Below are 72,089 nucleotides of genomic sequence, written 5' to 3'. Positions count from 1 at the left end.
CACTCCCTTCCCAAAGAAGGGTTCACAAATCCTACGGGCGGATCGCTTCACCTCAAAGATAGGTAGCAAGTTGATCCCCTAGGCAGCTTTACTTCCTCTAGAAGGAATAGAACAGCTTCAAACCTTCACAAAGGTTCGCACAACGGAGTATGGCTGGCCACCTACTCCATATTAAATCCTACAAACTTATATATTTACTTACACAAACGTAAAAGTAAATGGCGACCATAAGGATTAAAACAATTGTACTTAAGTTTTACAAACAATCGGACAATAATCTCAGCGGCGGATCGATCTACCTCCAAGATAGGAAACAATTGATTATCGGCAGAGACAGAGTTAAAACATTTCTCAGACGTGAGAACTTTACACTCTCAAATACTCTTCCCAAAGAAGAGTCTCAAGACCTGGCGACGGATCGATTCACCTCAAAGATAGGAAGCAAATCGATCGCCTAAGGCAGCTTAACTTCCTCACCAGGAATAAAAGCTTCTAACCTTCACAAAGGTTCACACATTGGGGTACGGCTGGCCACCTACCCTAAACAATCAGAGAAATCCTAAACCAGATTCTAGAAAATTACTAAATAGTTCTGGAAAGCAAAGGGTTCATCCAACTAATGAAGCCTCGTCTTCATCATCAAAATAATGAAGCCTCGTCTTCATCTCCAAGTAATGAAGCCTCGTCTTCATCTCTAAGTAATGAAGCCTCGTCTTCATCTCCAAATAATGAAGCCTCGTCTTCATCTCCAAACAATGAAGCCTCGTCTTCATCCAAGCAATGAAGCATCGTCTTCATCAAAAGCAATGAAGTCTCGCCTTCACAAATGCAAAGTAAAAACACTTTGGAAAATGAGTAAAGGCTAAAAAGGCAATGCCTAGAGTGCCAAAACGCCCCCACAAAATGCACAAAAGTCCCTAAATGGCTGATCATTCTTACTGATCCCTAAGGGCGGGTCATTCTCCTCAATATGGCAGAACTAAAGAAAAGAAGTCCCTTAAGGCGAATCATAATCCTATGCGGTAGGAACAAATGGTCCCATAAAGGGCGGGTTATTCCCTTTCTAAAGGAAATATAACTCTCAAAAAGCCCCTAGAGGATAACAATGGATACGGTTGGCCACCTATCCACAAGGAAGCAAAAGCCCCTAAAAGTGCATCATATCCATATATGATCCCACATAAGGCGGAGCTTGTTCATAAGATCCCGCATAAGGAAGCCCCAAAAGGTGCATCATTTCCATATATGATCCCCCATCTAGGGCGGGTCCACTTTCCTCCAAGATAGAAAAATAAAACACCATTTAGACAGCCCTAAAGAGCTTTTTATACCTTTAGGGGGGCTTCTGATAACAACCCAAATTATTCTTGAATAAGGAATAAGGGAAAATTAATAGAAATAATGGCAAACCATTATTCCTTCTAAAAGAGATATTTATGCATGATTAATATGGAATTAATGACAAATATTGCAGGATTCATACAGTGGTAAATATGCAAATAATGGAGAAAAAGAAGGAGTTTCTAGCATTACGCCACACCACGTGGACCATAGCGAGATACGCCATAACGAGATACGCCCGACGAGAGCGAGTAATGGAGATCCGCCATAGCTCTCAAGGAGAGCGTACATACGCCTTGACGGATCTAAGAATACCAAAAGGCGCCTTTATTACCATCCATGAATGGGAATAAATACAATTAAATGGCAATTAATAGCCATTAAAGGGGAATAAAGGCTTGACTGTTCGAATACCTCAACTCTGAGGGTTTCAATGATAAATGCTGGGATTAATGGAGAATTGATAGCAATCAAAGATGAGTAATGACACAACTCTTCACCTGCTTCCCATTAATGCTGAAGGTTACAGAAACCTATATAAATACCCCAGCTTCCTAGGATCAAAGGGACACATTATTCTAGCCCTACTTTGTGATTACAGTTTATTCTCAGAAATATTACTGACTTTGGCATCGGAGTGTCCCCGGCCGATCCCAACGGCACCTCACAGGGAAGTGCTCCGATCAAGGATTTTTCCCAAGTTATCACCCACCTTCATCTTCAGCCCCTCCTATATATCCACCATTTACTTCTGCTTCATCTTCTGGCATAACATTATCAACATAATCAGCATCATCTCCTCCCATATGTACACTAACATCTTCTGCTTCACTACCTCCCATATACCCAACATTATCCCCTACATTGTGATAAACACCAACTTCAGTCACACCTCCTTCTGGCATGGTCTCAATCCCAAAACTCTCTTTTGCTATGTTATCAATCCCAAGACCCTCTTCTCCTATCTTATCAGTCCCCACACCTTCACTCACTCCCATATTACCAATCCCTACCCATTAGATTCTCCTATACTAGCAATACCCGCACCACGAGATTCTCCATACTCAAGGCATAAAACACCCCTTGCCACTTTCTTCTTACCTTTATCCCGCGTTCCAACAAGAGAGTTAAGGTTTGTTGCTTCATCAATTTCTTCTATCACAACTGCGCTATGCACGAATTCATCTTCCTCTATAAAAATATCCTCTTCAGTCAATGGCTTCACATATACATCTACCCACCACATTCAACACCAGCTAGTGCCATTTCATATACATCATCGTCATTTCCTAGATGTTTCAAACTATTGCTAATGTGCTCGTCAAATTGCTTCCAGTAATATTGGAATGTGCCAGTACAATCTAAATTAACAACTTTAGCAAATATTCCCACCAGAGAGAGTGTATCCCAGTGATAGTCTATCACCCCCAACATACCCATTCCTATACATTCTGCCATTGTAATGTAAAATGATAGAAAAGTATCCATCTTCAGGATCTGCATTAGAATAAATAAACATTTATTTATATGCAATGCAATTAATACATTCAACAAAGAAACAAACCAAACTTATTAATAAATTCACCAAACATATAAACAAACCAAACCTATTAATAAATTCACCAAACATATAAACAAGCAAAACTCATTATTAAATTCACCAAACATATAAACAAACAAAACCCATTACTTTACATATGATACAAATATTAAATTATACCCTCTGACTTATATATTGTTGGAAATTAGGCTAAGGTATAGCAGCGGAAATATAAATTTTTTAACCTATTTCCATAAACCACAAGATCCGTCAACCGTTATTTCATATAAAGAAGGATAAGAAGAAATACCTTTTAGAAGTTCTATCTACCGTTGCAAACGAAGTGCCCACAACTTCAAAAGAGATAGAAACTGTCTACCAATCTGACCCTATCCGAAACAGACCTTCCAGACCTCCGAACGACAATCCCTTCGGTGGAAACGTGGAAGAATATGTCTAGAAGCTCCTGTCCAAAAATCGCGACGATCCGACGGATCAATCTCCGGGAATCCGCGAAATCGTGAACTGACTTGATGTAGGAGTAGTAAAACAAATTTCTACCTTTTGTTTGTTTTTCTTCTTCGAGTTCCCAAACACGAAATAAAACACGGGAGGATTAATTTGGAATCAACCGTTGAATAGCAACCAAAGTAGATTGCCTCTAACTAATCAACACAAGATCAAAGATAAAAGAAATAGATGAAAATCAATTGATCAAACGAAGCCGTAGAGAAATCTCGTCCTCGAACTAGGGGTGTCGAATTTTCTCTCTCTTGAACTAGGTGAATTTCAAAAATCACAAGTAGGTTATGGCTTGGTTGGATTTCGAAAATCTCAAGGGAAGGGGTATTTATAATCTCTTGTATCTAATCCCTAGTTGGATAGAATTAGGTTACTGAATAGGAATTCCATTCGGAATAGAATTCCTAATTATTATCTCACTATATATCTAATATATTAAGGATAATAATAATAACCTTATTGGATAATAATAGGAGTATGTTAAACTAATTAAAACTCCTAACTTAATTATCTCTTAATTAATTTAATTCATATTCCTAATCTAATTAGGATTAACAAAATCAAATTAATTATTCATGTATATCACTACATGAATTTCGACCCCTTTATGTCCATAGGCCTTATTGGGCTCAATTGGGCTTCTATCAATTAATTAACATTTATCTCTCTTTTAGGTTCCAAGTCTTATGTGTGATCCATTAGGTTCTTATTGCTTCTAGCCGTATGCAACGTTATTAAATTAATTTTCAAAGAATTATATTTAATCTTTGCATAACGAAATGATATACAAAGTATGTGATTAGCAAGTCCGTAATCATTCCCCCAGAGCTATAAGAAGACAGGTTGATTCTGTCGTTAACCTTTCCGTATTAGTTACAGTATAATTCGATCCTTTATCAACTACATCCTTGAACTGAATCTTATGACTATGGGTGATGTCAAGTCACATATAGCGAGACGTTCGTTTTACTTGTATAGGCCGAGTCAACTCAAAAAGATAGGTTATGTGAAATCTGTATTTCTTACTCTTAAGCTATCACCTTGTAAGGATTTAGAGTCGAGTCTTCCACAAGCGATCCATGGATGTATCTCCCATTTATCGGGAGTGATAAATGCTCAATCCAACATATAACGACTCCGCAATTACTTCCTGTGATACCCAACGTCTACTGTTCACACCCCAGAGTCATCTCTGTTAAGGATCGTGTTACACCAGAGTCAAAGCATCACATTTCGTAATCCAGAATACCAATTAATATTCCTTTGAGTCTGAGGATTAGTTATACCTATTAATACCAATGAGATGAACAGGTGACAAGGATGAATCTACCCATCCTGTTATCTCAAATCGGATCCCCAATCCTAATGAACAACGTTTCATCGGATCTATGTAACTGTCCAGATATCTGTATATATGAAGCTTGTGAGATCAGCTTTCTGTCGGACAGAAGACATTGTTACATACAAGTCTCAACAGTGATATGTCAATCCCAAACATATCACTTGACTTGGGGTGGTTTTAAGTTTATCAGTTTACTATAAAGTTTTGTCTCACTTCATGCTTGTATGAACACTTTATAATCACTTTAAATAAACTTACGGATTTCCTTTTATTAGACTTTATTTAGTGCTTAAAAGGGATTGCCTTTATATAGTTATAAAACATATATCTCATTAAACAAATGATATAAAGAACAATTCATTTACATTAAGTTTGTATCCTAGAACAATTGTCTATAGGACATTAAACCCCAACATACTCCCACTTGGACTAAAGCCAATTGTTTCTAAAACTTATCCCAGTAGAAGTTAAATGACGATCATGTATTCTCTGGGTTAAAGGCTTTGTCAACGGATCTGCAACGTTGTCCTCTATAGGTACTCTTTCTATTCTCACATCTCCTCTAGCCACAATCTCTCTAATGATGTGGTATCGCTTAAGGTAATGCTTGGATGCATTATGAGACCGTGGTTCATTTGCTTGCGCAATGGCTCCATTGTTATCACAGTACAGTGTAATGGGATTGACAATGTCAGGCACCACACCTAGTTTTGTAATGAACTTTCTAATCCAAACCGCTTCCTTTGCTGCTTCCGCAGCTGCGATATACTCTGACTCGGTCGTAGAGAAAGCTACGCTTCCCTGCTTGGAACTCTTCCAACTGACCGCGCCCCCATTCAAGATAAACAGCTATCCTGATTGGGATTTATAATCATTCTCATCTGTGAGATGACTTGCGTCTGAAAATCCTTCTATTTTCAGATCACCTTCTCCGTACACTAGGAACATATCTTTAGTTCTTCTCAAGTACTTAAGAATGTTCTTGACGGCAATCCAATGCTCGTCTCCCGGATTCCCTTGGTAACGACTCGTTACAGATAACGCGAACGCTACGTCAGGTCTAGTGCATAGCATAGCATACATAATCGAACCGATTGCGCTGGCGTACGGGACTACAGCCATGCGTCGTTTATCATCATCGGTTTTAGGACATTGATGATTGTTTAACTTTACTCCATGTAACATGGGTAAGTTACCTCGTTTTGATTCAAGCATGCTAAACCGATTTAGCACCTTTTCAATGTATGTAGCATGTGAAAGACTAAGCAGTCTTCTCGATCTATCTCTATAGATCTTTATACCAAGTATATAAGCTGCTTCACCAAGGTCTTTCATTGAGAAGTTACCAGATAACCATACTTTCACTGACTGTAAGAGAGCAACGTCATTTCCCATTAATAATATATCGTCCACATATAGTATGAGAAATGCTATAGAGCTCCCACTTGGTTTCTTGTAAATGCAAGCTTCTTCGCAATTTTGTTCAAAACCAAATTGTTTTATGGTTTCGTCAAAACGCTTATTCCAGCTTATAGATGCTTGCTTGAGTCCATAAATGGATCTCTGAAGTTTGCAAACTTTATTTGCATCCTTCGATATGAAACCTTCAGGCTGCATCATATATACATCCTTAAGCAGGTTTTCGTTTAGGAAAGTTGTTTTCACATCCATTTGCCAAATCTCATAATCGTAGTGAGCGGAAATTGCAAGCATGATTATGATTGATTTGGACATAGCCACAGGAGAGAAAGTTTCGTCATAATCAATTCCTTGCTTCTGATGATATCGTTTCGCTACTAACCTAGCTTTGTAGGTGCTAACCTTTCCATCCATGTCTGTCTTCTTTTTGAAGATCCACCTGCACCCAATGGGTATTATCCCTTCGGGTGGATCAACCAAAGTCCACACTTGGTTAGTATACATGGAATCCATTTCAGAATCCATGGCCTCAAGCCATGCTTTAGAATCTGGACTAGTAAGAGCCTCTTCGTAGTTTTCGGGTTCGTCGTCTAACACGGGAACCTCATTATCATCTCCCACTAGAAAATCATATCTAACTGGGAGTTCACGAACTCTTTGTGATCTACGAATAGGTGGCACTAGAGTCTCATCTAATGGGACTCCTTTGGGTACCTCAACCGCCTCTGTTGTTTCAGTCGGTGTTTCTTCTTCTCGAACTTCGTCAAGTTCAATCATGCTTCCCTTTTGTGTTTCTTCGAGAAACTCTTTCTCTAAGAAGGTTGCGTGCTTGGATACGATTACTTTCTGATCATCTAGATGATAGAAGTAATATCCCATAGTTTCCTTAGGGTATCCAATGAAGAAACATTTATCAGATTTCAAATCTAGTTTGTCGGATGCAATGCGTTTGACAAAGGCTGAACAACCCCATACTCTCATAAATGAAAACACGGGTTTCCTACCAACGAACAATTCATATGGTGTGGAACTAACGGATTTAGTTGGTACTCGATTTAGGGTGAAGATGGCAGTTTCTAAGGCATAGCCCCAGAACGTCTTTGGAAGTAAGGCCATGCTCATCATGGATCGTACCATAACTAATAGGGTACGGTTTCTCCTCTCGGACACACCGTTGTGTTGTGATGTATAGGGAGGTGTCCATTGTGAGCATATCCCACATTCAGTTAGATAATTCAGAAAATCATCTGAAAGATATTCGCCACCTTGATCAGATCGAAGTGTCTTTATTTTCTTTCCTAATTGATTTTCTACTTCATTCTTGAAGCATTTGAATTTCTCAAAAGCTTCTGACTTGTGCTTCATCAAGTAGATGTAACCATATTGGGTATGGTCATCTATGAAGCTTATGAAGAATCTGAATCCTCCTCTTGCTTGGACTGACATAGGACCACATACATCTGAATGAATGAGTCCTAGAGTGTCTGATACACGCTCACCTTTATTGCTAAAGGGTGTCTTTGTCATTTTACCTTTTAAACATGATTCGCATGTTTCCAATGATTCGGGATCGATTGGATCTATAAGCCCATCTGAATGTAGCTTTAGCATGCGTCTCTTGTTTATATGGCCTAAACGACAATGCCACAAGTAAGTTGAATTATCTAGCTTATGTCTTTTGGTATCAATTGCAAAAGCAGGAATTTTGTTATCTAACACATAAATCCCATTTTGTGAAATTCCTGAAAAATAAAAGATCGAATCTTTATAAAATTTGCAATGTTTGTCTTTTATTGAAATATGAAAAGCCGTCGTCAACAAGGCGGCTAATAGAAATAATATTTCTAGATATTCCTGGAATATCCTCAGGCTGCATCCGGTATCAAGTACCAAAAGATTCAGACTGTGAAATTTCAATATAAAACATACCAGATGTTGAAGTCCCAGCTTCTTCCCCTTTTAAGGAAGGCTAGGTACACCAACAGTTTCTTTTCCAATGCCCGTCTTTACCACAGAAGTGGCACTCTCCTTTGGGCTTCTTCACTTCCTTTCCCTTAGTTTTGTTGGGCACATCTTTCTTACCTTTCTTGGGATAATTAGGATTGGGATAGCTCCCTTTCCTTTTCTTTGATCCCTCAATGACAAGAGCCGGTATGGCTTTGTCTTTCTTTATATTGGGCTCAACTGACTTGAGCATATTTGCAAGCTCTTCAAGAGAGGTTTGCAAGTCATTCATCTGATAGTTCATAATGAACTGTGAATAACTTTCTGGGAGGGATTGAAGAATTAAGTCTATACTTAATTCGTTATCCATCGCAAATCCAATACTAGAAAGTTTGGTAATGTAGCCAATCATCTTGACACAATGTGTCATGACAGATGTGCCCTCTTGCATCCTACTACGATATAGCAACTTGGATATCTCGTAGCGTTCGCACCTGGTTTGTTTCCCAAACAATTCCTTTAGGTGCATGATGATGGAATAGGCATCCATTTCCTCATGTTGCCTTTGTAATTCCGGTGTCATCGATGCAAGTATGATGCATCCGGCATGATCATCATCAGCCTTATGCTTCTGGTAAGCATCAATTTCCTCAATGGGAGCATCATCAGCAGGGAGAGGGGGTATCAATGTATCAAGTACATACCCTATTTTTTATCGAACTTCAAAACAAATTTGAGGTTACGAAACCAGTCGGTGAAGTTTGAACCATTCAATTTGTTATCGGTAAGAATGTTTTGCAGATTGGTTTTAGTCATGATTATAAGGGTGGGTTTAATTAAACCTGAGAGTGAGAAAGAGTAAACGTATGTCATTCATTTGCTTAAAGTATATCAATCTAAACTTATAGGCCTTTTAGTTTATTTTAGATTGCTCCCACTATTTTGCCAAATTAATAGCCCTCTATATTAATTCGAAGAATTTCACAAATCCTTTAGTGAGCTAGGATCCTAACTCCTGAGATTTTGCCTTGAGTTTACTCAACAAGCTAGTCTCATTCATTAGGTAGATTCATGTAATCAATCACATCTTTAATGTGATTCCTAGGTTATTGGGTTACTAACCACATTAGTAACTAATATGCTATTCATATTAATCCCAACCGTCTTGCCTATTAGTTTATGACAACATGAGTTTACTCATCCAATTATCATAATCTAATTTAAGTATTACCCCATATTCATGAAAAATGATTTTCGATAATTTAGGTGTTACCGAAAGGACCCCGAGCTTGAGTTTACTCAACAACCTAAAGGCCCTCAGCACTGCCGGCTGAATTATAATATTAGGGAGGGGCAACCGATTTTAATAACTTGTTTATTTACTTAACTTTTTAATGAGGGATTTTATTTTAGGTCTCATAATCTAACTTAGTCTTGATTTGCTTTAGCATACAACAGACACATACATTCACATACATTGGCGTTATGGACATATCATCTAAATTATTCCGTCGAGCCAGAGACGGAATAAAAGGGCAAACCTAAGGAAATACTAACTATTACATATTTCTCTTTAGGTCCTCCGTCTTCTCCATGGCGCCTTGAAATTACATATTAATTTCTATACTACTAAAGAAAACTTCAATTGAATTGAAGGGAATCAGATGAGAGGAGAAATTACAATAGATAGTAGAAAGGCAGGACTCGCAGACCCTATTTCAAAAATACCAAAAGACTAAAGAGGGTCCAAATATGTCCATAACTCCAAACATGCATAGACTCAATTAAATAAATTTAATTGGTTGATTACATAACTATCTTATGTAATATTTATGTTAATCACATTAACATATCAAATTAACTTTCATCCAATTTTACTTCTAATAGTTTCGTATCTTTTATATTAATCTTTAGATTAATATAACTATACAAAACTTTAATTATGCACGGCCCAATTATTTTGATTTTAATTCATTTAACATTTTGATTTACAAATTGGTAAAGCAAACTTTTAAACAAATTTTCATTCGATAATCAAAACAGAAAACTATCAATTGCTGAAACATATATTTAAATATAAAAACGATTTTAAATATATATATATCAATTCTAAAACGGTTTTAAAACAATTTTCAAGAAAATAGGAAAAACTATTATAGATTTCTGTTTTATCTTTAGAATTAATAAGACTGATTTTATCAATCTAACTATAAAACTAATAGATTTCGTTATCATGATTATCAACCAAAATAATTAGGAACATACGCATAATCTATTTTAATTAACAATTAATTAAAACTTATTTATCCTTAGAATTAATTAATCAAAACAATTTGTTAATTAATCCTAACTATAAATATTTGTTCAATCCTATTGAAAAACTTCTAAATTTTCATATATGAAATAACGGATTTAACGATGGCTCTGATACCACTGTTGGAAATTAGGCTAAGGTATAGCAGCGGAAATATAAATTTTTTAACCTATTTCCATAAACCACAAGATCCGTTAACCGTTATTTCATATAAAGAAGGATAAGAAGAAATACCTTTTAGAAGTTCTATCTACCGTTGCAAACGAAGTGCCCACAACTTCAAAAGAGATAGAAACTGTCTACCAATCTGACCCTATCCGAAACAGACCTTCCAGACCTCCGAACGACAATCCCTTCGGTGGAAACGTGGAAGAATATGTCTAGAAGCTCCTGTCCAAAAATCGCGACGATCCGACGGATCAATCTCCGGGAATCCGCGAAATCGTGAACTGACTTGATGTAGGAGTAGTAAAACAAATTTCTACCTTTTGTTTGTTTTTCTTCTTCGAGTTCCCAAACACGAAATAAAACACGGGAGGATTAATTTGGAATCAACCGTTGAATAGCAACCAAAGTAGATTGCCTCTAACTAATCAACACAAGATCAAAGATAAAAGAAATAGATGAAAATCAATTGATCAAACGAAGCCGTAGAGAAATCTCGTCCTCGAACTAGGGGTGTCGAATTTTCTCTCTCTTGAACTAGGTGAATTTCAAAAATCACAAGTAGGTTATGGCTTGCTTGGATTTCGAAAATCTCAAGGGAAGGGGTATTTATAATCTCTTGTATCTAATCCCTAGTTGGATAGAATTAGGTTACTGAATAGGAATTCCATTCGGAATAGAATTCCTAATTATTATCTCACTATATATCTAATATATTAAGGATAATAATAATAACCTTATTGGATAATAATAGGAGTATGTTAAACTAATTAAAACTCCTAACTTAATTATCTCTTAATTAATTTAATTCATATTCCTAATCTAATTAGGATTAACAAAATCAAATTAATTATTCATGTATATCACTACATGAATTTTGACCCCCTTATGTCCATAGGCCTTATTAAGCTCAATTGGGCTTCTATCAATTAATTAACATCTATCTCTCTTTTAGGTTCCAAGTCTTATGTGTGATCCATTAGGTTCTTATTGCTTCTAGCCGTATGCAACGTTATTAAATTAATTTTCAAAGAATTATATTTAATCTTTGCATAACGGAATGATGTACAGAGTATGTGATTAGCAAGTCCGTAATCATTCCCCCAGAGCTATAAGAAGACAGGTTGATTCTGTCGTTAACCTTTCCGTATTAGTTACAGTATAATTCGATCCTTTATCAACTACATCCTTGAACTGAATCTTATGACTATGGGCGATGTCAAGTCACATATAGCGAGATGTTCGTTTTACTTGTATAGGCCGAGTCAACTCAAAAAGATAGGTTAAGTGAAATCTGTATTTCTTACTCTTAAGTTATCACCTTGCAAGGATTTAGAGTCGAGTCTTCCACAAGCGATCCATGGATGTATCTCCCATTTATCGGGAGTGATAAATGCTCAATCCAACGTCTACTGTTCACACCCCAGAGTCATCTCTATTAAGGATCGTGTTACACCAGAGTCAAAGCATCACATTCCGTAATCCAGAATACCAATTAATATTCCTTTAAGTCTGAGGATTAGTTATACCTATTAATAGCAATGAGATGAACAGGTGACAAGGATGAATCTACCCATCCTGTTATCTCAAATCGGATCCCCAATCCTAATGAACAACGTTTCATCGGATCTATGTAACTGTCCAGATATATGTATATATGAAGCTTGTGAGATCAGCTTTCTGTCGGACAGAAGACATTGTTACATACAAGTCTCAACAGTGATATGTCAATCCCAAACATATCACTTGACTTGGGGTGGTTTTAAGTTTATCAGTTTACTATAAAGTTTTGTCTCACTTCATGCTTGTATGAACACTTTATAATCACTTTAAATAAACTTACGGATTTCCTTTTATTAGACTTTATTTAGTGCTTAAAAGGGATTGCCTTTATATAGTTATAAAACATATATCTCATTAAACAAATGATATAAAGAACAATTCATTTACATTAAGTTTGTATCTTAGAACAATTGTCCATAGGACACTAAACCCCAACATATATTAAATACAAAAAAAAACATATAATATTATACTTACATGGTCTGTCTATTTCAAACATTGCACGGTTTCTTTATGCTGGACCACAAAAAAGGCAGATTCTTTGTCCTACGCATCGCAAAACCCAAAAAAAAACAAACGACTTATTTACCACATGTGGGTTCGTATATAAAGAATACAAAGTGAAAAAACGGATGACATAACATAAATCGCAGACGAAACGAAGACAAAACTCACTTGCAGACGAAGATGAAGATAAAATAAAAACGGCGATGAAGAGTTCACTTACATGCACGAAGTACCGCTTCCACTTGACGATGAAGATACAACGACGATGAATTGGTGAACAACTTTACCGAAAGGAAGTGAAATGTCTCTAAATGTCTTCTAGGGTTTTTCAGAGAAACAATGTCGAGAAAAGAAAGAAAGAAGATGAACTGAAAGAGACTAAGTGATCGAGTAAGTAGAAGAGATGAATACTGATCGTTTTTTGGGGGGAGAGATAACGGTTCCCGAAGTAAGTTTTGCAGGAAACTAAGCAGGAGGGGTATAAAGGTCAAGACATCAGTAATATGAAACATTTTTTAATTCAAAAGGGTTAATAGTGATGATGTGGCATGGTTGACCAATGTTGACCGTGTTGAAACACCTTTCCACATGATTTTGATTTGACAAAATTATTTAAGTAATACTAAAAATATTCTAACACATTAAATTTATAATGCTTTGATTTATTTACACTAATGTGTTTGTTCAATGTTGAGTTTAATTGTGTATAAGACATTGAGATTAAAAAGCCCAAAGGCCCATAAAGTGGAAGTCAAGCCCAAGTCAACACATCAACATCATTCGGCTCAAGAGATTCAAAACGAAGCCGTATCAACTAAAACGACAACTCAGCAAGAGAAGGATCGAGAAGCCTTCGTGGCAAAAGCTTCAAGAAGAAGCTGCTGAGTTGGACGACAAAGCAGTCTGGACAGCGGCAGGAAATGTTCAACTTCTTGACAAAGTATTTCTACTTTGGGAAAAGTTCAGAAGGCGCAGAAAGCTGTCTCGTGGACTTTTCCTTAAATGGCGAAACATTCTGCTGAAGACTGACGAAGACAGAAGATGCAAGAATTCTATTGGCCAACGACGCTGAGCACGCCCAGAGTGACAACGACAGGAAGCCGTTTCCCTCCAACGGTTATTTCGAAATTCGAAATGACTAGGTGTCTCAAGTGTCACTATATAAAGGCCATCCATTTGCTTCAATCGATACAAAACTTCAAGTTGTCGAAACGCTGACCAAATTCATACTCGAAGATTCTGTGAGAAAAGCAAAGAAAATACATTACACCAATTTCCATATTATTGTGTAAAAGTCTAGAGTGATTTCCAATCATCTAAAGTGTCTTAGCAATCGTTGTTTAGGACAAACACTTTATCATTTCTAGAAGAATAGAAAGGAGAGGCTGAGTACTCGGTTATAGTACTCAGCATAGATATAGGAGGGAGTAGAGGTATAGAGGAAGGTACTCTTGTTATACTCAGCTTCTATTTGTAAAAGGTTTCGTGCTCTACCTTTAAAGAGCTCAGTAGAGAATTCAAAAAGCTCGGAATGAGTTCCGGGGACTGGACGTAGGCGGAGAGGCTGAACCAGGATAAGTCTGCTGAGTAATATCTTTCCAACCCTTAAACTCCTTTAATATATATTGCTTGCTTTGAAAACTGACTAAGTGACGAGCTCACGCTGAGTTAAGTTTACTAAGAAACTGAGTTCAGGAATAGACTCTAAGTGCTATCTCCTGACTCAAGTAAAGAAGCAGACTTAGTCACAAGTTGACTAAGCTTGTGTCTTGAATTCACTTAGTGACGCTGTGTAATCCTTTTCATAAGAAAAGAAGTCAGCCTTAACGGATAAAATTTTTAAATAGTTCCTATCCCCCCCTTGGAACTAACTTGTCACGTTATCAGGGACCAACAAGTGGTATCAGAGCTACGCAAAAGCTCACTGTGCAAGGTTTAACTACCTTGAGCTGATCCCCACTATGGCTGAGAACGGCACTCGGTTTCTCCCAGGAAATCTGACAACTCAGATTTTACCTGAGGGTCTGTCCATAACTCGGCCTCCTCTATTCTTCGGGTCTAACTATACCTTTTGGAAGAATAGAATGAAAAATTTCATTCAGGCAACAAACATGAGCGCGTGGCTATCTATAGTCCAAGGCCCATTTGTTCCTGTTGAAACTATTGATGGCCAAACGGTTGTCAAAGCTGAGACTAGATGGACAGAGGATGATCTCAAGAAGCTACAAAATCATGCTTCGGCTATAAACATGCTTCACTATGCGTTAGATGCTGCAGAATACAATAAGATTTCAGGTTGTGAGTCAGTGCAGGAGATCTGGAAGAAGCTCGAGGTTACCTATGAAGGAACCAACAAGGTGAAGGAATCCAAAGTCAACCAGCACATGAGGTTGTACGAGCTGTTCGAGATGAATGATGACGAAGGAATCTCTGACATGAACGCAAGGTTCACAAACATCATCAACGAGCTCAAGAGACTTGGAAGGATCTTCACTGAGGAAGAGCAAGTTAAGAAGATTCTTAGGAGTCTTCCTAAAAGCTGGCAAGCAAAGAAAACTGCTGTTGAGGAAGCTCAAGACTTAACCACCTATAAGTATGATGAACTCATTGGCTCACTGCTGACCCATGAGATCTCAATGAAGAATTTTGAGGTGAAGGAAAAGTCTGAAGACAAGAAGCAAAAGTCTCTTGTCATGAAAGCTGACTCCACTAAAGGGAGCTCAATAGATGATGAAGAAATGACTATGTTCACTAGAAAGATGAAAAGGCTGTTCAAAAAGAATGACAAATATTCTAAGAAGCCTTACAAGAAGTTTGATAAGTACAAAGTTGACTCTAGCGACAGCAAGTACAAGAGGACAGCTCAAAGCCCATTACATGCTTTGAATGTCATCAAACTGGCCATATCAAGTCAAGCTGTCCCTCGTTGAGGAAAGAAAGGAAGAGCGGAAAGAAGGCAATGGTGGCAACCTGGAGTGATAGTGATGATTCATCATCATTTGAAGCTGATGCCACTGAGTCAGCAAAGATCTGCTTCATGGCAGATGAGCTTGCTGAGCCTTGTGTTTCTGAGCATGCTGACCCCTCCATTGCATCTGACGATGAGGAACACTCAACTGAGGTAATATCACTACCCTTGCTCAGAAATGAAATGGTTAATGCCCTGAGAGACCTTTATAGACTTGTCAAAAAGTGTAATAAAAAGGTTAGAGCACTCAGCAGGCGATGTGACGAGGTTGAGGAGGTCAAACTGAGTGACCTTCGATATATTCTCCAGGACACTTCGATTTTGCATAGTAATGTAGAAATCATGCAAAAGTGTGTCACTGAGGTCCAATCAGATTCTAAGAAACTGAGGAAGGACGTCACATCAATTCAGAACCAACTTAAGGTTCCGAATAAAAGAAATAATCCTCTGAACACTGAGTACCGAAGTACTAGTCAGCAGAGATGGAATCCTCAGCGGAATGTCCAGTGTGACTTCTGTGGGAAGAAAGGACACACCACAAAGGTGTGCTGGTACGCTCAGCACTGGGGTGCTGACCAGTCAGTGAGACATCCTAAACGGAAGGTCAGCTGTGACTTCTGTGGAAAGAATGGACATACTGTCCAAGTATGTCGTCATAAAATAAAATATGATGCTTTACCTATTGAACCTAACAAGCAAGGACCCAAAAAGAATTGGGTACCTAAAAGCAACTAGCTATATTGCAGGTAAGCCTGAGGTGTGCTGAGAAGTCAAAGATGTGGTACATTGACAGCGCATGCTCGAGGCATATGACCGGTGATGAAACTCAGTTCATCACGTTTGTGCGTAAACGAGGAGGAAGTGTAAGTTTTGGAGACAACAAGAAAGGTAAGATAGTAGGGTCAGGAACCATTGGTGGTAATCCTACTATTGAGTCAGTCTCCCTAGTCAGCGGACTCAAATATAACTTACTCAGTGTAGCTCAGCTATGTGACAATGGGAGAAAAGTTATATTTGATGACTCTGGATGTAAAATATTCGAGGGCAAAACAAATGAGTTAATTTTAACTGCCCCTCGTATTGATAATGTCTTTATGCTGAACTTGGAAAAGAAGTTTTCAAAAACTGTATGCTTAGTATCAAAGGAAGAAAATTCCTGGCTATGGCACAGGAGACTTGGTCATGTAAGCATGGACCTCCTGGCCAAATTAGCAAGAAAGCAATTGGTTGAGGGTCTGCCAGAACTTAAATTTGAAAAAGATCAACTATGCCACGCTTGCCAAGCTGGAAAACAAACCAAACAATCTTTCCATAGTAAAAACATTGTCTCAACTAAGCGTCCATTAGAGTTACTACACTTGGATCTCTTCGGTCCAGTCCAGCCGCTGAGCTTGGGTGGAAGAAGATTTTCCTTGGTCATTGTAGATGACTTTTCTCGGTACACTTGGATCATCTTGATGAGTAGCAAGGATGAAACCTTTGAGACATTTTCAAATTTGGTAAGAAAACTTGAAAATGATAAAGACCTTAAGTTAGCTCACATCCGAAGTGATAATGGTGGAGAATTCAAGAACCAACAGTTTGTTGAATTCTTTGAAACCAACGGCATTGACCATAATTTCTCTGCTCCTAGAACGCCTCAACAAAATGGGGTTGTTGAAAGGAAAAACAGAACCTTGGTTGAAATAGCCAGGACAATGCTGAGTGAGCATAGGCTTCCAAAGTACTTTTGGGGAGAAGCTATCAACACATCGTGCTATATTTTTAATAGGGCTCTTGTTAGACCTATACTAAAGAAAACTCCTTACGAACTTTGGAAAGGATGAAGCCCAACATTGGATACTTTCGTGCCTTTGGCTGTAAATGTTTTATCTTAAATACCAAAGATAGCCTAGCTAAGTTTGACTCAAAAGCTGATGAAGCTATCTTTTTAGGCTACTCAACAAACAGCAAAGCATATAGAGTTTTCAATAAACGAACTCAAGTCTTAGAAGAGTCAGTACATGTTGAGTTCGATGAAACTAACCCTGCAGGAAGATACCAGCCATTGACCGAGGATGATCCACACTCAGCACCCGCTGACCAAGAAACAGCCGCCGAGTCATTTCCTCAAGGGCTGACCAAAGGTAAAAGTGAAACTCAAATTACTTTCACTGACCAATCTACACCTACAGAGATTGTTGAAACACAGCCAGCGCAAGACATCAATCTACCAAAGGAGATTAGGATACCAAGAGGTCACTCAGAAAGTGCCATTCTTGATGCCGCTGAGAATACCCTGATGACGAGAAATCAACTTAGGAGATACCTCAGCAACGTAGCATTCGTCTCAATTCAGAAACCAAAGAATTTTGCTGAAGCTGAGTATGACGAATACTGGATGAATGCAATGCAAGAAGAACTTGATCAGTTCAGACGAAATGAAGTATGGGATCTAGTGCCAAAACCAAGAAGCCAGAAGACCATAGGAACAAGATGGTGTTGGGGTTTTGTGTCCTATAGTCAATTGTTGCAGGATACAAACTTATTGTAAATGAATTGTTCTTTATATCATTTGTTTTAATGAGATATATGTTTTATAACTATATAAAGGCAATCCCTTTTAAGCACTAAATAAAGTCTAATAAAAGGAAATCCGTAAGTTTGTTTAAAGTGATTATAAAGTGTTCATACAAGCATGAAGTGAGACAAAACTTTATAATAAACTAATAAACTTAAAACCACCCCAAGTCAAGTGATATATTTAGGATTGATATATCATAGTTGAGACTTGTATGTAACAATGTCTTCTGTCCGACAGAAAGCTGATCTCACAAGCTTCACATATATAGATATCTGGATAGTTACATAGATCCGGTGAAACGTTGTTCATTAGGATTGGGGATCCGACTTGAGATAACAGGATGGGTAGATTCATCCTTGTCAACTTTTCATCTCATTGGTATTAATAGGTATAACTAATCCTCAGACTCAAAGGAATGTTAATTGGTCATCCTGAATTACTGAATGTGAGACTTTGATCCTGTGGTCCCACGATCCTTAACAGAGATGACTCTGGGGTGTGAACTGCAAAGGTTGGGTGTCACAGGAAGTAATTTTAGGGTAGTTATACATTGGATTGAGCATTTATCACTCCCGATTAATGGGAGATACATCCAAGGATCGCTTGTGGAAGACTCGACTCTAAACCCTTGCAAGGTGATAGCTTAAGAGTAGAAATTCGGATTTCACTTAGCCTATCTTTTTGAGTTGACTCGGCCAATAACAAGTAAAACGAACGTCTCGCTATATGTGACTTGACATTACCCATAGTCATAAGATTCAGTTCAAGGATGTAGTTGATAAAGGATCGTATTATACCGTAACTAATACGGAAGGGTTAACGACAGAATCAACCTGTCTTCTTAACGGACTCTGGGGGAATGATTATGGACTTGCCAATAACATACTCTGTACATCATTCCGTTATGCAAGGGATTAAATATAATTCTTGAAGAAATTAATTTAATAGGTTGCATACGGCCAGAAGTAGTAAGGACCTAATGGATCACACATAAGACTTGGAACCAAAAGAGAGATGGATATGATTAATAGATGGAAGCCCAATTAAGCCCAGTAAGGCTCAAATACAAGGAGGGGGCCGAAATTTATATGTATTAGTAAGGAATTAATTTTATTCCATTAATCCTAATTAGATTAGGATTATGAATTAAATTAATTAAGAGATAATTTAATTAGGAGTTTTAATTAGATTAATATTCTCCTATTATTATCCAATTAGGTTATTTATTATTATCCTAAATATATTAGATATATAGTGAGATAATAATTAGGAATCCTTTTCCGAATTGGATTCTTATTAAGTAACCTATTCCTATCTAACTAGGGTTTAGATACAAGCTAATATATATACCCCTCCCTATAGTGAATTTCGACTAAGCCTATCCCTCCCCTATAAGTGATTTTCGAAATTGCTATTTTAGAGCGAGAAAAGAATTCTATTCCCAAGTTCGTGAACAAGAATTCATACAGCATTCCATCGATTGATTAATCTTATTCATCCCTCTTTCTCTTTGATCTTGTGTTGGTTTATTAGAGGCAATCTATTTTGGTTGCATCTCATAAGGGTTGATTCTAACTTAATCTCACCGTGTTCACGAAAGAAGGAAAAACAATCAAAAGGGAGAAATTCGTTTTTCTTCGCCTACATCAGGTCAGTTCACTATTTCGAGGATTACTGGAGATTGAACCGTCGGATCGTCGCGATTTTTGGACAGTAGCTTCTAGACATATTCTTCCACGTTTCCACCGAAGGGATTGCCGTTCGGAGGTCTGGAAGGTCTGTTTCGGATAGGGGCAGATTGGTAAACAGTTTACATCTCCTTTGAAGTTGTGGGCACTTCGTTTGCAACGGTAGATTGATCATCGAAAGGTATTTCTTCTTATCCCTCTTTATATGAAATAACGATTAATGGATCCTATGGTTAAAAGGAAGTAGGCTAAAATTTTTATATTTCCGCTGCTATACCTTAGCCTTAATTTCCTTCAGATGGATCTTCCGCAACAAGCTGGATGAACAAGGGAACGTGGTCAGAAACAAAGCAAGACTTGTAGCTCAGGGCTACAATCAGCAAAAAGGTATTGACTATGGTGAGACCTTTTCCCCAGTGGCAAGGCTAGAGGGTATAAGAATTTTATGTGCATATGCATCTTATATGAACTTTAAATTGTTTCAAATGGATGTTAAGAGTGCATTTCTTAATGGAGTTATAAACGAGGAAGTTTATGTTAATCAGCCTCCAGGGTTTGAGGACCCCAAGTTCCCAAACCACGTTTATAAACTCAAAAAGGCTCTGTATGGCCTCAAGCAAGCACCACGTGCTTGGTGTGAGAGGCTGACCAGTTTCCTGCTGACTAGAAATTATGTCAGAGGTAAAGCTGATACAACCTTATTCATTAAGAGGAAGGGTAAAGATACCCTACTGGCTCAGATATATGTTGATGACATTATTTTTGGTGCCACTAACGAGTCAATGTGCAAGGAATTTAGCAAGCAGATGCAAACCGAGTTTGAAATGTCAATGATGGGAGAACTCAACTTCTTCCTTGGACTTCAAATCAAACAAGGGAAAAATGGCATCTTCATAAGTCAAACTAAGTACGCTAAGGAGATATTGAAGAAATATGAACTTGAAAATTGTAAGCCAATATCTACTCCAATGGGCACTAACACTGTCCTCTGCGCTGATGAGAATGGTAAGTCGGTAGACAGCAGACTGTATCGAGGTGTGATAGGCTCTCTACTTTACTTAACAGCGAGTAGACCGGACATTCAGTTCTTAGTATGTTATTGTGCTAGATATCAATCTAACTCTAAGGAATCTCATTACATAGCTGTAAAAAGAATCCTTAGATATTTGCAAGGCTCAGTGAATGCATGTTTATGGTATCCCAATACTTCAGATTTCACACTTCTTGGATACACTGACGCTGACTACGGACGAGACAAGCTTGAACGAAAAAGCACCTCAGGAGGATGCCACTTCCTTGGGAGCTGTCTTGTGTCCTGGTTCAGCAAGAAGCAGGCGTCGGTAGCCCTGTCAACCACTGAAGTTGAGTACATTGCTGCTGGAAGCTGTGTTGCTCAAGTCCTATGGATTAAGCAACAGCTTGAAGATTATGGTGTTCAGACTAAAACAATTGAAGTCAAATGTGACAACAAAAGTGCAATTGATCTGTCAAAGAACCCAATCCAGCACAGCAGGATGAAGCATGTCAGCATCAGACATCACTTCATTAGAGACCATGTACTCAAAGGTGAGATCAAGCTGACCTATCTCCCAACGGATGAGCAGCTTGCTGATATCTTCACAAAGCCACTGGCTCATGAGCAATTCAACATACTTAGAGAAGCCATTGGTATGTTTAATCCTCTTCAATAAATTCCAAGTATAGTATGCATGCTGAGTGAATTTCCTTGATGAATGATTTGTGATATTACATGCTGAGTAGATAAATATATATGCTAAGTATTTACCTCAAGATAAGCTTCTACGCATTATATCTATTCCTTTGCATAACACTGACTACTCAGAATTTTAAACGCTTGAAATTCTTAACACTGAGTAAAGAGCCGTTGCAAACCTTAAATGCAAAGCACGCGAATTAAATAGCCACCTAAGATGACGTATAGGCTATAATTATAAAACACACGCGCCGTATGTGTCATAGATGCCAGAATCTTTGTCGATTGAGAATCTCGAGGTAAGACGAACAACCCAACACCTCGGATTAACTCAACATCTCTATAAATAGTGGATGAATTCCCACTTTTGTTTCTTTACGCTTAGAAAGCTTTGGCATCTATACTCTCTCTCTCAAGAATTCCCAAAACTTCTCTGAGAATATGACAAGAGCTTCTCTAAACATCTCCGGTGCCGGTCTATCCCATGACCGCTCCGATGAAAACCCTACTTCTCCTACTTAGCGTGACCACGATGGAGCTACTACGCCGAGCAAGAAAGCTCAAGCTGCCTCCTCCAAAGGGAAACCGCAGCAAAAGGACAAGGGTAAGAAAGTAGTACAACGCACCTACACTCAAGTCTTCGAGAGTGTGAGGGGGTGGAAGATTGACCAATCGCGGTGGTTCTCAAAAGGATTTGTGGAGGCCGAGCAACCTTTCTGTGAATGGATCAAGAACAATGGCTGGACCGAGCTGTTCTCAGTTCGGGATCCCACTTACCCTGAGTTAGTACGTGAATTCTACGCCAACTTGAGAGTCGCAAATGACAACAGGAACTACTTAGCAACTAATGTTCGAGGAAAGAACATCTCCATCAACCCAGCGTACCTTGCCTCACTGTTCAAATTAAAAAAACGAAGGAGCTATACTTTGTAAGTTAGGTGACCATGAAAAAACAAATTACGTTAAGACCTTCTGCAAACCTGAGGGTCATGTAGGTGAAATTTCAAGCACTTCCATGGGTCAGCATCAAAAGATGGCCCATTACATACTGACAAATTTCCTCTACCCCAAAATCAACTGCACCAACTCAGCAACCAACTTCGAGCAGTGCTTCATATGGCACATGCTGACCTGCACGCCGATCAATATGCCTATCTTCATCATTGGTGGGTTTCTACGAAGTACTGGAACCCTTAGGCTGGGCTCCTTCATCACGCGAATCCTCCAGGATCACAAAGTGGACACAGTTTCGGAAATTCGAGTTCAGGGAACCGAAATTACAGCTGCTGCCCTATTTGGTTTGGCACATGACCTCCCTATTATGGTGAAGGAAGGAAAAGGAGCAGCTGTCCAGAACGCTGAAGGTGAAAACGCTGAGGGGGCTGTGATTAGAAAGGGCAGAACACAAAGGAAGAGGAAAGATGTGCAAAGCACGTCTAAAGGAGCTGCCTCTACCCCAAAGAGGATCAAAGTTGTATGTAAAGGAACAAAGCAAACTCAGCAAAGTCCGGGTGGATCTAGGTCAGCTTCGAAACGACCTAGGCAAGCTGAGTCTGAAACAGAAGAAAGAGTGGTTGATGACCAACCATTAAAGAAGAAGAAGAAGCTCAACTTTGAGTTAAGACCTATTGAGGCCATGTCGACAGACATCGTCGTTCCTCCTAACTCACACTATGCACAGAGTCAAGGGATTGACGCTGAGCAACAGGATGAGGAAGAACAATACCAAGACCAGTTGGGTGGTCAGTTTGATGAGGAAGAAGAGTTGGATGACCAGTTAGAGGAAGAAGAACTGGATGATGATGAGTCTGAAGAAGAAGAAGAAAGTGGTCAGGATGACACTGAGGAACCAGCAAATGATGAGCATCTTGAACCAATCAACACTGAGTTGGTTGATGATGAAGAAGAAACTGAGCACCAAGAAAATGCTCCTGCTATGCAAAGGGATGCCTTACCCACTGACTCAATTGAGTCCATTCCGTGTGACCCTACTCCTCCGAAGCTTAGGAGATTGAGAAAGAGGAAAGCCTTCAAACCACCCGTCATTGACATCATGGGTGACTCACCACTGAGGGATGAGATTCCCGATCTTACAGATGTCCAACTTAAATACTTCTCCAACACACCTGTGCCTCAACCAGAGTCTGAAGAAAATCAAGCCTCTGTTTCTCAGAAGGAACATGCCGACCAAAGCAATGCCGAGAAAGTGCTCGATGACTCCGCTCCTCAAACTATTGAGAAAGATAAGGAACTTCCTGCTCAGGTGGATACTGAACTTCCTAACCTTCCATCATCTAGTCAGCTTTAGCCTGACACTGAGCAAGCTACTCCTTCTTCTGATCTTCCACTTCCCCATCTAAATGAGCAGACTCAAAATCAGTCAATTTCCACTGACAATACTAATACTAGGCCAGCCGCTGACAATGCTGGGCCTTCCAATAACGAGCAGAACCAAACACTGCCCCTATCCGGTTCTACTCCACCTCCAGCATCTGGGCCAACACAAGCTGGATCTTTCAGCTACCTCATTGCCTCTGAGTCTGGTCGAAGAATTGTAGACTCAGCTCAAGCTCTTATCCAGGACCTCTATCAACAAAGTGCCAATGCCCCTGAATCAACCGCTGTTGAGACAACTCCATTTTCGTCTGTCACTCAGCTTCTTATGGAGATCAAAGGTATGAAGGATCTTCTGAGTGTCATGACTACACTACAAACTCAATAGCCCAAGAAGGACTCTATACTGAAGCTGGCCGAACTCCAGCTGACAATGGTCAACCATATAAACTCACTCCAAAGGGAGTTTCATCAACTGTCAGCTGCGAACTCAGCATATGCCACTTCCGCCGAAGTACATAATCTCTTCAGCCAGCTTCACACCGAGCAAGAGAAAACCAATAACCAGCTGTCCAACTCCTCTCAGTGCTCTATCGAGAAAATCAGCGAAGCTGTACGTCTGCTGAACTTAAACCGACAAGAAATGGCAACTGACGAGCTTAAGACTAACGAGATTCTCAAGTATTCTCGAGCAACTTTTAGCAATGTGCGCAAAATCAACGATCAGCGTGAGTATTATGACTCCTCATTGCTCAAAATGTTTCACCAAGCCTTTGCCATGCTCACTGAAACCATGCACTGGATTGGCAAGTCTCAAGCCGCTGTTTTGAGTATGCTGAGTGCTGCCTCTATTGGAATTCCTCGATCCATTGTGGATGATGGTGTTCCTATCTTCGATGGAATGAATGAAAGCACGAAAAAGCTAAAGGCATTCTCTCAACGCCTAACTCAAGCTGCCATTGAAGCCACCTTCATTCCCAAACCTGGTGATGGAAAAACGGGGGAGAAAGAACAAGCCCCAAGAACTCAGCAAGCCTCAGTTAGTCAGCAGCAACACAAGGGCAATGGCAAACAAAAGTAGCTTAACTTTGTATTATCTAGGATAGCTTTTGTTTTTGAACCCTGATATCTGTTTCTTTTTGTGAACCTTGTTGTGCTGACTTTAAAACAAATTATATGCATCTCTATATCTTTCATACTGACTACTCTTGTGCGATGCCTACTTAAGTGTTTGATATAATTTGTTAAAACGCATCTTCATTAAATCAACTGTGCTTTACTATCTATATTAATTGATAATATGTCTGCTGTGTTGATCATGCATGTTGACCACTTCTTATATGTCCACTTAACTAAAACTCATTGAACAAAGTATACTCAGCGCTCTCTGATATTTAAATCTTCCGCGTAAAACTAAGTTAAAAAGAATATGTTCCATGAGCTGACCTATCTCTGAAAACTAACCTTAGACTTACTCAATTAAACCTTGAAATGTTTAAGAGTAAAACTAAGTCAGTAGCTCAACCCTTACGGGGGAGTTAGTTGATAAAGTAAGGTCAACTATCATGGGGGAGCTCAACACCGAGTTCTTCGACTGAATATTTTTGCCAACATCAAAATGGGGGAGTTTGTTGAAACACCTTTCCACATGATTTTGATTTGACAAAATTATTTAAGTAATACTAAAAATATTCTAACACATTAAATTTATAATGCTTTGATTTATTTACACTAATGTGTTTGTTTAATGTTGAGTTTAATTGTGTATAAGACATTGAGATTAAAAAGCCCAAAGGCCCATAAAGTGGAAGTCAAGCCAAAGTCAACACATCAACATCATTCGGCCCAAGAGATTCAAAACGAAGCCGTATCAACTAAAATGACAACTCAGCAAGAGAAGGATCGAGAAACCTTCGTGGCAAAAGCTTCAAGAAGAAGTTGCTGAGTTGGACGACAAAGCAGTCTGGACAGCGGCAAGAAATGTTCAACTTCTTGACAAAGTATTTCTAATTTGGGAAAAGTTCAGAAGGCGCAGAAAGCTGTCTCGTGGACTTTTCCTTAAATGGTGAAACATTCTGCTGAAGACTGACGAAGACAGAAGATGCAAGAATTCTATTGGCCAACGACGCTGAGCACGCCCAGAGTGACAACGACAGGAAGCCGTTTCCCTCCAACGGTTATTTCGAAATTCGAAATGACCAGGTGTCTCAAGTGTCACTATATAAAGGCCATCCATTTGCTTCAATCGATATAGAACTTCAAGTTGTCGAAACGCTGACCAAATTCATACTCGAAGATTCTGTGAGAAAAGCAAAGCAAATACCTTACACCAATTTCCATATTATTGTGTAAAAGTCTAGAGTGATTTCCAATCATCTAAAGTGTCTTAGCAATCGTTGTTTAGGACAAACACTTTATCATTTCTAGAAGAATAGAAAGGAGAGACTGAGTACTCGGTTATAGTACTCATCATAGATATAGGAGTGAGTAGAGGTATAGAGGAAGGTACTCTTGTTATACTCATCTTCTATTTGTAAAAGGTTTCGTGCTCTACCTTTAAAGAGCTCAGTAGAGAATTCAAAAAGCTCGGAACGAGTTCCGGGGACTGGACGTAGGCGGAGAGGCCGAACCAGGATAAGTCTGCTGAGTAATATCTTTCCAACCCTTAAACTCCTTCAATATATATTGCTTGTTGTGAAAACTGACTAAGTGACGAGCTCACGCTGAGTTAAGTTTACTAAGAAACTGAGTTCAGGAATAGACTCTAAGTGCTATCTCCTGACTCAAGTAAAGAAGCAGACTTAGTCACAAGTTGACTAAGCTTGTGTCTTGAATTCACTTAGTGACGCTGTGTAATCCTTTTCATACGAAAAGAAGTCAGCCTTAACGGACAAAATTTTTAAATAGTTCCTATCCCCCCCTTGGAACTAACTTGTCACGTTATAAGGGACCAACAGACCGGTCACAATTACCTGCTATACACTTTAGTGGGAGGTCACCCGAAGTTCGTACGGTTTAGTGTGACAAAAAATTGGTTGTACACTAAAGTGTGATTTGAGATAAAGGTTGTACATCACGTATATAATTTACCCGATGAATGAGCCCTACAAAATTTTGGAAGTAACAAATAGTTTCTTACTTATACTTCTTACTTTTAACTATGTAGCACAAAAGAGTAACGTGAACAACCATTGCACATGCTATTAACTAATAAAGAGTCAGCTGCTATGAACTAATAAAGAGTCAGCCAAAAAAACGGTCATTTTGGGAACTAATTTTACACATATATGTTCATAAAAAAACAAGTTTTTGCTAAATCTAACTTGCTAATTTTTATTTTGAGTATATGAACATATTAATATCCAAGTGGTTCATAACAAATTTTTCCATAACACCGTAAAACTTCTAAAAATAAAATAAATTTAGAGTTTAAAAATAAAATTAGTTCTTTTATAACAAACTTAAGAAAATTTTTCCTTTATCCTCTATTAATCAAAATGGATTTTATAACTCAATAAAAATTCAATGAACTAATTATAACCACTCTAATCTTAATTTATCGAAAACAAAAAGCCGATACAATCCTTGATAGGGGCCTAACATATCTCCACCCCAACAAACAGTAGATATAAATGTAAACATGTAACATCTCATCAAAACAATCTTTATATCTTCCAATGTTAATGTATTGAATTATTATTTATTTTAATGTCCGCGTGGAAACGTGGATTTTTCCTTGCAAATGAGTTTTTCACGTAAATTTGTGTCTTTTTTTTTTTGAAATAAAATCTGTGTCTTTTATTCATATATTTTTATCCTTATATTTTTATTATTACTCCATTTTGATTTATATACATCACTTTGTTACTAATTTAATTTACGAGATCTTATAATAAAAACATTTTGCCATTTCTATCTATTTATATAATTATTATATATTGATATATAAATACATATTTGTATTAGTATTTTTTTTTATAAGAAAAATTTGTATTAATATTTTTACACATCAACAACCAAAAACTTGTGTTAAAAAAACAACAACAGAACTCTATTATAAATTTATCATTCACTAATTTTTTTTACTAATGACTAAATTTCGTTTGCTACTTATTTTGTTAACAATCTTTTCCTTTCCATGTGGGTTACAATCTCCAACGTGAATATTGATTTTAGTCCCTCAATCTAAATCGTATTTATACTATTTTTGTTTTTAATCCTACAATCTTTTTTTTAATTCAATATTTTTTCATACTATTTTTAATTTTTGGTCTCTCTATCCAATTTTTTTAATATTATTTTTCATTTTTTTGTTCCTCAAATTTAATTTTTTTTCGTTTCAATATATTTTCATACTAATTTCTTTTTTTAGTTCTTTAATCATTTTTTTCATACTACTATTTTATTTTATTGGATAAATAATTTCTATGAATTTAATAAAAAGTATTAATTAATTATTTTATTGATAAAAAATTATTAATTATATATTAATTGAATAAATAAATAGTATTCTATGATAAGTTAACCCTATAAAAATGAAAAATTGTTACTTAATATTTGTGAAGAACCATTAGACATGCTCATAACTAACCAGTACCAGATATAACTGTGTAAAAAAACTGTGTAAACAGGAAACATCTCATCAAAACAAGCTTTAAATATACCTTCCAACCGTTTCATCTATTGAATTATTATTTATTTTAGGCATAATATCCATTTAGCCCCTAAACTAAGATTTTAAAGTCAATTAGGAACTTAAACTATCAAAATCATCAACCAGATCCCTGAACTAACAAAAAATTATCAATTGAGTCTCATTCTAAACAAAAATCATCAACTGAGGTCTCATAAAAAATCATTCGGTTGAATAGTTTCAGACTTTTTTCCCCAAACTTATTTTGAACTAACACAAAGATTATTACAGTCTATATCGATTAGTCACAGTTCTGATTTTGGAATAGGATGAAGACTCAATTGATGATTTTTGCTTAGTTTAAGGATTTAATTGACGATTTTGATAGTTTAGAGTCCTAATTGATGAGTGTAATACCTTTATTTTAATGTCCAGCACAATTTGGAAACGTGTGCTTTATATATAAATAGTGCACAAAATCACCATCAATTTCTTCATAACACGACATGAGAGCTTAAGCAAAGGGTCCCATTCACTATGTTCACTACTCACTTCATGTTTCCATGGCACCTTGTTACTATGTTTTCTTTCAACTATTTGCCTAACTTATGCATATTCACGAAACAAGGATTTATATCTACTTCAAAAAAAAGATTTATATCTACTTTTAGGTGCTCATTAATAAAAAAAAAAAAGTTAATAATTTACCTCACTTATGCACACTCACAAAAATATTGTGATGTGATATATGACACATACAAAAGCCAAAAAGATTATACGTGGATAATAAGGATAATAGAGTAAATATATAAATAGTTAAGATAGTGTGAGCGATATTTTGTGAATGTGCTAATTTTAAATCTTGTCATGTGTGGTTTGGGTGCGAGCGTACCAGAAAAATTCATTTTCAATTTAAAATGGGTTAAGTTTGTGGAATTTGCGCAGCAAAATTTGAAATCTAAACGAATCGATTGGTAAGGGACGCAAGGATTGAAAAAGTCCTTATTGGATGATGGTTGTCGAATCCACCAAATTAATTTCTCAACTTAGTTATTTATAATTGATTAATTAATTGTAAACAGATTAAGTCGAGATGGAACACGAAGAATTAATATCGATTTAATTTTCGAAAGATAACCAGAGAAGAACGTAAAGAATAATGAAAAAGAGGGATTAAGTTTAATTGATAATGATAAATCGAATTAAACAAACAGAAAGGTGTAAATAGATTATGACAATATTTTCAGATAAAGGTTTCTCATGTTTGGAGTTTAATTTGACCATTGACAGGGAAGTTGATACGGATTAATTTCGGACGTGTTAGTTTTAATCGTAAACTAATAAAGATGTTCTTCTCTAGCTAAACTAGAATGAGTGAATCCCAGGTTTTACGGACTAAATCCGTAGGAAATCAATGATTCCCCATTGTTGAAGGTTTCAAACCTTAACAAGCTTGAATGAAGAAGAAGATATATTTTGTATTGATAAAAGTTAAAGATTACAATAGAAAGAGATGTATTTATATCATCTCAAAAACCCTAATTGCCAAATTACATAAAGGGCAAATTACATAACTAAGTAAAACATAAAGATAAGGGGTAAATGGGTTAATTATAAAGGGGTGGCATGGATGGTAAATAGGGAGTGACATGGTTGTAATAAGGGAGTGGCAAAGGTGTAAATAAGGAGTGGCAGGATTGTAAATAAGGAGGAAGCTGGAGTAAGGAGCAAGTTCCTTAAGCTGAAGGCACGCGGGGCGTGCCTAATTATACGCGGGGCATACTTTGGCTGTTGAACTCTTTTCCGGATCAGACACTCAAGTACGCGGGGCGTACTTTGGCTGTTGAACTCCACTCGCTCATAGCCAAACTCAAATGACATGTCCCGGTGCCATATATCAACCCAAATTGGAGCGATCCCTTGAGTACTCTTCACAACCCAAACATGACTTTGAATTGAATATGCCCGGACTTGGCTATCACTCATCCCACTAACTCGACTATCATGCTCATTCTCTCCTTGCCCATGGCCCACATCAAACGGAATATCCCGGTGACATTTGTCAACCCACATCATAGTGAACCCAAGAACACACCTAGTAGCTCCTCCCTCACCTTGGGTTAACAATCTCGGAACTTCAAGACTTGCCACTTTACTAACTTGGCCATCAATCCTCAAGTCTTGAATTTCTTCTACCTTCTCAACATCTCTCGGGCGGCTATCCCCATTCATCAAAGACTTCATAAACCCCACTATCTTCATCACAAGCTTGCTTCTCATTGACTCCATATAAGGTGGATGCTTCCTCAATAAGCACAATATATACCCACACACATACAAGTCAATAAGGCACACACTAGTGAATTCTGAATCTACCAAGTCTTGAATTCCTTCCATCTTCTCTATATTCCACGGGAAGCCACTCCTCTTCAATAAACAATCACCAAAGCCCAAAACAAGTTCACCCATCATGGTCCCATCATAGGGAATTTTCTCCCTCAACATAAAGCTCACATTCCTCACAACAAACTTGTCTCTCGTAGGTTTATCATATGGAAGGTTCTCACTCAACATAGAGTCCACATTGTTGAAACACCTTTCCATGAGATTTTGATTAAGAGGCAATTAAATTTAAGTGCTTTGATTTAATTGTACTAATATGTTTGTTCAATGTTGAGTATAAGTATATATCAAAAAGCAAGACAGGACGAAGTCAGCATGAGAACACAGCACAAGCTGAGTGGAGCGTAACTCAGCATAACAAAAGAAAAGCCATCTTCAGAACAAATATTTAAAGATGAAGCTGACCAAAGAAACTGAGTGGAACACAACTCAGTATCAAAGAAGAGAAGTCCTTCTCTAAACCAAAGCTTGCAGACGAAGCTGACCACGGAAGCTGAGTAAGAGTGACTCGGGAACAAAGAACAAAAGCAACGTCAATAAAGTCAAGCTGAGTGTTCGTCAGGATAGCACGAATGATCCGTTTGCTAGAAGACAAGATCCGACAACTGTCTGCACCAATAATAGAAACCTTGGAATTACACACAAAGACAATTTCGAGAAGCATGGGTCAACTGCTTCTTAGCTAAAAGATAAACTAGCACTAGAAGACGAACCTGCAGGAAGAAGACAAGCCTGACGCTGCTGAATTCAGATGACAGGATTGGCCTGCAAATCTGAAGCTGACCAGAACAATGTCGCTAGAAAGAGCCGTTTGGATTCAACGGATAGATCCAGAATTCAAATGATTATGTCTTCAGATTTCAACTATAAAAGGACAAGTTCATTCTTGGATCCTTTGTCGATTGATAAGAGAAAAACATATACATACAAAGCACATTCAAATAAGAAAAAGAATCTTACACCAAATTTCCATTTCTGTGTAAAAGCTAGATTGATTTTGTAATCATCTAAAGTGTTCTTCGTCTGAAAAGAACAAGTGTGTATCGATTGTAATAGATTGAGAGTGTTGTGCTGAGTACTCGATTTTAAGTACTCAGTGGTAGAGAAACCTAGTTGTTCGGTTATAGCACTTAGTAGGAGTTGAGTAGATGAATAGAGGAAGGTACTCTTGCATATTCAACTGCCTTGTAAACGGTTTGTGTTCTACCTTTAAAGAGCTCAGTATTGGATTGAAAAAGCCCGGAGGGACTCTGGGGACTGGACGTAGGCGGAGAGACCGAACCAGGATAAGTCGTGCTGAGTAATTTCTAACTCTATCTCAATATATCTATATATATATGTTGCTTAATTAAATTGCTCAGGATATAAACTGTAAAAGCTGATACTGAGTAATTGTGGTGCTGAGTTGGAAGCTGACCTCAAAGTGTCAATTCCCAACTCATAAGTAAAACAGTTCTAGTCAGAATCTGACTAAAGCTGTCATATGTCTCTTGGCCTTGCTGACCAAAATAAAGTTAAATAACCTAAGGAATTTATTAGGTCAGCATAATTAAAGAAAAAAAGTTACATTAGTTCCTAACCCCCCCCCCCCTTGGAACTAATCACACAGGACCAAGAAGTGGTATCAGAGCTAAATAGCTCACTACTCAAAGATAAAACTATCTTGAGCTGATCCCGATAAATGGCTGAGAACAGCACTCATTTCCTTCTCGGAAATCAAACAACACAGATACTCCCTAAGGGATTATCAATTAGTCGGCCTCCCATGTTCTTTGGTTCAAACTATACATTTTGGAAGAACAGGATGAAAAACTTTATTCAAGCCACAAACATGAGTGCATGGCTTGCAATAGTTCAAGGCCCATTTGTGCCTTTCAAAATGGTTGACAATGAGAAAGTTGTCAAAAATGAAACTGAGTGGTCAGAAGATGACCTTAGAAAATTACAAAATAATGCTTCGGCTATCAATATGCTTCACTGTGCTTTAGATGCTGCAGAGTACAACAAAATTTCAGGTTGTGAGTCAGCACAAGAAATATGGAAAAATCTCGAAGTAACCTATGAAGGTACAAGCAAGGTCAAGGAATCAAAGGTGAACCAACATATGAGATTATATGAGCTGTTCGAGATGAACAACAATGAAGACATCTCTGAAATGAACGCTAGATTCACCAACATTATAAATGAGCTAAAGAGACTCGGCAAGAACTTCACTGAAGAAGAGCTGGTGAAGAAAATCTTGAGAAGTCTGCCCAAAAGCTGGCAAGCTAAGAAAACAGCAGTGGAGGAAGCTCAGGACCTGACCACATACAAATACGATGAGCTAATCGGATCTCTGCTGACTCATGAGATTTCTATGAAAAATTTTGAAGCAAAAGAAAAGTCAGAGGACAAGAAACAAAAATCACTTGTCATGAAAGCTGACTCAACCGAAGCTGACTCATCAGATGATGAGGAAATGGCCATGTTTACAAGAAAAATGAAGAAGCTGTTCAGAAAGAATGACAGGAACAACAAGAGGCCATATAAAAGAGGCGATAGGTACAAAGCTGAGTCCAGTGATAGCAGATATAAGAAGGACAGCTCCAAGCCTGTCACATGCTTCGAGTGCCATCAAACTGGGCACATTAAGTCAAGTTTCCCTAATCTAAAGAAAGAAAAGAAGGAAAGCAAAAAGGCAACGGTGGCCACATGGAGTGACAGTGATGAGTCAACCTCATCTGAAGCTGATGCAAACGAAACATCAAATATATGCTTCATGGCCGATAACGCTGCTGACCACACTCGATCTGAGCAAGCTGACCTCTCTGAAGAATCTAAACAGGAGAAATACTCAAATGAGGTAACATCCTTACACTTGCTTAGAAATGAAATGGTTAACGCCCTGAGTGATTTATATACACTGACTAAAAAGTGTAACAAGAAAATAAAGGCACTCAGTAGGCGGTGTGACGAGATTGAAGAGGTTAAACTCAGTGACCTTCGATATCTTCTCCAAGACAACTCAACTTTGCATAGCAACATGGAAATCATGCACAAGTTTGTCTCGAAAGTCCAATCAGATTCAAAGAAACTGAGAAAGGATGTCACAACCCTACAGAACCAAATAAAAGGTTCAACTAAAAATAAATCCCATGCTGAGTACTCAAGTACTGGTCAGCATAGACAGTTCACTCAATGTGACTGTTGTGGGAAAAGGGGACACACAATAGATGTGTGTTGGTATAATCGGCGGATTGTCCAATGTGACTTCTGCGGAAAGAAAGGTCATACCACTAAGGTATGCTGACATGCTCAGCACAATGGTGCTGACCAAAAATAAAGTCACCCTAAAAGGGTAACTCATTGTGACTTCTATGGTAAACAAGGCCACACCATGAATATATGCCGTCACAAATTAAAACATGATATAGCACCTGTCTATGCTAACCAACGAGGACCCAAAAAGAATTGGGTACCTAAAGATGAATGATTTAAAATGCAGGTGAGCCTGAGATGCGTGGAGAAGTCAAAGCTTTGGTATATTGACAGCGCATGCTCGAGGCATATGACTGGTGATGAAACTCAGTTCATCACACTTGAGCTTAAACGAGGAGGTAACGTAAGCTTTGGAGACAATAAAAAGGGTAAGATAGTAGGATCATGTACTATCGGAGGTAACCCTACTATTGAGTTAGTCTCCTTAGTCAAAGGTCTCAAATATAACCTACTGAGCGTAGCTCAGCTGTGTGACAGCGGTAGAAAGGTTGTATTTGATGCCACTCAGTGTCGGATACTCTAGGGAAAAACAAACGATTTGATTTTAACTGCCCCTCGGGTTGACAATGTATACATGTTGAGTTTAGAAAAACAGTTTTCTAAAAATATATGCTTAGTGTCAAATGAGGATAACTCCTGGCTATGGCATAGGAGACTTGGTCATGTAAGCATGGACCTCCTTGCCAAATTAGCAAGAAAGCAATTAGTTGAGGGATTGCCCAAACTTAAATTTGAAAAAGTTCAATTATGTAATGCTTGTCAGCAAGGTAAACAAACGAAAAAGTATTTTCAAAGTAAAAACATTGTCTCAACCAAGCGACCATTGGAATTACTACATTTGGATCTTTTCGGACCTGTCCAGCCACTCAGCTTGGGTAAGAAATTCTCCTTAGTCATTGTAGACGATTTCTCTCGGTATACTTGGATCATCTTGTTGAGTAGCAAGGATGAAACATTTGAGATGTTCACAACATTGATTAAAAAGCTTGAAAATGACAAAGACCTAAAAGTAGCTCATATCAGAAGTGATAATGGTGGAGAATTCAAAAACCAACTGTTTGACGAATTCTGTGAAGTCAGTGGCATTGACCATAATTTTTCTGCTCCTAGGACTCCTCAACAAAATGGGGTTGTTGAAAGGAAGAACAGAACAATAGTTGAAATTGCTAGAACAATGCTGAGCGAAAATAGGCTTCCAAAGTATTTCTGGGGTGAAGCTGTCCACACAGCATGCTATATACTCAATAGGGATTTAGTTAGGCCAATTCTTAAGAAAACCCCTTATGAACTTTGGAAAGGATGAAAGCCCAACATTGGCTACTTTCGTGCCTTTGGGTATAAATGTTTTATACTCAATACAAAAGATAACCTTGCTAAATTTGATGCTAAAGCTAACGAAGCGATCTTTTTAGGGTACTCAACTAACAGTAAAGCATATAGGGTGTATAATAAATGAACTCAAGTTGTAGAAGAGTCTGTCTATATCGAGTTCGATGAAACTGACCCTGCAGGAAAGGCAACTCAGTACGCCGAAGATGACCCAAGCTCAGCTTCCGCTGACCAAATTGGAGCCGCTGAGTCATCAGTACAAGGGCTGACCAAAGGTAAACACGAAACCGAAATTTTCTTTGCTGACCAATCTACTCCTGCAGATATTGTAGAAACACCTATTCCAGACAACTCAACATTGCCCAAAGAAATAAAAATTCCAAGAGGACATTCAGAGAAGTCCATTCTTGATGCTGCTGAAAACAAGCTGATGACGAGAGATCAGCTTAGAAAGTATCTCAGCAATGTTGCATTCGTCTCAGTACATGAGCCAAAGAACTTCTCAGAAGCTGAGCACGACGAACATTGGATCAATGTTATGCAAGAGGAGCTTGATCAGTTCAAAAGAAACGAGGTATGGGATTTAGTACCAAAACCTAGGAATCAAAAGACCATAGGAACTAAGTGGGTCTTTAGAAATAAACTAGATGAGCAAGGCAATGTAGTCAGGAACAAAGCCCGACTTGTAGCCCAAGGCTATAGTCAGTAAGAGGGCATTGACTATGGTGAGACCTTTGCACCCGTAGCTAGGTTAGAGGCTATACGTATATTATGTGCATATGCTAGTTTCATGAACTTCAAATTATATCAAATGGATGTTAAAAGTGCATTTCTTAATGGCTTTATAAACGAAGAGGTATATGTTAGTCAGCCTCCTGGGTTTGAAGATCCAAAACTTCCAACCCACGTCTATAAACTCAAGAAGGCCCTATACGGCCTGAAGCAAGCTCCACGAGCTTGGTATGAGAGGTTGACCAATTTCCTGCTGACCAGGAACTATGTCAGAGGTAAAGCAGACACAACCTTGTTCATTAAGAAAAAGGGTAAAAATACCCCGCTGGCACAAATTTACGTAGATGATATAATCTTTGGTGCTACTGACGAATCTATGTGCAAAGAATTTAGTAAACAGATGCAAACTGAGTTCGAGATGTCTATGATGGGCGAACTCAACTTCTTCCTTGGACTTCAAATCAAGCAAGGTAAGAACGGCATCTTCATTAGTCAGTCTAAGTATGCCAAAGAAATGTTAAAGAAATTCGATATGGAAGATTGTAAGCCCATATCAACCCCAATGGGTACTGACACTGTTCTGTGCACGGATGAGAAAGGTAAGTCAGTAGATAGCAGGTTATATCGAGGTATGATTGCCTCTCTACTTTATCTTACTGCTAGTAGACCTGATATTCTGTACTCAGTATGCTATTGCGCTAGATATCAAGCTGACCCCAGAGAATCACACCTTATAGCTGTGAAAAGAATTTTTAGATATTTGCAGAGCTCAGTTAATGCAGGTCTATGGTATCCAAATACAAATGACTTCACACTCATTGGATACACTGATGCTGACTATGGACGGGATAAGCTAGAATGTAAGAGTACTTCTGGAGGATGTCACTTCCTTGGAAGCTGTCTAGTATCTTGGTTCAGCAAGAAGCAGTCATCAGTTTCCCTGTCTACAACTGAAGCTGAGTACATTGCTGCTGGAAGTTGTGTGGCCCAGGTCCTATGGATTAAGCAACAGCTTGAGGATTACGGAGTCAAAACAGAAACAATTGAAGTCAAATGCGATAACAAAAGCGCTATTGACCTATCCAAAAATCCAATCCAACACAGCAGGATGAAGCATGTCAGCATAAGGCATCACTTCATCAGAGATCATGTACTCAAAGGTGAGATCAAGCTGACCTACGTCCCAATAGATGAACAGCTTGCAGATATCTTTACGAAGCCTTTGGCTCGTGAGCAATTTAACATACTAAGGGAAGCTATCGGTATGTCTAATCCTCTTCAATAATACTATGTGCTTAATAGAATGTTGAGTGATTACCATGCTGAGTGATTTGTATTAAATTAGTAACTCCTACATGAGGAGCTTAATGTGTATTATAGAAAATCACCCTATGCTAAGTAGACATACATAATGAGTGATTACCTTACGCTGAGTTACTAAGCATAGTGAAATCCCTCTACGTAAAACTGTGCACTCAGTATCGCAAACGTTCAGTATTCTAAGAAACTGAGTAAAGCCCACTTGCACCATTAAATGCTAGCACGCGTATTAAATAGCCACCTAGGATGACGTAAGCAATAATTAGAAAACACATGCGCCGAATGTGTCATAAATGCCAGGATCTCTGTCGTTTGATCATTTCGAGGTAAAACCGCCATTTCGACCTATCAGATCACCTTGGCATTTCTATAAATAGTGGAAGAATTCCCACTTATCTCTCTTTACATTTGAAATCCTTGGCATTCAAATCTCTCTCTCTAGAATTCCAAAACCTCTCAAAATTTCTCAAGGAATCATGACTAGCGATTCACAAAATCTCTCCGGTGCCGGTTACGACGACAACCGCTCCGATGAAAATACATCATCGCATACTGAGCAAGAGCGTGAAGAGACTTCAACTGAGTCTCAAGGAGATGGTCAACATGACCAATCTAAGGTCATTACTCCAACAAAGAAACCCCAAGCTGACCAAGCCACACCATCCAAGAAACAGAAGAAAAAGGAGAAGAAGTCCACAGAAAGAACATACTCTCTTGTTTTCAGCAGTGTTAGGGGCTGGAAGATCGACCATTCCCGATGGTTCTCTAAGGGATTTGTTGAAGCCGAACAACCCTTCTGCGAACGGATTAATTTCGGACGTGTTAGTTTTAATCATAAACTAACAAAGATGTTCTTCTCTAGCTAAACTAGAAGGAGTGAATCCTGGGTTTTACAGACTAAATCCGTAGGAAATCAATGATTCCCCATTGTTGAAGGTTTCAAACCTTAACAAGCTTCAATGAAGAAGAAGATATATTTTGTATTGATAAAAGTTAAAGATTACAATAGAAAGAGATGTATTTATATCATCTCAAAAACCCTAATTGCCAAATTACATAACTAAGTAAAACATAAAGATAAGGGGTAAATGGGTTAATTATAAAGGGGTGGCATGGATGGTAAATAAGGAGTGGCATGGTTGTAATAAGGGAGTGGCAAAGGTGTAAATAAGGAGTGGCAGGATTGTAAATAAGGAGGAAGCTGGAGTAAGGAGCAAGTTCCTTAAGCTGAAGACACGCGGGGCGTGCCTAATTATACGCGGGGCGTACTTTGGCTGTTGAACTCTTCTCCGGATCAGACACTCAAGTATGCGGGCCGTGCCCAAATCTACACGGGGCGTACTTTGGCTGTTGAACTCTTCTCCAGATCAGACACTCAAGTACGCGGGGCGTGCCCAAATCTACGCGGGGCGTGCCTTAGCTGCTGAGCTATTATGTGGCCCTGTTTTGGCCTCTTTACTCGCTAGTTGCTCGTGCTTGGTTCTTCCTCCGACTTCCTTCGTACGGACCCGATCCTAGGGAAAGATGCCCCGCATCAGAAGTAAATCTCCTAATTATACACCGGATTAACCGCTCATTTTAGCTTTCTTCCTTATGAAGCAATGCTATAGCCATTCACTAATCATCAAATAATTTCTCCTTTGCGGATAGAATTCAACCTGTAGATAACTTTAGGAATTAGAAGAAATTAATCTTGACGAGCCAATTCTTAGCGATATTGATTCAGGAACCAAATTATTTATCTCACTTAACAGACGGATACCGGATCTACCTGTTAATTGTTACTTATATGAGCTTAACCAAACAATTACGGATTTGGATTCACTCAGTAACTGCAATTGATTAAATCTATAACAAATGGCTAAGTTGTTCAAAGCTTTAACCAATAATGGAGAAATATGCTTTCTCGAATAACAATGAGAAAATAAATGATGAAGAGTTAGAAGAATAAAAATAAAAATAATGATCTTACAATAACTGAAGAAACTCCACCTTTGAATTAACCTTTAACCGAAAGCAATAGTTTAGCTACAAGCTTCCATGAAAAGCAATAAGTTTTAATGTAAATAAAAATTTAATTTTGAAATGATTTTTTAAACCACGATTGAACTTCTAATTCTTAACCCTTTGTTTTTTTATCCGATCCAATTTTAAAAATTATGTAAATAATAATAACTAGTCGAAAACCCGTGCGATGCACGGGGTATGAAACTTTTATATAATTTAGATAAATAAATAAATAAATAAATTGATATATTTACTTTTAAATAATTTTATATCATGCTATGAAAAAAATTTATATTATGTATATTTGAAATTAATATATATTTTTTAATGATAATTGAAATTAAATTAATTTTAAAAATAATTGACTACTTTTTTATAGAATTTTAACTAAAGATGAATGATTTATTTATTTTTACAAAATTCAATGATTTGTACTTTTTAGGAATTTTAATACATTTTCATATTCCAAATATTCTGTGAAACAATAATAATAAAATAGTAGATTAATTAAGAAATATATTAGAATATAATAAAAAACCAAAAATTGAATTAAACTATAATTAAAATTAAATATTATATTTACGATACAAAAGAATTACAATATAGGTTAAACAAAAATTGAATTAAACTACAATTAAAATTAAATATTATATCTACGATACAAAAGAATTACAATCTATGTTAAAATGGAAGCAACATCAATATATTATTCTATAAACTATTACAATCAATACCTTTCTAATGTTGCACATGAAGAAACTTTATCAATTCAATATGTTACATATAAAAAAAGAAAATTCGTAAGAATTAGTCACAAATTCATTGATTATAATTATTTTGGTTGATGGAATTTTATGATCACCAAGTATTCGAATTCAATTATTCATTCTGCTACAATAACCCAATATATCTAATTGAATCAGTTTAAGATGATGATTTCCCCTATTTTCATCTTGTAATATACTCACAGATATCACTTATTTGACTTCATTAATATTTTCTAATAATTATATATTCTTGAATTTTGTAAGTAAGAAAAACAAACAAATTGATTAGGAGAGAACCATCTTCCTCTCGGGGGGTTTTTTTTTTTGAAAATAAGAGAAAATATCGAGACATAAGCGTATAAAGAGGAGAGTGAAAATATTTTTTACCCATTAATTAAATATTTTATTTTTCCTTAATGAAGTATTAAGTCTATAAATTAATTTTAGTTAAATAGAATTAAATCGCAATTGTAACCACTCAGTAGAAAAAAAAAACGTTTTATAATTAATATGTGAAATTAATTATATTAATTAGAATCATTATGCTCAACATTTGAGAATTTGAAGAAATTCAAATAATAATATTTTCTTAATTAATATTTTTCAATAATTTGTCCTATGATCATATTTCATTTTCATCCGTTAAAAACTCTTGAAATACTAACAATTTTGTATGAACCATAATATAATAGTTAAAAATTATATAAGCCAATGTTGCAAAAGCAATTATCTCAATATCCATAATTAATGTACATTTTTAGGATTTTGAGCATCAAAATTTATTTTTATTTACCTTGATTTTGAATTCGTATCTAGCATAATCCACATTCTTCAAGAATAAACATCTTATCAAGCGTATTAGACGCTTACAATCTCCTTTTCTAGAAAATTGGGAAAAAATAACTTCTTGATAATAATAATAATAATAATAATAATAATAATAATAATATAACATAATTTATATTGAAATAAACTTCATTGTAAGTATAATATTCCAATATCTCTTTAATATTTTATTTAATATGTCTCAAACTTCAATGAACAACTATCGTGTGAAACTTTATATCTATTTGTACCAAAATGCATAAAAATAAAAAATACAATCCATATCAATTAGCTAAACTCAAACTAAAAAAATGAGTGGATTTCAATATGTTCCAAATTAGAAAAATTAATCTAACTTCAATTAAGACTAAAAATTGAGTTCATAAAAAGCCGAAAATCTAAATTTTAGTTAGAGTTAACAATCAAAATGATAACACCTAGGAACATATACTAAAAACGAATGCAAATATACAAAATCTTTATTTTAGCCATTTTGAAAAATAAATAAATAAAAAAGAAAACATGGATAAGGTAGCGAGTGGTATGGAATCTGGATAACGACAGAAATGAAATTTCATCTCTGAAAGATGAAACTATAACAACAATTGTTTGATAAAAATAAAATAGCAGCACAATTGAGAAAGCCAAAAATTGAGTTCATATAAAGCCGAAAATCTAAATTTTAGTTAAGAGTTAGCAATCGAAACGATAACGCCTAGCAACATATACTAAAAAAGAATACAAATTTACAAAATCTTTATTTTAGTCATTTTGAAAAAAAAGACAAATAAAAAAGAAAACATGGATAAGGTAGCGAGAGGTATGGAACCTGGGTAACGACAGAATGATACAGATTGAAAGCGATAAGTGGAGGTTTTAATCGTAAACCAACAAAGAGGTTCTTCTCTAGCTAAACTAGAAGGAGTGAATCCCAATAACAAGGTATAAACTTTAGGTTCTCAAAGAGAAATGATATTTGATTGATAAAAAGTTAGTTCATCCTTACAAAAATGAGGGTTTAAATACATCCCCCTAATGATAATAAAGACACGGACTACCCATACTAGGGTTTTAATAAGGTTATCCCTAAAAGGGTAAAATAGGTGATACGCCCCGACAATCAGTACAATGGTACAGGTACGGATTGTCAGGGTTGTTGGTGAAATACTTCGGGAGGAAGTAAACCTAGAGATCTGCCCAGGGTAGATGTTGATACGCCTCCTTGTGTACTCCTCGATTCGCCCCACTCATATGTTCTTGGGATCCGCCCTCCTAGGTACCACCTCCTTGGATGTGATGTCTGAGGATCCGCTATCTAAGGATCCGCCAGGACGCGCATGATTACTGATCCCAGTTAGGATGTCCGTATCATTCTCTCATTCTTTAAAAGATTTCGGCACTGATTCGTCCAAAGGGCCATCCGGCTTCCACGGGCTAAGGTCACAGATGTTGAACGCTGGTGAGATTTTACCAAGCCAATTCGGCAATGCTATATGATAGGCATTGGCATTGACCTTCTTGGTGACCTTATACGGCCCGTATTTCCTAGGTCGAAGCTTGCTGTTTGTGGCATTGGCGAGTCTCTCTTTGCCCAAATATACCATAACCTCATCCCCAATTTCAAACTGTAGGTCCCTGCGGTGCTCATCCGCCTTAGCCTTTAATTTCTGATTTCTCTCCTCAAGAGTTTCTCTCACCTCCTGGTGCATCTGTATATAATCCTTGGCCAGATGATTGGCAGTCACGTTTCCTTTAGGAAGATGGGCTATATCAAGGACGTGATTCGTGGTCTTGGTGTATACTACCTCAAATGGGGATCTCCCGGTTCCTGAATGTACAAAGCCGTTGTAGGCGAATTCAGCTTGGGCCAAGACCACATCCCACATCCTGGGCTTATCCTTGCATTTGTTGCGCAGTAAGTTTCCCAAAGTTCTGTTGTCCACCTCTGTCTGTCCGTCTGTTTGAGGATGGGCGGTGGTACTAAACTTCAGAGACGTATCAAACAGATCCCACAATGTCCGCTAGAAGTGACTGAGGAACTTCGTATCACGATCCGAGACGATGCTCTTAGGTACGCCATGTAGCCTAACAATCTCTTTGAAGAAAAGCTTAGCAGTCGCTGAGGAATCATTAGTCTTACGACATAGTATGAAGTGAGCCATCTTTGAAAATCGATCAACCACGACAAAGATGGAATCCATGCCCCTCTGAGTTCTGGGTAACCCTAGGACGAAGTCCATGGACAGATCTTCCCATATGGTCTTTGGCACCGGCAAAAGTAACTGCAATCCAGTATTTGTAGTGCGTCCCTTGGCGGTCTGGCAAATATAGCATCGTTCTACTAAGTAGGCAACATCTCTCCTCATCTTAGGCCAGAAAGAACGGGAACTCACTGCTTCATATGTTTTGTCTCGCCCAAAATGTCCTCCAAGGGATCTGCCATGTAGATCACGAATCACCTTCTCGCGGATGGAAGTGCAGGGTAAGCAAAGTTGGTTGCCTCTCATGAGATACTCATCCATCAGATGATACGCCCCATCCCCATGCTGGTGTCGACACTTCTCCCAGATAATGCCAAAGTCAGGATCCGCCAAGTATTCTCCTCTGATGTGTTCAAAACAATCGGTCTCTAGGTTGACTGTTTTTATTAGTGACACCCTTCGACTCAAGGCGTCCGCCACCTTGTTCTGTTTTCCAGCCTTATGGATAAGCTTATAGGGGAACTTATCTATGAAGGCGGACCACCGGGCATGCATGGAGCTCCGAAGTTGCTTCTGACTTCCCAGGTCCTTGAGAGCTTGGTGGTCAGTGTAGAGGATGAATTCTTTCCCCACCAAGTAATGTTCCCAAACTTTCAACGCCCTCACTACAGCATAAAACTCTTGATCATACGTGGCCCACTTTTTTCGTGCCTCATAGAGCTTCTCACTGAAATATGCAATGGGCCTCTTTTCTTGCATCAAGACTCCACCAATCCCAACTCCACTAGCATCACACTCAACTTCGAACAGTTTATCAAAATTGGGATACGCCAGCACGGGCGCTGTACTCAACTTCTCCTTGATCAGGGCGAAGCTCTTCTCTTGGGCATCCGCCCACTCGAATCCCTTTCCTTTCTTCAAACATTCTGTCAATGGGGCCACTATGGAACTGAAATTCTTGATGAATCGTCGATAAAATGTTGCTAGCCCATGAAAACTCCTGATGTCCCCCACGTTCCTCGGAGTAGGCCATTCTCGGATAGCTCCTACCTTTTCCCCATCAACTTGGACTCCATCGCCACTGACCACGAACCCAAGGAAAACCAGGCTCTCCATGACAAAATCACACTTCTTAGTGTTGGCGTATAGCTGGTGTTTCCTTAACAGGTCAAATACTGTCCGCAAGTGCTCCACATGTTCCACCAGGGTCTCGCTTTGAATCAGGATGTCATCAAAATACACAACTACAAACTTTCCAATCACCGGGCGAAGCACCTGATTCATCAGCCTCATAAATATACTGGGGGCATTAGTCATCCCGAATGGCATTACTAACCACTCATAAATCCATCCCTGGTCTTGAAAGCCGTCTTCCACTCATCCCCAGATCGAATTCGTATCTGATGATAACCACTCCTGAGATCAATCTTGGAGAAAACTCAGGATCCGCCAACTTGGTCTAGCATATCATCCAACCTTGGAATAGGGAATTTATACTTGATAGTGATCTTGTTAATAGCCCTGCTGTCCACACACATCCGCCAAGATCCATCCTTCTCGGGCGTAAGTAGGGCTGGGACGGCGCATGGACTCATACTTTCCCTAACGTATCCCATCTCAATGAGCTCTTCCACCTTCTGCCTCATGATGTCATTTTCCTTTGGACTCATTCGATAATGGGGGAGGCTTGGTAAGCTAGCCCCGAGTACAAGATCGATATGATGTTGGATGTCCCTCAAAGGTGGTAACCCACTTGGCAGCTCTTCAGGGAACAAATCTTGATATTCGCCAAGTAGGCGGGTCACTTCATTCGACATCTCCCTTTCGTTCCTTTGGGCGGATTCGTGATTCGCCTTAACCATTACCACATACACCATCTGGCTCTCTTCACATTCGCTGACAAATGATTTGTGTGTAGGACAGACTACCAAGGTAGACTTCTCGTCGGCCTTTGGCTCTTTCATCATTGGCGTAAGTACGAACTTCACCCCATTCTTCACAAATCTGTAAGTGTTCTCTCTTCCTGCGTGGATGGCGTCATTATCAAACTGCAAGGGTCGACCCAACAATAGGTGGCAGGCATCCATATCGACCACATCACAACAGACTTCATCACTATAATCACCAATCACAATAGGTACCCTGCATCTCTGGTTCACTCTAAGTTCACCCACGTTCTTGATCCACCCCACCCTATAGGGGTCGGGATGCGCTTCCGCCAACAACCCGAATTTCCGAACGGCGCTGCTACTTACAATGTTCTCTTGGCTCCCACTATCTATTATCACATTGTATCGCCCACCATTCACAAGACAACGGGTCCTGAATAGTCGGTGCCTCTGATCTCCCTCTATCCGGCTGGAGACTAACAAACGTCGTACCACATGAATGGCATATCTCTCTTCATCCGTCTCATCATCATCTTCTCCCAAGGGTTCACAAAACACTTCATCCCCTTCGTCATAGTCATCTTCATACCTCTCTACCATGTTGGCGCTCTTCCTCCTAAGACACTCGTTGGATCTATGGCCTGGCTCATTGCACCGAAAACATTTAAAAGGCGCTGGCCTCGCATACGGATTGTTGCTCTTAGGTGGTATAGGTGTTTCCTTGTACGGCCTCGTATCTCCGACAGATCCTCTTCCCACACTGTTGACCTTGGCCCCACTGGCACTCGCCACCTGCTTGCCTTTGTCATAAGACTTCACGTTATCTCTTCCTCCAGGCGTATACTCAGTAGTGGCGGATCTCCTGGATCTCCCGGTTAGTTGAGACTCAGCCTTGAGGGCCAAATTCCTGGCATCTTATACCCGAACCACCATCTGTGTGCCAATACGATCCTGAATGTTGTGTCTCAACCCTTCTAGATACCTAGAGGTCTTTTGGCTTTCAGTTTTTGACAAGTTGGTCCTTGCCGAAAGCCTCAAGAACTCGGAGGTATACTCATGGACACTTCGGGTCCCTGTAGGAGCTGTAAATATACTGCACGTAATCCGGCGGTAAGAACCGCTCCCTCAACATCGCCTTCATCCGTAGCCAAGATCGAATCGGATCTCTGCCCCCTCTTCTTCTCTCTTCCCTCATCTGATCCCACCAAACTGATGCGCCACCCTTCAAGCGATACGCCACCAGCCTCACTTTCCGCTCATTAGGGATCCCAGCATACTCAAAGAAACGTTCCACTTCCGATAACTAGTCTAAGAATCCCTCTATATCCAGTTCGCCTCCAAAAGGCGGTAAGTCTATTTTTAGCTTAAAGGCATCATCTCTATCAAAGTTTCCTAGATCTGGGTATACTCTAGCAACCTCCACACGTCGGTTGTCAACAGGCCCAACATCCCTCATAGTCCTAACGGTATCATCATTCCCGATACCCTCAAAGTCATCACTATCACTATCAGCGTTATGCACAAGGACAAAGTTGGGTCTTCTTACCAATGGCAATCTGGGTGGTGTGGGTTGCCTTTGGGGTCGTTGCTCAAGGACTCCTTCCTTCCTCTGGTCTGACTCTCCGGCGGCTGGTCTGACCAAGGCACGAACCTCCAGTCTAAGGCTTTCCAGGGAAGTGGTTAACTCCTAGAACCGTTGGTTGGTTTGCTTCTGCCGCTCATGGCTGGCTTGGATTTGGTCCGCGAGGTGCTCTCTCAGCTCCTCATACCTCCGATCACTGGTTTCTATGGAATCTTACGGTTGTCGGGGTTGAACCATTGCCAAAAGAAGTTTCGGGTCAGGAAACGATCGGCTCTGATACCAACTAATACAGATTGAAAGCGATAAGTGGAGGTTTTAATCGTAAACCAACAAAGAGGTCTTCTCTAGCTAAACTAGAAGGAGTGAATCCCAATAACAAGGTATAAGCCTTAGGTTCTCAAAGAGAAATGATATTTGATTGGTAAAAAGTTAGTTCATCCTTACAAAAATGAGGGTTTAAATACATCCCCCTAATGATAATAAAGACACGGACTACCCCTACTAGGGTTTTAATAAGGTTATCCCTAAAAGGGTAAAATGGGTGATACGCCCCGACAATCAGTACAATGGTACAGGTACGGATTGTTAGGGTTGTTGGTGAAATACTTCGGGAGGAAGTAAACCTAGAGATCCGCCCAGGGTAGATGTTGATACGCCTCCTTGTGTACTCCTCGATCCGCCCCACTCATATGTTCTTGGGATCCGCCCTCCTAGGTACCACCTCCTTGGATGTGATGTCTGAGGATCCGCTATCTAAGGATCCGCCAGGACGCGCATGATCACTGATCCCAGTTAGGATGTCCGCATCATAGAAATGGAATTTCATCTCTGAAAAATGAAACTATAACAACTATTGTTTAATAAAAAGAAAACAACAATACAATTGAGAACAAAAATAACTACAACATATGAAAAAAATCGAATAATTACCTTGAGAAACATAAGAATTTCTTGTAATTTTTGACACTTTTGTGTTTTCCGGTTTTAGTTGTTCATGCATCTTCTATTTCTATCGGATTTCTTCAATTGAAGCTATCAGTTTGGAAAAAAAGACAAATAAAAAAGAAAACATGGATAAGATAGCGAGAGACATAGAACCTGGGTAACAACAGAAATGAATCTGAAAGATGAAACTATAACAACAATTGTTTAATAAAAATAAAACAACAACATAATTGAGAACAAAATAACTACGACATATGATAAAAATCGAATATTTACCTTCAGAAATATAATACTATCTATCGTGACCAATGAATATAATGGTGGAATACTATCTATCATGCTTTATATAGAAGTTTGTTTGTGACTTTTGGATTTCCTTTGCTTTGTGTTTTTTCATCTTCCCGTAACTCTTGCTTTCTTTTATTATTTTAATTAATAGGCTAGTAATTATTATTTTTTTTTGGTAGAAAAGGAAAGGAAAGCAAAGCAAAACAAGGAACTACACCGGGATTAGCCTAGGAAAGCTAACCCCAATCCTATCCTCTAAAAGAAAAGGAGAAAGAGCGATAGGGGGAACGGTAAGGGTAGAAACACCTAACACCCCCTCATGGCCTACCGCCGCCAAGTGATCTGCAACACGGTTCTGCTCTCGGAAAATGTGGCTGAACTCAAGGATATCAAATGAGGGGCTAAGCCTCTTAATAGCTTTAATAAGGTTGCGGCTATGAAGACCCATGGCATGACTACCCAAAATCATATTGATGGCCTCCAAGTTATCTGACTCCACAGAAAGCCTCTTAACACCCAGCCTAATCGCCAGCTGGATCCCAGAGAGAATGCCCCAGAGCTCCGCAGAGAAGGAAGAACCCAAACCCAAATTCTGGGTAAACCCAGAAAGCCAGGCGCCTCCCGCATCCCTAAGAACACCTCCGGCAGCAATCTTACCATTACTGAGGCAGGAACCATCAGTATTCAGCTTCACAACCCCCTCTCTTGGCCTGGTCCAGCTCACGAGGTGGACATCACTACTCGGGGAAGATCTGGCAAGGGACTCACCTTTGAAACTATCAATAATAGAGGAGAGTTTCTTCAAGAAGAACTCAACTAAGTTAGGCAAAAGCACAACTTTATTATCAAAAATCTCCTCGTTCCTCCATTTCCACACTTGATGACAGATAATGGCAAAGAAAATGTCTCCATGCTCCATATAAGACAATAACTTTCCCCTAATACCATCTGAGAACCAGTCGTTCACAGAATGGGACATGAAGGAAGAGAAAGTATGATGAGGGAGAATTTTCTTCCAAACCTCTTCACTCTTAGGGCAATCCCTAAGAGCGTGGCACAACGATTCAACATGGCCTCTACATCTACCGCAAGCTCCAAAGGTCGCCAAATGCCTTCTGTATCTATCTGAGTTAGTAAGTAATCTGTCTTTAACGCCCAGCCACAGGAAGCTCCTCATGCGGTAGGGGATTTTAAGGGACCAAATGGTCTTCCAAATATCCGAGGGATTATCAGTCCTGTTAAGGGAAAAAGCTTCAAAGGCAGATTTGCAAGAATAGACTCCATTGTTAGTCAGCGCCCAGCAATGCTTATCCATATCTTCCTCTTGATTACTCACCTTCACTCCTCTAATTCTAAGGAGAGTCTCAAGGCTAAAGAAAGAATCAAATTTAGGCCAAACCCAGTCCCCTTCAGAGTCCACCACATCGGCTAACCTCCAGTTTTGGATATCACTAGGCGGGGGGGAAGTGCACACATCCACTAAAGGTTTATCCCCAATCCAGGTATCAAACCAGAAGCTTATGGGCTTACCATTACCCACATCCAGACCAACCCCCGAGCAAAACTCAGCAAAAACGGCGCTAAGCCCTTTCCAGAGGAAGGAACAATTGATAACTCTCTCTTTCGGGCCCCCAAAGATCTTATCTTTTCGATACTTACCACAACGAAGGCGAACCCAGAGAGAGAAGGGGCATTGCCACATACGCCGAAGGAGTTTCATTAATAAAACTTTATTATTATCCTTAGCTCTCCTAATGCCCAAACCCCCTGAATCTTTGGGCTGACAAACCTCACTCCAAGGCACCAGGTGGATCTTTCTTCCCTCCGCAGCTTCCCCCCACAGGAACCTTCGGTTAATCTTATCAAGATCATTAAGCACAGAATTCGGAAGCTGACAAGCCTGGATGATGTGGTTGGGAGCAGCGGAATTCACAGATTGAATTAAAGTCAGACGGCCAGCGAGGGAGAGAGTCTTGGCTTTCCACGTGGCACACCTCGTATTGGCTTTGTCCAAAGTATCTTTAAAAGAAACTTTAGACACTCTCTCACTATGGAGAGGAATCCCCAGATACTTCCCAAGAGAATTAGTAAGAGGAATACCAGACAAATCACTTAATCTTTTACAAATTCTCGGATTCATATTCTTAGAGCACATCATCCTAGATTTCTGGATATTAAGTCTCTGACCAGAGGCCGAACAAAAACAATCCAGAATATCCATAATGACACTCAACTGCTCCTCATTACCTTCAAGAAAGATAAGGACATCGTCCGCAAAGAATAAGTGGGTCACCTGGGGACAGAAACTGTTGATGGCCACCGGGTGGAAACTCCCAATATCAATGGCATCTTGAATAAGGTGGGGACAGCCTCTCCATAGCAATAACGAAAAGGAAGGGACTCATAGGATCACCCTGACGGATGCCCCGACCCGGAGAGAACTCCTCCGACATATCCCCATTCACCATAACCTGAAACACAGGAGAAGTAATACAAACCTTAATAAGATTTCTCCAAGTGTCCGGGATCCTAGCTCTCTCCAGACTCTCCATCAGGAAGTTCCAGTTGATGCGATCATAGGCCTTCTCCAAATCCAGCTTAAGAGCCACAATGCCTTTCTTCCCTTTCCTCCCCTAGTAATTATTTAATATATTATAAATATAAATTTGTTATTTTTAATTAATTAAATATTTATTTTTAATTAATTAAATATTTTTAATCTGATTTTTTACTACGTTGACAACTCATCAAAAAGACCTCTAAAACACTTCTTCTCATTTCTCTCTGCTTCCGTAATTATATATAGTATAAATACACCAAAAGAAAAAAAAAAGTTATTTATATTTCCACACCATTTCAATGCATTATAAAATGCACGATCATGACCATGAAAAACCAAAAAACATAAATAATTAATGTAATTTAACACATGTAGTAGTGTTGTTTAGATGAAAAATAAAATGTAATATGTAACTTTGAAAATCAAGGTAAATAGGAATTGTGGTTTTAGTTGGTTCAAATGTCTGGCAGAAATAAAAAGGTGATATTTGTGGTTTGTATATCGTTATGTTCCATTGGTCGATTAACCATCTACTTAATTTTATATACTCTAATTTTATTTTTTTTATTTATTTTATCTTTAAATATGGTGTTACTAATTGTTAAAGTAAAATTTTTCCAACCATATATTATTTTTATAACTTCTAGAAAGAATACTTTTTAATAAATAATATATTATATTATTTATATTATTAATCAAAATATATCCATTAATAAAATTCAAATTTATCCAAGTAATAAAAATATGCACACAAATTTAAATAATACTAGAAGATCCACTTAAAATATGTCTGACGAGTCTCTAATAAAAAATAAGATAAAACTATAAAAAAAAACAAATAACATTTAAACTAAAATATTAAATTCAAATTAAAAATATTATTTTACTTTACCATAAAGATATTTAAAAAGTACTACTTAAAGCATCTTTTCTGCAATAAAGTGTCTCAATAAACATAGAGTTTGTATTTCAATAAACGTAGATAAAAGGGTAAATGATTTATTGGTTCATCTGTTTTTATCTAACACATAATTAGTTTCCTATTTTGAAAAACGCATTATAAAGTCATTATCTTTTAGCAGTATTAATCATTTGGTCTTTCTATCTAGTTTTTTATTAGATTTTTAACCGAACATATATTCGTTTTCAGGACATCCATTATAGATACAAGATGGTCATGTCATTCTGCTAGTTTTTTTTTTTTGTTTCTTTAAACCAAATATAATGGTTAAAAACCTCAAAAAAAATGGCAAAAAAATGAAAGGATTAATATTGATAAAAAATAAGAATTTTAAAATGTGTTTTTTTCAAGATAGTGTGACTTAACACTATGTTAAGTAAAAAAAATATACTAATAAATTATTTATCCAATAAAAAATATAGAAGACAAAAGAAAATGGGCAATAACGTGCATCGAATATTCTATTGAGTAGGGATGCACGCAAAAATACGAAAAATCAAAAAACCGGAAAACCAAACCGAAAATAAGCTTAACCGAAACCGATGGACTAGTGCACAGTTTTTAATTTTAAAAATAATGGTTAATGGTTACGATTACGGTTTCTTAATTCCAAAAATCTTTGTAACCGAAACCGACCAAATCTCAATTAAATATAATTATTTAATCCCTATAGTTTTTCATAACTCATTAATAAATCCACTATTTAATTATGAGATCTCTAAATTTTTTCACTTTTAATGGTTTAGTCCTTCTATCAAATATTAATATCAAATGAGATGAAAATATATAAATAACTCTCAGTTAATTTGTTACTGGATCTCTAATTTCAGTTTATACAAGCTTTTTTTTCTTTTATGTTTCTAGATGCAGAAACAATGATAAAATTTTATTACTTGTTTTTCAAAACTTTAAAGCTAGAAGTTTTATTAGGGGCATTTTGTCTTTTTTTATCCGATTAATTGTTCTTTAACATATTTTTAGACGGAGATTTGATATAGGGACTAAACAATTTAACGGAATTGAAACTGAAGGATCATAATGCACGTACATCTCCCTTTTCACAGTTAATCTCTTCAACCCGCCATTGACCCGTCATCTCCTTCACAATAAAAATTAGAATTCTTTTATTATTTTTATTTTTATTTACTAACTGTTAGAAACCGAAATAAAAGGTTAACCGACCGAAATAATTGGTTAACCGATTAGTGGTTAACCGAATTTAACGGACTAGTGTATGGTTAGTGTTTTTAAAAACCGATTAAATGGTTAACGGACCGAATTAACCTTAATGGACTAGTTAACTGACCACGTACACCCCCGTATTGAGTGCATAGAATTATTATGTAAAAAATCAATATTGATCCTCTAAAATTTGAAATTTTTTTTTTGTCCAAACACTTTTTATTGTTTGTCAAATTTGTTAATTTCCATTTTGCATTACATTCCATAACATCCAATCCAAGTTGGATAGAATTTATTGAATTGGGATGTTGACTTGTTGCCTTGTATGTAATTGATGCGGGGCATCTTTCCCTAGGATCGGGTCCGGACGAGGGAAGTCGGAGGAAGAATCTAGCACGAGCAACAAGCGAGTAAAGAGGCCAAACTGTGCCACACAACATGTGGGGCACGCTCCGCGTGGGTTATTACACGCTCCGCGTACTTGAGGGTTTGATCCAAAGAGAAGTCCATGAGTCATCTACGCAGGGCTTGGATCGAGCACGCTCCGCGTAGAGTTAAAACACGCACCGCGTGTAAGAAGAAATGATCCAGAGAAGAGTCCAGCAGCTAAGGCACGCCCCGCGCAGAAATTAGGCACGCCCCGCGTGCCTTCAGTTTAAAAGCCTACGCTCCGCGTAGAATGGGTACTGATCCGGAGAAGAGGTCAACAGCCAACCAACGCCCCGCGTGGAATTAAGCACGCCCCGCGTGCCTTCAGCTTAAAGAACTTGCTCCTTACTCCAGCTTCCTCCTTATTTACAATCCTGTCACTCCTTATTTACACATTTGCCACTCTCTTATTACAACCATGCCACTCCCTATTTACCATCCATGCCACCCCTTTATATTTCACTCATTTACCCCTTATCTTTATGTTTTAATTAGCTATGTAATTTGCCCTTTATGTAATTTGACAATTAGGGTTTTTGAGATGATATAAATTCATCTCTTTCTCTTTTAATGCTTTTAACTTCTTATCAATCAAATATTAAACTTCTTTGTGAAGCTTTGTTAAGGTTCTACCTTCAACAATGGGGATTTTACTATTCTTATGGATTTAGTCCATGAAACTTGGGATTCACTCCTTCTAGTTTAGCTAGAGAAGAACATCTTTGTTAGTTTACGATTAAAACTAACACGTCACGAAACCGATCCGTATCAGTTGGTATCAGAGCTGATCGTTTTCCTTGAACGAAGACTTCTTTCGACTATGGTTCAACCAAATTTATCCCCGAGATATGAAGAAACCTTCAATAAGGGGTTGGAAAATCTCAAAGCCATGGTGTTAAGGCGTCAAGCGAACTATATGGAGGATTTCGGGTGATAAATGAGCTAACGAGGAAGCTTGCGACGTTCGTAAAGAGTCTCAAGCATGAATGTCGAAATCGCTCCCTACCAACCATGGAAGTTCCTCCTAAAGATCCATCACCAATCATTTCTCCTTTACACATTGAAGAGGTAAATCCAAAGCTTTCAATTCTTGATGTGGAAGTTATGGGTGTGCCTATTATTAGTGAGGATTTGGTTGTTTGTGGTGTTGGAGTAGATTTAAGTTCTCATTGTGGGTTTATTGTTAATAAAATCATTGATGAGGACTTAAATGCATGTGAGATTGAGGAGGAATGGGAGTTGAGATGTGCAACTTTGAGGAAACCCATGTTGAGAAGGGTACTCTCCAAGTGTTTGATGAAATACCGCTTAAGCATAACTTGACTTGTATGTGTGAGGAGAGTGGGGGTGTTATCCCTGAGGAAGGGGAGAGTGAGTTTGAACTTGTCAATCTCTTTGTGGAGGATGAAGAAACCACTTGTTGTGTGGAGGTTGATGACTATGGAGATAGGAGAGATGTTGGTGGTTCAACCATGTTGGGTGGTTGCATGTCTTGTGAATCAAGCGGCTTGGCACGTGAGTTGGTCAGCTTGAACTATAGGGAGAAGTGGAAGGAAACGATAGGTCGTGGGAAAAGATGGATCGTGGATAAAGAGGGAAATGAATTTGAGTACGACCATGAAGAAAGGGAGATAGAAGAGGAGGTTGATGAAGAGGAGAACCAATCCAAGAATGAGCGAAAAGGAAATGTTGAACATGATTATTGTGAAGGCGAATTCGAGGATGGGGTTGAAGAGAGAGAGCACGCTTCCGTAGATGAGATATGTGAGGATGGTGAACTTTGTCATAGTGCATATGAGTTTGATTATGGTGAAGATGGTAGAGTTTACCATAGGGAGGATGAACGCCGAAGAATTGAGTGGACCCAATATAGGGCCGCTTATGAGGAAGACGAAGATAGAGTCTAATATGATGAGAGTGAGCGTCGGTGTGTTGAGCGGGATCGACACGGGGCTTCGTATGAAGATGATGAGTGTACATTCTATTGTGATGATGAGTTGGAGGATGTTGACCGGTCCTATTACGAAGATATTTATGAGCATGATGGAGGTAGGGTCCATCATGATGATGAGTTGGGAAATGTAGAGTGGAACCAAAGCGAAGAAGCTTATGATGAAGAAAATCGGTTCCAAGATGAAGATGAGTCGGGAAGTGTTGAGTGGAGCCAAGATGAAGACACTTATGAAGTTGATGATGATGGCAATGAGCACAATGTGTATTTGGTGACTAGGGTGCCAATGTCTAGTGAAGAGGAGCCTAGTCAACGTCATCAATTATTTAGAACTCGATGCTTAGTTCTGGGAAAGAAGTGTGAGATGGTGATCGACGGAGGAAGCCAAGTGAATATCATTAGTCGGTTCGCCATGAGCAAGTTTGGGTTGGTTCCCGAGCCACATCCTAGACCTTACCGCCTTGGTTGGGTCAACGAGGTGGAGAAGCTTTATGTTACTCATTGGTGTAAAGTTCCTTTCACTATTGGAGCTTATGGGGATGAATGTTAAGCCCAAAATATACCTAAAATATCATATATAAATACGTTAAATTTACATTGAAATCGTGCTAATTATATTCATTTGGGATACTTTTACGTCTTTATTTACTTCTTTGATGCAAGGTACTTAATTATTTGGTTAAATCCAAATAGGAGCTAAAACGGAGCTAAAATGGAGGAAAAACCTAAAAAACGTACCAAGAATGCGTATCAGTCAGAAGAACGCTCAAAGAGGACAAGAAGCAGTCGAGAGACGGGGAGACAAGTCTCTATCGCGACAGAGATTTTCATAATCTCAGTCGCGACTTACGAAAGGCGTCACGGAAAAAAAATGCAATTTCAACTCACCCCTGCACCCCCTGTCGCGACTGAGATTTTTAGAATCTCAGTCGCGACAGCGAAGCATTCTGCACATATTTCACATGTTTTAATCTGAGAAACGCGTCTGTTCGTTTGGATAAAAGAGACTCTTCACCAGCGGACATGACCCATCATTTACAACCCTTCAACAACTATAAATAAGTGATCCATTTCAGAAATCAATGTTGGTTAAGTTAGAAAAGTTAGAGAAGAGAGTTATTATGTTGAAGAAACTCTGACTCAGAAATGAGTCAGAAAGTTAGATTTCATTTCTGTGTAAACAAACTTGCTGTACACAAGTTGTTATTAGATTAGTTATAAACACAGTATTAGTTTAGTTTCTAAGGTAGATCAGAGACAAGTTTTCATTCTGATAGCGGACTGACCAGTCTCTATTCCGAAGATTCAGCGAGAAGAATTGACGGCTGAAGCGTATGAGGTCTGACAAACCTACGGAGTTTGAGGGAAAGATTGACAACCCGGATCTCAAAGTTTTCGTTGCAATGCTCTCCAAGTTTCTACTTCTCTGTTAACTTGTGAAGATTCACATTTCATTAATGATATACTTATTTATTCAATACATTCTTTCTGTTGTTATTTTGATATTGTTCTGACAAAATGATTTTCAAAATAATAAATTGGTGTTTTTATTAAAACGTTCTATTCCATCTTATTCATATAAGAACTTTGTTGAACACTTGACAGATTTAGTTTTCATGGATGATATGATCGTTGATCGCGGCTTATCAGATATAAAATACTAGTTTGATTAAGGTAGCAATCTGCTCCGATCCAGAGAGATTTCTACGGTTCAAAGCCATTTAATTGAGTAAATCCCTATATGATTACATGTCCATAGTCTTCCAAAGTTAAAGTTGCTTTCTTTGCTTTATGAAAATAAGTTTTATACCTTCTATTTATTCCAATTACGGAAGTATTTGTCTTGTAATCAAAATCTCAAGACAGAATTGTTCTCTAAATTCAATATAATATTCTTATCTAATCCTAACTTATCTGAACCAATACAATCAATTAAACGATTTTCTTTTGTTAAACCTAAAGACGCGAATAAAACTGAATTAAATAAGTTTTTAGTTAAAAAGCGTTCCCTGTGGGTTCGATATCTTTTATTACTACAAGCGTATACCGTGTACTTGCGGAAATCGCTCAACAATGAAGCTATGTGTGATGTTGTGGAGATGGGTGCTTGTGATGTGCTACTTGGTCGACCATGGCAATTTGATTGTGATGCCTCACATACGGGAAGAAGCAACACCTACACCATACGCAAAGGCGGAATCCGATATGTCCTTACACCTTTGAAGAGTTCTCCTAGTAAGAAGATGAAGACCACTTTGGAAGATTGTCCAACTCGGGAGTTGAATATGAATTGGTGCATTGGTGGAAGGGTTGAGATATTAAATCATCTTGACTTGGGTTCCATGGATGAGCTAGCTAGCCACTCTCCTAGTGAAGTCAAATCCAAAGAGGAGAATGAGGTTGAGAAGGGGGGTAGCGAAGTTGGAAGTGAGGAAGTTGAGCCGATGTCCGAGGGTGACAAGCACATGTCTTCCAACGAACCACCTAAAGGGCTTCTTAAAGGGCTTCCACCTTTGAGAAAGCTACCACGAGACATAGCATGAGACCCGGGAGATAGTGCACCTAGCTCTACATATGGTGAGTTGAGCTCTAGAGAGGAGGAGGAAAGTTGCTCTATGAAGCCTATTGATAGCACCAAGATGCCTAGCACATGCCACATGCAAAGGAATCGAGTCACTTATGGGGTAAAATCTGAACTTATTGTTTTGTGCTTTGTTGAGATATTTGTGTTGGAATCTTGGATGTGTATGTTGAAGGAGAACCTTCCCTATGATGAGCCCATGAGAGGTGATCTTGTTGTGAGAAAATGGAGCTTTATGTTGAGGGAGAACCTTCCCTATGATGGAACCATGAGGGGTGATCTTATTGTGGGCTTTGGTGATTGTTTGTTGATGGGGAACGGCTCCCCGGAGAATATAGAAAAGATGGAAGGAGGTCAAGACTTGGTAAACTCGGAACTCATTATTTTGCGTTTGATTGCTATGTACGTGTGGGGGTATATGTGGTGCTTGTTGAAGAAGCATCAACCCTATGAGGAGTCAATGAGAAGCGATCTTGTGATGAAGAGAGTGGGGTTTGTGAAGTCTTTGATGAATGGGGATAGCCGCCCGAGAGATGTTGAGAAGATAGACGAAGCTCAAGACTTGTGGGATCATAGCCAAGTTAGTCAAATAGCAAGTCTTGAGGTCCCGAGGTTGTTAACCCAAGGTGAGGAAGGAACTACTATGTGTGTGCTTGGGTTCACTATGATGTGGGTCGACAAGTGTCGCCGGGATATTCCGTTTGATATGGGCCATGGGCAAGGAGAGATTGAGCATGGTAGCCGGGTTAGTGGCATGAATGACAGTGAAGGCCGGGCATATTCAATTCAAAATTATGTTTAGGTTGTGAAGAGTACTCAAGGGATCACTCCAATTTGGGTTGATATATAGCACCGGGACATGTCATTTGAGTTTGGCTATGAGCGAGTGGAGATTGAGCCTAGCATCCGGGTTGATGGCGTGAGGTACATTGAGGTCCGGGCATATTCGACTCAAGATCATGTTGGGGTTTTGAAGAATATTTGTGAGATTGAATCTAATTGGGTTGATACGTGTCGTCGGGACATTCCATTCGAGGAAGGCCAAGAGCGGAAGAAGATTGTGTTGATTCCTCAAGTTCGTGATGGGGAGATCAAGAGGATCCATGGGTGGTCCGTGCAACCAACTGAGGGGCGTTGGAAGACCATCCAAGCATTTATTGGGAAGTGGTTGGACAAGCTTCGCCAAGACATACCATTCGATGTTAGAAGAGCATCCGATATTGGTGGAGATGGGGAGATGAGTACCACGGAAGATGAAGTCCGTGGTGAGACACTTGTGGAGACATGGGGAGAAGCTCGTGAGGACGAGATGAGTCCGGCAACATTTGGAGTGGACTCCTTGAATTCATCTTGAACAACACCTTGGTTCGATTTGAGGGCTTGAGTCCGTTCACAACAAACATGTCTCATCAATATATGTCAAGCAACTTGGGGTCAAGTTCTTTTTAAGAGAGAGTGGATGATGTGGGACATCTTTCCTTAGGATCGGGTCCGGACGAGGGAAGTCGGAGGAAGAATCTAGCACGAGCAACAAACGAGTAAGGAGGCCAAACTGTGCCACACAACATGTGGGGCACGCTCCGCGTGGGTTATTACACGCTCCGCGTACTTGAGGGTTTGATCCAAAGAGAAGTCCAGGAGGTCATCTACGCAGGGCTTGGATCGGGCACGCTCCGCGTAGAGTTAAAACACGCTCCGCGTGTAAGAAGAAATGATCCAGAGAAGAGTCCAGCAGCCAAGGCACGCCCCGCGCAGAATTAGGCACGCCCCGCGTGCCTTCAGTTTAAAAGCCTACGCTCCGCGTAGAATGGGTACTGATCCGGAGAAGAGGTCAACAGCCAACCCACGTCCCGCGTGCCTTCAGCTTAAAGAACTTGCTCCTTACTCCAGCTTCCTCCTTATTTACACCTTTGCCACTCCTTATTACAACCATGTCAGTCTCTATTTACCATCCATGCCACCCCTTTATATTTCACACATTTACCCCTTATCTTTATGTTTTAATTAGCTATGTAATTTGCCTTTATGTAATTTGGCAATTAGGGTTTTTGAGATAATATAAATTCATCTATTTCTCTTTGTAATGCTTTTGACTTTTTATCAATCAAATATTAAACTTCTTTGTGAAGCTTTGTTAAGGTTCTACCTTCAACAATGGGGATTTTACTATTCCTATGGATTTAGTCCATGAAACTTGGGATTCACTCCTTCTAGTTTAGCTAGAGAAGAACATCTTTGATAGTTTACGATTAAAACTAACACGTCACGAAACCGATCCGTATCAGTAATTAATTCAGGAATCTGGGATATATTGAGGAATGCCTATATTGATGAGTAAATGTAGATAATACTGGAATACTATTTTTCAAGGTTGTAAAAACGCTAACAGCTAGTCGGATGAATATAGTATTCGAGAATTAATCAGAAATTAGTTGGAGACTAATCCGGTTTATTTTAATATTTTTTATTTATTAATCTGCATATTTTTATATAAATTCAATTAAAATATGTATTATACTATCTAAAAATATTAATATAAAAAATTATTTAATATAAAAAAATACATATATTTGTAACATATATCTTTAAAAATATGTAAACATAGTCCTTCCACACAACAAGGTGCCACTTGAACACATATTATTCTTATTTGTAAAAGAAAGAGTTACACACTAGACTCTACCACACAACAAGGTGCCACTTGAACACATATTATTCCTATGAACTCTATACAAACTTCAAAAAATTACATTGGAAATGGGTTAATAAGTAATGATCTGATATGCTGTTTCATGTTCTGTCCATAAGTAAAGTAATCGTTGTCTTGGTAGAAAAAAATACCGAGACGGGCATAGTTCAAAGTGCACTTAAGTAATATCCTTGGTAGGGTATTTGGCTTCAACAAATCTTCATTCATACCCTTCCATTTATTTTGAAGCATTTTTTGGATAGCTTCAATGGCCTCATTTTCTGACACATCATGTTGTATTGTATAACAATCAACTCCTTTAGGAAAGTCTCCTCTGTTGGTCTCATCCTTCAAATATAGATCAATTTTTATTATCTTAATTCAAAAATCAAATTTTATTAAAGCACAAATTTTCTATTTATTCAAAGATATATGTATTAGAGATAATACTAATAAACGGTTGAATACATAATGAGAACTTTGAACTTAGTGCAAAATTAGAGATAATACTTAATAAATCATGTGAACTTTGAACTTGGTGCAAAAAAAAAATCGATTGCCCTCTTAAATGTTAGAGATATCTCATTAGACCATAAACTTAGTTAAAATGGTATGATTAATCTCTTATTGATATGTGACAACATAAGAGGAGGCTTGTAAAAGTTGAAGTGCACATCGTTTTAACCAAGTTCAGTGGCCAATAGGTTATTTCAAACAAGTTTGGAGGGGCGGATGCTAATGGGGACGTTTTCTACTATATTCCTAAAGTAATACACCGACCAATCAAAATATGGTTGCACACCATTTGAGGGGAGATTATTGGTAGTAAAAAATAAATATATATAAGAGATGTCGATCGATATGATGCATTGCTTCAAAATTATTGTAGAATATCTCCAGCATTATGATAGTAAGTTGAAGCTGGCAATAGGTTATTTTAAGTAAGTTCAAGACACTAATAAAATCTCTAAAGTTCAACAGTCCATTTAATATTTTGGACCAAATTTAGAGAACCCCTGATGTATTTATCAGTAATAAAGCAATTCTTGATTCTTACCGTTCGTACTGCACAAATGTCATTCAGAAGACGAGGATGTAATTTTGCACCAACAACAATTTCAGGATCATTTCTTATCCACAAGATTTCCTTCATACCTATATTTTCCACTCCAAGAATAAATACAGATATAAGACAATCATAAACGCTTGTGACTTTTCCATTTTTCACATATTGATCGAATGAGGGTGCTTTCTTTTCTCTCAGCCAAATTGCCTCCACATTATAGCCTAACAACAACTCTTTTACCTGAGGATTAATTAACATATTGCCTATTAATATAAATTAAGTTTATATATATATATATATATATATATATATATATATATATTGACAGATTCACTATTCTATGACATGATGTATGAGGTAATCTATAAGTGCTTAATTGATATACTTTTTAGATGATTTTGAAAAAAATAAAATAAAATAAAGCTTCATACATATCATGGAATTTTTAGTAGGTGCATGCTATACCTCATATGATCTTCTTGAGCTATATATATATATACTAAAATAGCCTAAAAATGTTAAGGAAAAACCTAATTTAGCAATCACATACAATTTCGGTACTAACATTTGTTAAATGGCACAATTAAACTCCTACTAGCATGACAAATCAAATTAATATGTAGTTAACCTCTCTAAACCTAGACGTCACATACTACAATTTCAATATCACTTTTATCTTTCAGCATTAAAAATTGATAAATGTTATCCACATGATGTGTCAATTTGTGTTATTTTGTAATTGTGCCGCTAGAAAAATCTTGAAAGTGATATTGTGTTATTTTGTACGTGATGGCTAAATTGACTTTTAGCCAAAATATTGAAACTATTTTCACACCTTATCTCTATATATTATTTATGTTTAACTTATAAATAGATAATATATATACCATTTCCCTAACATAAGTGATTTTATAAGAGCATCCCTGAGGGCCATCATTCTCTATTAATTCAAAAACAAGTCTGTAAAGAAATTTCATATATTCTGATAGTTCATCACCAGCATTTGTCGTGAACCTGAATGTAGACAAAAGAAAAAATTGTAAATTATATTATCATGATATAGTTAGAGGCAAAGTAAAAAAAAAAAAAAAAAAAAATTGTAAAGTAGAAACAATAATTCATCTATTTATTTGATTTGGATCCTCTCAAATTGTGTTTCAAGATGAGAAATCATGTTCAATATAATTCTATGTTAATTGCAAAATCAAAATTTGAGAATTAATTATTCAATAAATACCTAATTACTATTTTTTGAAATTTAGAATTAAATAGCAAACCATTATTGTTTTTTAAATTAATGATCCAGATTACAATATGTCCATTAAATTTGAAACTCAACTTTTAAAGTATCCAAATCACAATTAATGTGTAAAATTTAATCCTTTATATTCTCACGGTTTGTCTTGTGTTTTTTTACATCCTTAGATCATTTTCAAAGCAAATTCTCCATTTTTTGCATTATCTATCTATAATTTTTCTCTGATCCATTAAGGGGGCGTTTGGTTCACAAGGGGTAAGAGAAAATGAATTAAGAAATGGAAACTAAAGGAAATGAAATGAATAAACATTCATACCCCTATGTATTTGGATATGTTTAGGAAAGGGAATACAATTCCACCTCATTCCCTTTGTGGATGTTTGGTTCAAATAGAGAATCAAAACTATTTTTTTTAACTTCATATATAATAAAAAAAAAAAATTCAACTCTTTTACTATAGTTTCCATAAAACGTGAAATAACTTCATATATAATCTCAAACAATCCAAAACGTCACTAACTTGCTACCCTTATTGATAATAATATAAAATTCATAAAAGTTAAAATTTAAACTTAACAAAGTTCATACAAATTTAAAAAAAAAAACAAAAAGCCAATAGTCTTCTAAGCATAATACTTAATCACCGGAAAGAGTTTAAGCATCTTCATTGTCCTTTTCACCAAGAAAATCTTTGACAACAATTTTTATACATACATGTGCCTCTATTAATAAAATATAAGAATTAAAATCAAAAGATAATGAAATAGAGGAAACTGAAATAAAATTAATCAAAGAAAATGCATAAACATTATATTTAAAAAGAAAAAAATTATTTTAAAATAATTAAAAATAAATATTAAAACTGAATAATATGATAAAAGAAAAAAATTTGGTCAAAATTATTCTTCAGGGTAAAAAGGTAAAAATAAATAAGTATAAGGATCAAAAGTGAAATTAATCTAGTGATAAAAAATATAAATAAATAAATATAAGGATTAAACAAAAATAAAAAAGTAAAATTTAGTCAAAAATATTTTTTGAGTAAAAAAATTAAAAAATATAACGAAAATGAAATTAATCCAAAAATAAAGAAATGTAAAAATAAAAAAATATAGAGGCCAAAATAAAAAAATAAAATAAAATAGAGAGTAAAGTAGAATTTTATAAGGAATGTAGAAGTTTAAGTTAGAAAGAGAGGAGAAAGAGAATAGAAACCTTAGGGGGGAGTGGGGAATGGGTTAGAGGAGTTAGGGGTAAACCCAAAACTTAAAAAGGGTAAAGAGAATCATTGAATTAGCAAAACAAACACCAACAAAGGGAATGGAGCTTCCCCTTTCCTGAAACCCCCAAACCAAACGCCCCCTAATATAATTTCTTCTCTAAAAAATATATTACATACTTCATTTCATTTCAATTACCATATTTATTAATATTATAATACTTTTTACATATATTTTTTGATTATTGTATACTAAAAAGTAATTCAAACAATATTATATATTAATTAAAAATACTTAAAAATAAAATTAATTTAATTTTAAAATAAAAACTATTATTTTAATAATTCTATATTAATTAGGAAAGCATAGATTCTTTCCTAGTTTTAGGGAAGCATTGATTTTTTTTTTTTTTTTGCACAATTAGGGAAGATAATATGGGGGTTGGACTGCCAATTCTCCCAATTCATCATTTCCGACCCTCTATATGGAGAGAGTTGTAAATGCTCTTATAATACGTTTGAAGTATGTTGCCTTTTAAAAAAAATGCACATAGTATATATTTCCAAGTCTTTCACTGGTTTTCATTTTGCTTTAATTAAAACTTTATGTGGACAACAGAGATTATTTAAATCTATGGTCACTAAAGTTTGGAGTTATTTTAATAAAAGTTACTGAACTTTATTTTGTTCCAATAAAATCGTTGAGTGCTCATTTTTATTTCAATAATGTAATTTCGCTCATTTTGGACCGAAAAAAGCACATCAATAGTGTATGACAACCACATTGGAAAATTTTGACTTTTAAATAGGACATGTCAGCCACATGACAACAAAAAAAATAAAAAATATATTTTTATATAACTCGACTGCTTGAAATTGTCTCATGGCAGCTAGAAACTATTTGTTTTCATCTGTCACGTGACATACACATAGTTTCCATTAGACTATCATATTATACTTAAAGAGTTAATTTCTAACGTATTTAGCATGTCATTATTCCAGCATTTTTTTCTGTAGAATTTGTTAGAATAGCTATTGAATGAAAAAAGCAGAATTGAGTCATTTATTGAAACAAAATAAAGTTGTGAAATTTCTAAAACTTCATGAAACTTCAGTGACAATTAATGCAATTTATTCGTGAAGAATGTTACCTTGCATTATGATGAATAGGAGGGCCTGGTGAATCCCGACTCAAGAAAGAAATACAGAAAAAGAAAAATCTATGGAAATTTCCATCATTAAACATATAATTTGTCGAGAAATTATGCTCGGAACTGGAACTACTAGTGGTCCTTCAACTCAAATTATGACATGTGATTCGAACGGTTGATATGACATCATTTAAATGGAGGGATCACTACTAGTTCGGATCCACAGTAATAAATTCCTTAGATTCTTAGTTTTTAACCTTTAAAAGAGACACAAATAAAAATATAAGAATGGAGCACAAATATCACTTTTACCTCTTTGTCACTCTATCTATCTACCTATCAATCTATAAATTACCTTTCTATTGCGGTTGTGAAAAGTTGGATTTCATCAATGGTACCATATGAATCATAAGTATCATCCACTGGTGTTAACACGGTTACGTACTTGCATATAAGCATTCGAGAAATACTGCATTGTGGCTCGAAAACGAATCCAAGTGCCCACATATATGCCTCTACAAGTCTATCTCTTGCATAGGGAAGATTTTCCACAACATTCAAATCTTTCCACCACCTATATAAATATTTTGAATGTCAATTACCTTTGGACTTCACCAAAAAATGAAAGAAAAATGTCCATCATAAAATATAGAGAAAAGCATGAAAAACATACTTGGGGTATATGTCAGATATGTCATGGAACCGATTGAACTAAAAGCTCGAGCTTATAGTTAAAGGTCCACTCCATATTAATATCTGACACACACACATGCAAATACCCACTCGGCTAGCGTACACAAACACATGCCCAAATTACCATGTCCTACCACAAATTGAACCCTCGACCACTTGGTCACACTGGCTCTGATACCATGTCATGGAACGATTTGAGCTAAAACCTCGAGCTTTTAGTTCAAACGGTTCCATGACAATATAACGCATTTGTCAAGTCAGGTATGTGATTTATAAGTTTACAATAGGCACATGAGTTTTAAAAAAATTCCATTTTTCCTAAAAAAGAATTTTTTTTTTGTATAATTACTTACTTTGAGAGTAAAGCTAACTCTTTTCTATAGAGTAATTGTAGTCCGTTGTAATCCAACTTGGCAAATTTGAGAAGAATTTCATCAGCATATTCATCTTCCTCGTAAAAGCATATATAATTGAAAGTATCAAGTCTTTCAATGATATGGTGGGATGGATACATCAAACTATTACTTATATGTTTCTGAAGATGGGGGCTTGAACTTTCAGCTAAAATTTCCAACCGTTTCCTTGTAAAAGCAAGAGCTCCATCTAATATATCTTCACCTGGAATCGCTAGAAAACATGCTTCGTACAAGCAAAGAATACTTTTCACATCATTAGCAATGTCTTTCCTGAATTCTCCATCTTCATCCTTGAACTTCTTAAACACATCTGGTTTTGCACACTCATAATTCAGTGAAAAATGATATATAGAGATAATAAGTATCAAATATATGGCTTCGATAATATTTGGAAAATTTAAACAGAAATTCAGATTTGAAAAGTTATTTACAATACTAATTTAAATAATGTCAAACTATGAAAATCATTATTTTTCATATATTTTAAGAACTATGTTTTATGAATTCTTGGTCTAAGATATATTCTATAGGGTTTGTGATTTATGAATTGAGGTCTAAAATTTATAAAGTATGATATAAAATCATATGTTATTTGTGATGTGTAGAAAATAATGATATATTGACAATTACGTTTTGTAATATGATTTAATGTAATTTTATAATCAGATATGATTTTCAAGTAAATCGCCCTTGATATTTTTGGGACGTTCAAATATACTCATAAAATACGAAACAATATAATACTTGATATAACGTTTATATTGAGATGTTTCATATGTCAAGAGTATATTTAAACTTCTCCAAAAACATTAGAGACATATTTAGTACTTCTCATATATTGTGTGTTTGTGTGCGTGTCTGTATTTTGGATATGAAAAAATATGAAAAAGAAATTAAGTACGTCTTTATACTTGTTGACTTTATAAATTCAATGTTAAAATTAACAAACATAACAAAATTATTGTTTTCAAGAATAAGTATTTACCGCATGTCATTTTGTATCCATATTGTCTTAAAACTCGAAATAAATTTGCCAGAGTACAGAGGTCATAGTCATTATGTTCCAAGAGTTTTGGAAGCATAGTAAAAATGCTATTTAGGTGTTCATTGATTACATCCTCGAAATGATAGGATACGCCGAGACGGCATAATAAATTAATAAACTGAATATTGTCTGTTAAGTTTTCTGCGGATTGAATTAACATATTCTTCACTTTTACTTTCATTGCTTCCACCTGCTCATTGTGTGATTCCAATTCCTGTGCAATTAACATGTATTCATGTCAAAGATAATATAAAAGTTATTCTTAGAGCTTATTTATTTAAATGGAAAATGAGCTTATGTTAGACCTTCCATGAATAAAAATTTGAAATTAATTACTCCTTCTACAAAATATTAGTACTAATATATATTGCACGTTTTCATAAGTAAATCCTAAACATGTTCTTCCCAATAACTATAAAGACTAGTGTATATATATATATATATATATATATATAAAACTTAATACATCATTTGCCTTTTGAATTTATCCAAAAAGTTTGATTGGAAGTATTCCGATAGCCTCCTGAACTTACATAAAATATTCAGATAGCCCATTGAACTTATGTAAAATGTAATCAATTGATCACTCAATTGTAAAAAGGTAAGTTAAATGTGGAATATGTATTTCACAAGTCTTAAAAAAATAAAAGGACCAAAATCGTGGTATGCAGTTCTAATATTAGAGAAGACAAGTTGTATAGTTGAGCACGTAGTAACTTCATTTTTAATTTATTTTTGAATTATGTAATAACATCCTAAGATGCGTGAAATACATTTTTCGCATTTAACTTACTTTTTTTTGCGTCTGAATGATCAATTGGTTACATTTTATGCAAGTTCAGGGAGCTAACTGAACATTTTTATGCAAATTTAGGAGGCTATCGAGACATTTGAAAGTTTAAGGGGTCAATCAAACTTTTTGAACAAATTGAGAAAGTAAATGATGTATTAAGCCAAAAAAACAAAACTCTATAATCATAATTAACTTAAATAAGAGAGGCAAAGTTTATATATATACCGAATCGTGTGGAGCAAGTGAAGCAAAGGTTTGACCCCAATTGCTAAGGGGACGGTTTTTCAAACAACCACGAAAAATATCTTCCTCTGGTTTTATTGCCATGGGAACTGCCATTTTGCTCTATCTGGTTTTAATATTTTGAGAATGCAATTTATTTGGTAATCTTCATGTAATTTATAGAGAGCAATCAACCTCACTATGAAATTCTACAATCGATAATTTAATTTGAAAATCTTAATCAAATAAATAAAAAAATTTAAAGCTAGCCGTCAAGATTGACAATTATTTAAGATATAATTGAATAGTGCGAATCAGTCATGTTTATCGTTTCTGTGAATCTTTATCCATCAACGAGCCATTAAAATAATGCTTCACTGGCAGATTCAATTATGTATGTCAATTATGTGAGATAATTATAAAAAGGGACAATTACAAAACTAGCATTTTTTTGGGGTTAGTTTTCATTTCTAACACACTTTCAAAATCTCACCAAAACTAACACATTTCATTAACTAATTTCCAACCTTACCCTCATCTCTAACCTTTTAATAACGTTGTCTTCCTCCCATTTTTCTCTTTTCGTCCCGCGCGCTCTCTCTCTCTGTCTCTCCCTCTCTCTAAAGAACGGGATCAATTTACAGCTAACGATCAACAATCAATCCAACCCATAGTGTGTGCTTCAAGATTTTATACACAATCATGTAAGTTTTTCATGAATTTACAATATTTAAAGCTTCGTCCTATTCATTGTTGATGTATCGGTTTGTTTCTTTGAAACCCAATGTATATCGTTGTTGTCGTCTATTCATGCTATTACTGTTCGTGCGAAACCCTAAAATGAGTGACATCAATTGTAAGAAGATGCATTTGATTTGGAACTTCAATCTGCGATTTTCTCGACAGTGTCGGTTATTGTCGATACTGTCGATATGAATGTCGATACTGTCGATATGAATGTCGATACAAGATTCATATCGACATACAGAAATGTGTGATTTTCCATTCTAAATCATAAAATTCAAACACAAAGCACATAAAACATAACCATAATTTTTATATTATATATTAAAAAGGAAAGAAATACATAAAACATTAAAAAACGAAAAAAACAGAGTAACAAACACAAACACATAAACAAAAAAAAAACACAATTATTGGTACTCATGACCCATTAACACCTCAGCGTAGTCCTTGTTGGACTTCTCCAAGCCCCGCTTGAGGCGCCTTACTGTCCTCTTGAGCCGCCTGTTTTGGGCCATGACTGACTCCAGAAGGTCAGAGGTCTCTTCTGCAGCCCAAGACATGGTTTGTGCCATGCCCCTCATGAACCTGACGATTTCGTCCGTGTCTCCATCATGGAAGGAGAGGACGAAAGAAGCCATGAGTTCTTCGAACTCAGGCATAGGATGAGGTGGTGGTGGTGGTGGTGGTGGCGACTGTGGTGATCCCGGTGGTGACGCTGCCATTGTTTTTGGATAAACTTGAGAACTGAAGAGTTTACTAGAATGAATAATAAAGTATGAACAGGTAATGAGTCTATTTATAGATGAAGGAATTGTAATATGCATGGGGAATCTCAACAGACTATAGAGTGATATTCGAATAAGAGTGACATTCGAAGAAGAGTGAAAGTCAAATTAATCATTACCTGCATTTAATGCTCACTAATAGAGTATTCCAGAAAAACGTCTATTCATATTCCGTCGATATATGTCGATATATAAGCCGTATCGACATTCATACCAATAATACTTTGCAGATACGTGCCGATAGGTGTCGAAATCTATGTTGTATCGGCATATATCGACTTATTTAATGCTTAGCCTGATAGTCAAAGTCATCATTACATGCATTTAAGGCACCGCTTAACAGATCATTCTAGGAAAACGGGTATTCATATTCCGTCGATATACGTCGATATATGAGCCATATCGACGTATATGCGCCGATATGTGTCTATATGCAAGTTGCATCGACATATATCGGCATATCTCATAGTTTGAAGTGTGAATACCAATACCAATAATATATAATTTTCGTTAAGTTTCTTCGTTTAGTTACAATAATATACTAATATTATTTACTTATGTGTTTATGGTAATGCAGAAATATGTCCACCCCGAATATTTGTCTGTGTATGGTTTCGTGGGATGGAGAATGGAAAAAAGAGGGGCCAATGGACAACCAAGCCTGCAACAAAGGTCCAATTCATTATTTATGCCTATGACCAACATTTCTAGTATACAGAATATACACACATCATACCTGAAATACGTATGCAAAACCATATAGGTTGTATGAGACACGGTTATCCTTAAATTCTGCCTATAAGCGATCAATTGATCAATTCGGTCTTTTCCACCATCTATTCCATTAACAAGAGACCTGTAGGTCACATCCCAGCCACAAACACCCCACGGGAACTCGTTAAACAATCTTGGAAATTCAGCAAGTTCCAACACCCAACGAAGAACTTTTTTTTCGCGAGTGTTATCCAACACACAGCCAATGGCAAAATACAACATGGCAAATGAAACTGGATCATGGTCAGACTGATCCTTCCAAACAGTTTGCAGCATAATTGTTTCCACGTCTTTATAGGATGGTGTAGGGATGCCTGGAAAAAACTTATTCCTAAATCTATATGGCTTCTTTATCCCACTGAACCTTTCCAGAAATGCTTCCATGTCCCCAAACCGTAACCCACTTAGGAGTCCAAACTCCCAATCCCCAAATCTTAACTCAACACCTCTAACTCTGAAGCAAAGCTCCCTGGGTTTGAGGTCTTCACGTATGATCTCCCTTGTTAAAACGGTGTGGCATAGGACTCCTGCAAATACTGTATTGGTCATTTCCAAGTACTGGCCGAAGCAACTCTTCCTAAAGAGATTTAGTTGGTCTGATGTTAACAACCCCTTTATCTGTTCTGCTGCTTTTAGGTTACACCTAACCGTGATGACGCTTTCCGTTCCAAATGCTTTTTTGTATTTATATGCAGGTTTCTTCTTGGCTTTCTTCTTCGACGGAGAGGCATGCTCATCTCTCTTCCTCTTGTCTACACGATCATGCTGAAAAATGTTGTAGACATATCATCAGGGAACATAAAATCAAGCTAATTATAACGTTGACCTAGAATGAGCTAGCGTATGCTAGAATAAGAGAGTTATCGGCAATATAACGTCGATATGAATGTTCTATCGGCAATATAACGTCGATATGAATGCTCTATCGGCAATATAACGTCGATATGAATGTTCTATCGGCAATATAACGTCGATATGAATGTTCTATCGGCAAACTGATCGACGATATGAATGTTCTATCGGCAAACTGATCGACGATATGAATGTTATATCGGCAGTATATCGTCGTTATGGATGTTCTATCGGCCATTAGGCTGTCTATGACTATGTACTATCTAGAATTAGGTTGCCGATGAACATACACATCGACGAATTTCAACCAAACCGAATGACTTCCTAACACCAGACGAACCCAGAAAAAACCCAAACACCAGAAGCAGTAAACGAAACGAAACGAAATGAAATGTTCCTTCTCAAACACAACAAATGTACATGCAATAGAAGAGAGAAACGCAAATGTAAAGTCAAGTTATTTACCCTCTTTTTCGTTCTTCCTTCTGAGTTCGATTCGTTGTCTGAGCTTTGTATTCTCGCCATGTCCACTCGAAGTAACAGAGATTCGCCGGATGAAATGTACAGAATCGGCCAATGAATCGCCGGAAAGTTAGAGAGATGAATAGAGGG

The 72,089-nt window shown here is 37.3% G+C and overlaps 1 protein-coding gene across 3 annotated transcripts; it reads right to left on the bottom strand.

The window, feature by feature from the left end:
* Positions 1 to 60,377: 60,377 nt before the first annotated feature.
* On the bottom strand, positions 60,378 to 68,519 carry LOC136203701 (terpene synthase 5-like). Of its 3 annotated transcripts, none has more exons than XM_065994909.1 (7): positions 68,323 to 68,519; positions 67,245 to 67,518; positions 66,197 to 66,569; positions 65,506 to 65,724; positions 62,410 to 62,536; positions 61,514 to 61,762; positions 60,378 to 60,804 (listed from the first exon to the last, which is right to left on the bottom strand). In XM_065994909.1, the coding sequence occupies exons 1-7, from the start codon at positions 68,434 to 68,436 to the stop codon at positions 60,514 to 60,516; spliced, it is 1,647 nt and encodes a 548-aa protein (XP_065850981.1). In that variant the 5' UTR covers positions 68,437 to 68,519; the 3' UTR covers positions 60,378 to 60,513. The 3 variants fall into 3 exon arrangements, 2 of the variants coding, with proteins under 2 accessions (XP_065850981.1, XP_065850982.1); XM_065994910.1 differs by having other exon boundaries at positions 65,596 to 65,724; XR_010674950.1 differs by having other exon boundaries at positions 60,686 to 60,804; positions 61,514 to 61,611.
* Between the last annotated feature and the right edge of the window lie 3,570 nt (positions 68,520 to 72,089).

Source organism: Euphorbia lathyris, chromosome 8 (genome assembly GCF_963576675.1).
Source record: "Euphorbia lathyris chromosome 8, ddEupLath1.1, whole genome shotgun sequence".
NCBI classification, from domain to species: Eukaryota; Viridiplantae; Streptophyta; class Magnoliopsida; order Malpighiales; family Euphorbiaceae; genus Euphorbia; species Euphorbia lathyris.
Note: the sequence above shows the minus strand (reverse complement) of the source record. Positions and strands in the feature narration are given on the sequence as shown.

Coding starts and splice junctions, on each gene's coding strand:
- LOC136203701 (XM_065994909.1), bottom strand. CDS start 68,436: ATGGCAGTTCCCATGGCAATAAAACCAGAGGAAGATATTTTTCGTGGT. Junction 66,570..67,244: donor TGGATACAAAATGACATGCG/GTAAATACTTAT, acceptor GTGCAAAACCAG/ATGTGTTTAAGAAGTTCAAG. Junction 62,537..65,505: donor TTCACAACCGCAATAGAAAG/GTAATTTATAGA, acceptor GTCTACATTCAG/GTTCACGACAAATGCTGGTG.